Source organism: Megalops cyprinoides, chromosome 1 (assembly GCF_013368585.1).
Source record: "Megalops cyprinoides isolate fMegCyp1 chromosome 1, fMegCyp1.pri, whole genome shotgun sequence".
In the NCBI taxonomy this organism is placed as follows: Eukaryota; Metazoa; Chordata; class Actinopteri; order Elopiformes; family Megalopidae; genus Megalops; species Megalops cyprinoides.
Genome location: NC_050583.1, coordinates 43,383,282 through 43,455,370, shown reverse-complemented (window position 1 = coordinate 43,455,370; position 72,089 = coordinate 43,383,282). Strand labels below are relative to the sequence as shown.

The following is a 72,089-nucleotide window of genomic DNA, read 5'->3' as shown; positions in this document are numbered from 1 at the left end:
AGAGCAGAAAACAAGGTCCTTTTTCATGTTAGTGGGTCAGATCCTTTTTATGGACCAACAAATTCCAGTTAAAAGCTACTAGTGTAGTCAGTATTTCCAATATTTGACCTCCATTTGTTGGATGTAAATGACCGTATTATACATGTATAACTACAACACAATTGCTCTACTGTATAGCCAGGCACTACATAGAGAGAAGTGAGCAGTAGGTGATTGGAGCTGATAATTCAATTATTGACATCAGTAAATAACAATTGGTTATATGGTGTTAAGTGAATTGCTGATGTTGTTGATATATTAGGAGGATTAAAGAATGCAAGAATGATTATCCATAGGCACTGACATTATCAGCAGCAGTTAGCTCTCCAGTCATCTGAGTGTACAAGTTAGCTAGCTTGGTCATTAGCTATCCTCTGAGACTAATGCGCAATCTGAATGAAAAATGCATACAAAGACATTTTTTCAATTCTCCATAATAATGCATATTAGTCAGCACTAGGTTATAATTTGAGTGAAATCTTTGAATTTGTCAAAATATCTAAAAATATGAGAATCCCTGCAGTGGTGGAAGTTACACAAACCACATGTATTCGCTACCAGAGCTCCATTCCTCTGTGGAACAACTGAACATCATTCACATCATTCACATCAAGACCAGGAGGAAATGTTGAAAGAGTTGCACCAGATAAACAGCCTAATGATTGTTTTGTCAAAAAAGTGACATTTCAGAACAGAATGTGAACCAAGAGAGCGAAGCGTACAGAATCAGATATGTAGCTGTAGTTGGAACATATAATTTTCTAGGATGTAACAGGAAAACAAATGAAAGAGCTCCCAGGTACCTGTTTATACAAACTTACTGTAGCATCTTAAATGTGGCCATTACACTAGGCAAATATACCAAATCCAGAATAACTTCCTTAACATGTTCACTTCTTTGTTACTTCATCACATCATTCTTGCCTGATTTTCTTATCCAGGATGACCTGAAATTTTACATATTTTGCGCCTCATTTGCATGGCTTTCTTTTTACCAATGTATTCTGAGGTAAAGAGTCTGTAACACCAGTTGTGACCCATCCCAAATTTGAACCTGCAATCCCCCAGTGGTCGCCAAACCAAACCTTCCACCTAATACATACGTCCAACAGCAGGCTGCACCCACTTCTGCTGCCCATTTGAAGGCACATGGAGGACAGCCCGGGGTGCCACCATCTCTACACAACTCACACAAACACGTGAACACAGTGAAGCCACACACACACACGCTCCCTCAGCAAGGTTTCCTCCAGCTTGTGTTAAAACTGGCAGGGAGGGAAACTGACATGACATATACCCTGCTGAGGTTTCATATATTATTTACAATGATTCCCTGATGGCAGCCGTTGCAAAAAGACACATTCCATCCCAACATGGCCACACCCAGATCACCATCGGAACACTGCCCCATGCTGCCTTAATGTACAGCATTAAGCAGTCATTCATCTTACCCATTCTGCACTCCAGGGGAGGAAAAAAATAACAACTGATCCTAGTGCATGCCAAGCGCTTATCGACACTTAAAACCTGCGGCTTTGGTATGAGATTGATTGCTAAACCAATGCTCATTTTAGGATACCATTGCATGACACAGAAGCCCCCCCCCCCAACTACTCCACTTGTGTAGCCTCATGTGCAGTATGAAAGAAGAACACTCAGGCAAAATGACCATGCCAGGCTCCATCAGGTTGACAGCTTGGTACACAGAACATTTAAATGACAGAGTCCTTTGGCAAAAAGTATTTGAAAGGTAAAGGGAATATGCAAATGACAATTCTTTATAGAGTGGTGGAACTCTGTCATACTGTAGAGGCATGTTGTGGGCAGTAAAAAGAGGTGAGAGGAATGTGTTCATTGTCATTTGGATATTTGTAAAAGACACCAGTGGTGCTGGGATGGTGACGGCACCAGGTTTTGGGAGCAATTTACATAATGTATTAACACGAATAAAACAGAGAGGAAGACAGTTGGATCTCTTTGCTTTACAAATTACCTGCTGGTAATCTGTTTGCTTGTTCTGTAAGAGGGAAAAAAGAAATGGTGAAATTCATTTGAGAAACATTTCGCAGTGCACTTGATCTCCTGGTGTGCAAGTGTTAAGTGTTTTTATAAGCAGAGGATTTCTTCCTTTGTGCTTCTGTGTGTTTGCGTGTGTTTGTGTGTGTATGTGTGTGTGTGTGTGAAGAGAGGGGAGCCCCCTTGTGGGAAAGGGGCATGAAAGGTAGGATAACAATGTGTGCCGTATGTTGAGCGCAGGGGAGATGGAGGTAATCAATGACTGAGCAAGACAGGCAGAGCTCTGATAGCAGGGGGCCTGGGCCAGTTGCCTTGGCAACCCAGGCCTACTGGGCCATTGCAGCCTGGGCCTTGCCCCGACTCATGCTGCCTAACATCTGCCCACCACTGGGCTGTGGGGAATTGTGGCAGAGAGCAGATGAGGACCCTTAAAATGGGAAGCAAAGAGAGTGAGCGAGAGAGATGGAGAGTGGGAGTGGGGGTGGGGGGAGGGGGAAGCGGGGGTGGGGGGTGGACAAATTAGGCCAGCTGCCCAATGAGAAGACTGGAATTTATTTATTATCAGGAGGAAGAGGTTGTTCCACAGAGTGGTTTGATTAATGTCCAGGCCTCCATCTTGTCAGTCTGTTTTTGTCTCCTGAAAGGAAAACAAAGCACAGGGGGGCCTGTTTTTAATGGGAGCTGCTCCAGCTCTCTTTTATGTTGCCTGAGCCTGTCAGACCTGATTGATAGCTCAGACACTGATTGGACAGACCCTAGCTCGCTGCTTATCATGAGCATCATCTGACGAGGAGAGAGAGAGAGCGAGAGAGAGCAAGAGTGAAAGTGAGGGAGAGGGGGAGAAAGAGAGAGAGAGCAGAACCAAGATGAGGATTCAATCCTCAAATTACAAAAGAGAAAGAGAGCTGATGAGAAAGAGAGGAAGAAACAAGGAGAGAGACAGATTCAATCCTCCAATTACAGTGTTAGCTAGAGAAGGACAGAGAAAAAGAGAAGTTGAAATGTAATTGTATGCCTATTTTACGTGAAGTGTGGCCTTGAGCAAGTATTTCAAACATTCTAAGAGTTTAACAGAATGATCCTGAAGCTTCCTGACCTGTATTATAGTGCACATGGCCACAGAGCAGTCATGTCACTCACCTGAACTGCTAGCAGTCACCTTTTGAGCAACTCAAGACCCAATATGGACACTGGCAACAAAAATTGTATTCGAACTGGGTTCTTCCTGCATTCACTTACATTTCCAGAATTAACTTTAAATCTCAACAAAAACTGCTTTGTATCTAGTCCTTGTTTAAATGATGGCATGACTGGAATGGACCAGGTCCTGTCTATGGTCTCTTCTCACTTTCCTCTGGGACAATGTCAGCTCAGCCTTCTCCTTGGTCACCGGTTCTGTCTGACATCACCTGGGGGACTGGCTTTCCCTTGTCTCTCAATTCCTCTGAAATAGAAAGGCTGCTCTGCTCATCAGAAACAACTGTCAGACACGTGCAGACAAGTGCATGCCATTCTGAGAACACATAAATGCAATGCAGGAGAGTGTGGAGAATTATCGGAGAGTGGATCAATTTATGAAGGAATGGCCAACCTCTGCCACATTCACAAGGCCAGTGTTTTCTATGAGAAAATGGAGCATTATATTTCCTTCAGTGATCCTGCAATACATGTGTTTCTTCCCATTAATGTGTAATGAAAAAGAAATTTCCAAATGTAAACATCACAACTCCAGTCCTCACACTTGATACAGCATTAAACAGCCAGCTTGAATATCACAGAATTGATCTAGAAGTTAATGCATAGGAAAAGGTGCAATCAAATGAATCTTGAGCAAATGAATTGACGAATCCAGATTATTTAACCATATTAGACTTTCTTGGTTGATCAATTTAAATATGTTTTTTTTTTTTACCTCCTCTACAGAATCCTCTTGTTAATACTTTATGAGCTGATCAATGTTTAGGAATCAAGAGATTGTCTCTGGAGGATGACTTTATCTGTAGCTTTTTAGACACATGTTCAACACAGGTTCTGAATTCAGTTCAATACTCAGAGTCTCCAGGACCCAGGTTTCCAGTCTGGAGTTTCTCATTTTATTTCTGTATGACCGACAGCAATGATGGTTTCTGCGCATGCTTTTTCAACTCAAAGTCACCAGGAAAATGATTTCACAGGCATGGAGCTTTTTGAAAATAAGTGCGACTGAGACAAAACCTTGCAAGCCTTTCTCATTGGAATCTTCTAATTCTGCTGCAACCAGCCTGGTGGATTTTAAATTGAATTCCCTTTGAATTAAGAAGCCATCAACGACATAACATATTTATTTGCGCCAATTATGAGCAGCCACAGTGCACACTACAAAACTTCTTTGATGGTGTTGCAGTCTGTCAGTGGGTCCCCTGAGACACCTTTATATGAACAAGGCGTGTGAGCCTAAGTAATAAGGTCTCTAAAAGTGTGTGGTGTCTTCTTTGGTCTTATTAGGTTTGGGAGCATATGCAGAGGAGCTATGGATTCTGGGAGGATGTTTCACAGAGGAGACCTATAAAAGTGTCGCACTGGTACCCTGCCCAGCCGAGCAAATGTATTATCTAATTGGATTAGCTTTGCTTTCCAAATTGAATTTTCGAGGGGCGAGACCACTAAGACCAGACTTGAGTGCCTTTGTACGGTTATTTATTTTAATTAAGAAAATTGATTTTTTTCTGGTCCCTTATCCTCCCTTTTTGTCCCCGCCCTCTCTCTTTGCTCCTCTTTGCCCCTTCTTGCTTTCTCCTTCCCTCAGCGATTCTGAAAATCTTGATTGCAAGCAGTGGACAAAACACACACACACACGTTTCCCCTCTCTGTTTGACTGTGTGTGACTGTGTCTGCACAGATGCTATGAGCAGCAGAACAATTTGTGGAAACAGGAGAGTATTATAGACAGGTGGGCTACAGTGTTAAGGACAGAAGGGGAGAGAGGTCAGAAGGACAGGGAGCATTGTGTTTGACATCATCTGCCACATAAACTGTCTCCCAATCACCCCAGCAGGAACTTGATCTGGTACAAATGTAAGATGAAAGGTGATGCACAGTTACTGACATAATCAATGAATCCCCAAAACAAAATGGTGTGAGCAGGTAGTGTAAAGTATGCTAGTTTTTTTTTTTTTCAATAAAAGGTCACTAAATGTCTAAAAAGTCAAGTCTCTCTCTTTCTTTCCCTCACAGCATCATGATTGGAAATGGCATAACTAATGCAAGGAAAATCTTTTTGGGGCTTAAAAATCCTCACTGCACAGTGCAATGTGGCGCAACAACACCTTGGTGATGATCTTTCCTATGCTTAACCAATGTGTGTGTGCATGAAGATACTACACTAGTCTCCATCCCTATTCTCTTTCTACGTCTGTCCTGTCTTTCTTTCACACTGGCTCTCTCCCCATCTCTTTCATGCTCCCTATCCCTGTTCTCACGTTCTGTTCCCATGGCTAAACTCCCTCCATCCCTTGCTCATGTAGTCGGTCTCATCTTTCATTGTGCTCTTCCTCATCTCTCTCTATCCCTGTATCTTGCTTGTGTTCTCTATTGGTCTTCCACTTATTAAAAAATAAACGTACAGCAATACCCACCCCTAAAGACCTCCCCGCACATTCTGGTTCCTCTGTTGGGGGTTGGTAGTGGTGGTGGTGGTGGTGGGGAAGTCAGGGGGGCTCCTGCCCAGGCCCCCTTCCCCATGCACACAATGCAGGTTTCTCTTCCCCCTCTCCATAGTTGGGGCCCCTCACCCTGGGGGCCCAGGCTCCTCTGATGTTGTTAACTGAGTCCTGAGTGAGATTGATGGGGGTCAGGGCCCCCCCTCTGCCCTGGAGCACCCCCCCCACACACACACACACACACAGCTCGACTGATGCAGCTGCACCCACACCCTCCAACCCCTCCTTTTCAACTTTCCATTCTCCCTGGATTTATTTGGATAGGGTTGTAGTTTATTGCTTCTCGCTTGTAAGACCAAATAACAATAAATTATACCAGCGGGAGAGAATCCAACGTTCTATCATTTCATTCGACTTTGCCGTGGACAATTAGTCTGAGCCCACATGGCTGGCACTTCTCCAGCCTCTTACACCTCACTGCCAGGGCCTGGAGCACTCTGCACAACTGATACTGAGCTCACTGCATCCGCAAAGCCACACCGAGAGCACTCCTTGTATCCCAGAACATTCACATCTTAAGTATATATGATATACATTTTGTATAAGTTTATTAGTGCCACTTCTGGTTTTTGGTAAATTTCTTAACTAAGCTCAAAAACCAGAGTTTCAAATTCATTTCATTTCAATGGGGTTTTACTGGCAAAACAAATGATGGTAGTTCTGCCAAAGCATTCAGGTGCGGTAAGCACAAATGCAGTACAGCACTCTCCTGCTTTCCTCAATGACATGAAGTGTGAGCACAAATACAATATTTCACTCTTCTACAAACATGGTTGTTTTTGCTTTGCATCACCTTTGTCGTCGAACATCGAAAAATAAAAGTGATTGTTTTGCTGAAATCTCTGTGAAAGGGTATCCTTCACTTTTAGAGGAATTGTTTTGGGGAAACATTTACCAGGATCGAATCGAGTTCACACAGCACCATTGAGTGGATGTTTGTTCATTTCCTGCCATAAATAGATTCCACTTGAGCCTGAGTAAGGACTCTGTGCTGGTGGGGGGGGGGGGACTGTGCAGGCAGAGGCATATATCTTCAAACGTCTGTGTTTATCCACCACAACATCTGGAGCGCTAGCTGTGGCCATCATTTATCTGAAGCACAATGGTGTAATCTGAAGTTGTGTCAGCATTCTTGTGTAGAGGGAACATTACACATCAAAACTGACTTGTGTTGTATCATGAACACAATCTATGGCATATTTGAGTGAGGACAGGAAGTTAAAATGGAAGAATGCATTAACAGAAAGAATCATGACACAAAAGGTTTTGTGAATTTTTTCAGCTTTTGTTTGTTTTTAGAAACTTCTGTATGACTTGCATTGCAATCTGAGCTTGGTTGGAAACAATAAGGATGTAACAGAAAGAGCACTCTGATATCAGAGCTGTTATCTGTGTACATATGATGGGATTTACTTCCATGAATAGATATGCAATATTTGTAAATATCTATAGCCACATCTGTATTTTTAGTGTGTGACCCATTAGTTATGTGAAGTGACACTGTGTTGGTACTCATTGTGTTATGACATGTAAATAGTTCATGTGCAAGCCTACTTGTTTAAGAACAATGATGTTTTGTCCATCTTACTTTCACCTTGTGTCTGTATCATGAGAGTTCTCAAAGCCTTATTTATTCTGCATGCACTAAAGGTATTTTGAAATATGAATTCACATGATTAAGCTTATGTCCAGATATGGATTACCCTATGTGTGTGGATCCATTTACCATATGGCCAGATATCTGAATGCATCCTAAGCACAAACATCGAGATGTAGATCGCCCCAGAGTGCATTCATGTGCATCCACTCACTCTGTGTCTATACAGCTGTACGCCATAGGTCCAGGTGACCCCAGTGTGTATATGTAGACCTCTCTGGAACTCACTGGCAGCAATGTGAGGTAGTTCAGCAAGCACCAGACATTTACCTTTGGGCTGCATCATTCTCCTCCTCGGGCCTCTCCAGAGCAGCAACCCCCCTTGCCATGGTGACAAGCCCCGCCTTCTGTGCCCCCCCCCCCCCCCGATTCAATCCTCCTCCTTTTAGAAGCATTTCATTGTTCTAGGTGGAGGCGGGGAATAGACCCCCCCCGCCGCCGCCTTTCCTGAAATACCCCAAAGCCTGAGAGGAAACGTCCGGCTGAAGCGTCAGCAAAAATGAAAACAAATGGCAGCCAGGGCATGCCGCCCCTGAAGGGACGCGCTTGGGGTGATGAGGTGCCATCACATCCTGCACCCCCGTGCTCCTCCACCCTCCTACACACCCCTCCGCTCTGCCTTGTCTGCCTTGCTGCTCCTGCCCGGTCCCACACGGGGTCGTTTGTTTGAAGTAGGCATCAATCTATATTTGCCCACACTTTACACCTGGCGGAGCACCTCCTCACACGGAGGCATGCAGCTGCGGCCCTCTTCAGCATGATCCCATGTAGCATCATTTTTTCACCGTCTGGTCAAATTCAGCTTCCCTTGCAAAACAGAGCATTACATAAAAGGCTTTAGTGTGATATGGATGTTAAAGTGAAGTTCTTGCCAAAAAAGTATGAATGCAGTTTCAGGCACAGTTAAAGTCTTGAAAACAAATATGGTTTACATTTGTAAAAGGGGCTCTAATCTGATAAATGTGACCTGCTCTAATTTTTTAAATGTCTTTCGCAAAGATGAATGAAGTTACATCTTGAAGTTACATGCTAGGAAATAATCAGACATAATCAGCGCAGCACACAAAACATTGTTTGCTGGGATTTTCTGAAACAGCTGTCAGAGCCACTGTCTGCTTACTTAAACAGATTAAAATCAAATATGTCAGTCACAGTTATCTGTGTGCTGTTTTTTAAAATTATGGATTTTCCAAAGACTGAAAATTTCATTATACCTGGGTTTTATGTTAATAATTTAATATGTAATTTAACTTATGAATACAGTGCAAATCCATGTTGGAGGTTGTACCAATAGCAACTGACTCAGATGTTCTTATTTACAGCAGTGTGTATTCATGGGTAATGTGACAGGATTCCCTGGGCCACTTATGGTTATAAAGGGTTCCTCACCATTGCTATCCTTTCATTTACTCAGTTCCAATTCTTGATCTGGCAAACCTGCCAATTTCTATGGTTACCTTTTCAGATAGACGTGCGTGTAAAGAGGATCATTTTGAAATAAGATTAATAATAGCCAAAAGGACAGCTCTGACCCAATGAGTGTATATAATCTGACATAATGTGTGTGGACATTAAAAGGATCTCATTGCTCACATAAATAACACAACAATGCATCCATTTCTGATTTTGTTAGATTGTTTCAGAGAGCCTGAGACCCTGATCCACTTTTTATTTTCCTCTGAACAACATCTCATCCTCTATCATTTACATACTGCATATCAGTATCAAACATTGTGTAAGAAATGGCTCCATTTATTCTGTAGCTTTTCTGAATTTTAAGCCCTTTTTAAAACAGTGTTTTGTATTTGCATTTTGTCTCTGCCATTTGCCTGGCAAAGTAAAACCACCAATGGTGTCACACTTTCACACTGGTGTGTTTTAACAATCTTCAAACTCACTTATTATTATTATTATTATTATTATTATTATTATTTGTTTTTTTTTGGGGGGGGGGGTACCTTGCTCAACCAGGTACCTCAGGAAGCATGAACTCACTGCAAATGAATAGATATACAAAGTGAAGCCTGTCCCGTTGTAGTTGCTAGCCCTGGATGCCCCCTTCCCGACCACTGGACGTCCATTCCCAGTGAAAGATCCAATTCAGTAGTATTTTCATTTCATTTTGCATTCGTCTTCTCTGGCAGTCTGCAGGGTCCTGGGGCCCCTGCTGCCACCGCCCCTCATCATAGACCGCCAGCTGGCCTGCCTTAGTGGGGAGGGGGGCTCAGAGGCGTGGCTGTCCACATGGCCATGGCATCCATGATGCACATTCTGTCCAAGGCAGAGCCAGGGCCGAGTTCTGCATCTTAGCCCACACCATGCACCACACTGTGGTTCCTGTCCTCCCCTCTGCTTGATGTTGCATTGTGAGTGGATGATGGGAACGCTCCCTGTTCTGCCATGCCACACCCATTTCCAAAATGAACTGGCCTGCCATGTGGAAAAGAAGGAATCAATTTCTGAAAAGAGGAGCCTTAACAAGGTTTGGTCTCGGAGAACAGTTAGAGTACACTAACAGAGAATCTAATTACTGCAACACCAGTGTAGATCTCAATTATCTGATTGACAGATAAAGATTGTCTTTTAACGGTGAGCAGTCGGCAGTGAACGCAACGTTCCTGACCACATCTATGTGATTTAATTAAAGGTACAGAGGTTAAGAGCTCATAGAAAAACTTAAAGGGAAGTACATCCAGCAGAGATGCAGATCTATAATTCAGGTGAAACCTGTATGTTTGTTTTATGAAGGCCTGAAGGCACTGAGGCAGCTCAGTCTAAAATTGTGTAACAAAATAACATCCAGAGAAATTGAGGTAGTGAGTGAAAGGTCTGAAATAGAATGGTTTGGTTTGGACAATACACTGAACAGACTGCCTACTATTTTCAAAGACCACTGGTGTTTCTGCAACACAGGCATCACATTGGGGCAGTAAATACAAATAGGTGATTGATACAGAATGAATGAATGGCACTCCAGTGATTCAGTGTGGCATGTTACTGAGGAGCAAGGCTTGTAGTTGCTGATTCACTTCCAAGGGTGGGCCCTGCTGGTGTACCCTCGATGAAAGTACTAAACCCATAATGCTTCTGTAAAAATCCAGATATGTGTGTGAAACAATCTGTCAGTGTTTCAACAACAGCTAAGTCCTATCAGCCTCACAACCTTCTGTCACTGCAGACAACACCATGTATGAATCTGCAATGATTGCAAGTCCACAAATAGCACACAGCAATGTGCAGGCATATAACTCAGCTGAAAGTAAAACAAACTGGACAGGTCTCTTCCCATTGGAGGTGATTCTGACTAATGCAACAAATTTATGAGAATGTTGTTCTAATCTTCTAATGTCAGCACATTAGAAGACCATTTGTAAATGAGGTTGAGGGAGGCGCTGAGCGTAGGAGGGGTACAGTTACACAATTAAAGGAAAACACTATTTAATATTAAATTGAAGTACAGAAGCTCTTTTCCAGGGCTGTCTGTAACAGCTTACCTCAAACAAATAATGCATTTATATGGATATAAATTTAATGAAGTAATACAGATTCAGTCTTGATCTTGTGAGTAGTTCCCAACCAAAGAGCAGAGCCTGAAACTTCAGGTATAAACCCATTTCCCTAACCACTACTTGCACCCTAAAACATTTAATAAATGCTCAAAGCAGGTTTAGAATTTTATACATAATCATCACCATCATTATGAGTAGAGCACATGGAACTGTCTCTGTTATTGCTTGTCTGTCCACCTCAGCATGTGCATATAGATGTATTTCCTCTACATTTTAGGCATCTTGAATTGCATCAGTATTAAATGAGATATACTTCACTTTCACCTTGCTAAAACTCCTCTGCCCTCTGTATCTTTCATGCCTGGAGAGAGAGTGGGTGTAGTATGCAGAGTTGTACCGTGTGCTGGATGAAACTCACAGGTTCATCCCCCACAATGCCTCTTGCCCTCGCCCTCTTTCTCACTCCCTCTCTTTCCTCTCCTTCTTGCATATGCTCTCATCCACTTTCCTGGTCCCACCCTCTCTCCCTCCCTCTTGCTCACTCCTCTCATTGTCTGTCCATCCTTTTCTCTGATGTTTCAGTGCCCACTCATCCCCCTTTCCTCTCATTCTCTCTCTGCCTCCCTCTTTCCTCCAATCTCCCCCTCTGTTTGCATCTTCTCTTCCTATGTCCTCATCATGTGACTGCCTCTTTTTTCTCTCTATACATCTCTCATATTCTCTCTTTCTATCCCTCTCTATCTTCCCTCTCCATTTTTCTCCATTCCCTGCTCCTTCTCTCTCTCTCCCTCTCCCTCTTTGCACCCCTCCTCAGCCCCCCCCCCCCCCCCCCCCCTCAGAAAGAGAGCTGGAGATGCGCTGCAGCACAAAGATAATGGCCATTAGCTCCTCAATCTTGCGAGCATAATGTGTTTTTGACGTGTGATTACGCCGGCGGCCCTGGGGTGAGCGGGAGATGACACCATGATGGAGTGTCAGGTGTTGCTGGTGGATTCAAAGGAGCTGCAGAGGACAGCGGGGGAGGGAGGGGCCAGGGAGAGGAAGTGAGATACACAGGGCTGTATCTCCCAACGCTAACAGGCTGGAGAGAGAGAGAGAGAGAGAGAGAGAGAGAGAGAGAGAGAGAGAGAGAGAGAGAGAGAGAGAGAGAGAGAGAGAGTGTGTGTGTGTGTGTGTGTGTGAGGGAGAGTATGTGTGTCTGTGATAGAGACAGCGTGAGTGTGTGTGAAAGAAAGGCTATGTGTGTGTGTGTGTGTGTATGTGTGTGTTTATGCATGTGTTGTGTGTGTAAGAGAGAGAGAGAGAGAGTGTATGTGCAGAAGAATCACTACAAACAGATTCGGCTTTAACAGGACAGGCCTTTCCATACAATATGGCCTTCATGTAATTGCAATGTGTTTTGTGCATAACTTTGGGCAACACATTTAAGCATGCATTTGTATTTTATTTGACTGATGAACTCAAACTTCAGTTTGAAATATAAAAAAGCAACACTTTTTTATATTTCAAACATAATATATTACAGTTTTATTGTGTAAATGGTGTGAATTAAAATGATTTTGATGATCGTGTAGAGTACAGTACGTGAAGATGCTTTTAACAATTGTGTTGTTAGAATAAAGATGGATTTTGATTATTGTATAGCTAGATTTTGATGATTGTGTACAGTAAATCCAAGTGGGCTGCTCTGAAGTCGGCAGGCCCTCAGACCCCTCAGCCCTCAGAGTTTGAGGGCCCCTCTTGACAGCCTGCTCTTAACACCAGCTGTCTCTCCGCCTCCTGATAAGTCCATGCTTACTGCTCTCTCCCTGGACCCCAAAATGCTTTGATGGTTGGCACGACGATAATCACCATGGAGACCCTCTGCGGCAAAGGCTATGCCTGGCAGTCTGCGTGACAGTGCTGACGGGGCTCGTCACTTCATCCTGGTGCGGCGCTCACAATGCAGCGGGCAGCACAGACGAGGGCACAGAGCAGTGCTTCTTGCCGCCGCGCCCCTCAGCCAGAAGACCTCTGTTCACCCAGCACTACTAGCTACTCTATAAAGGTCATGGGAACTTTTGAAAAATGTCCAGCTGCATCTTTTCCATAAACAGACCACATTTACAATACAATGTTCAGTGTAAAATGTGTTTCCAATCTGGTGTCATCCAAAAACTGTAAACATCAGACAGTCTTTATCAAAAGAAATCTCTGACTTTCAAAGACTGTATTGAGACGTACAAATCCCATAGATTTCACTATGAAAATGACTCAAGCTGCTTCATTTTTTTCCCCCAGACCATTGCTTAATGTATCAATATCTTTACTTTGCATTTGGGAAAATTGGTTGTATGAAGTAGAAATCAACGTGGAAGTCATCACACTGCTGAGAATCAGAGAACAAATGTGTCTGGACTCTAGCTGGGGGAAAAGAGACACCACACGCCTAATGCCCAGGAAGCAGTCAATACAGGCTTCTTTCTCAGATGAGAAATCACCTGAAATGGATGTGTCATATCATCATTACCACCAAGAACAATTTCATTCACTGTGACTCATCCGTCTCTTCAGCCCACTCTCTTTCTCTGTGACCATGATGAAGGACTCACTGTGTGTGATGCGTATGTGTGTGTGCTTGCGTGTGCGTGTGTGTGTTTGTGAGAGAGGGAAAGACAGAGATAGAGAGACAGACAGAAAATGTGTGTGTGCCAGAGAAAGAGGCTCACTTTCAGACAAGAATGCAAGAATGTGAATGAGTGAGAGGACAGATAATAAAGTGCATGTGTGCGTGTGTGTGTGTGTGTGTGTGTGTGTGTATGTGTGTGTGGCTGTATGTGTGAGAAAGAGACGGGGAGGTAGAAAGTGGAGCCAGACAGCGGGCTGGTCAGCTGAGGAAGGAGTAATGATTTTTGCTGAAAGATCATGGTGGTGATGGGGCGAGGGCAGGGGGAGGTTTGTGGAGGGGTGTAAGTGCTATCCGATGGGCCAGCGCAAGACATGGTGTTTATCCAGTATTAGGTTACAGCAATTACAGTGGGTCAGACGAGTTGGGCTGAAAGTGAACCCCCGCGTCAATCACTCTCAGCTGTCCCAGCTGGCTCTCTTACATTAAATTACAGCGGTGACAACGGTCAGGTCTCCCCATGTCACCCCTCCATCAAGCTATCCCTGCAGTGATACCAAAGCCCCTCCCATCAGAGACTCACTCCCCCTCCAATCCCCACTTACCTCTGATCCTGCTTTTTTCAGTTCTCCTTTGTGGACCTGTTCATAAAACCACGCTTTTATCATCTTTTAGCTCTTAGCCAATATTACATTATAATCTTGTATAACTGTCCTTCCATGACAAATACATTAAGACATTAATATGTAGTTTTTCTGTTATTTATACTCTACATACAGTGGCTCTTACCAGAGTCTTGGCTTTCTCTCACCAATAAACAGACATGTAATCAATCAGCCATGTATATCCAACTGATTTTTAGCATCCAGTGATCAATTTATTGTGAGTTTTATTCCTAAAACAGCAGATTACTGTATGTCACCACTGTCACAAACAAAGTCACTGGAGTTCCTGTTGTTTTCATGGGTCTGCACGTATGTATTTCAGTCCTGCCCAACGCCCATGTTGTCTTTATTCACACAGCAACATTATTGCAGTGGCAAATCTGTTCTTCCTGATAGGAAGGGGATTATAATTCATTACATTACATTTCATCAGAGGGCTCCCCCTCACTGCTGTAGAAATATAAGAGGCAAGACTGAGAATGGAAAAACATAAAAGAGGAAGAGCAGAAGAGCAGAAAGACCACCCAGTCTGAAACACTGAGCCAGTGTAAGTCTCCTGACCTATGACTCACACTAATTTAACTGCACACAGACATGAGCGCTGGAGAACTGACCTGCCTGAGAAAAATGAATAAGATTGGCCTCTCTTTTCAAGGGATGTCTATGGCATGATTGGAGCTGTCAGTCTGAGGTACAGTATGTAAGCTCCAGATGCTGCCACTAGACAATGACTGGGTGTCTCTGTCTCTTGCTGTCACAAATGTGGCAGATGTGAAGGCTAGGGCAAGTCACCAGATGAAAATCAGGCTCTCATTGTGTGTCCGTCTGTCTGATGGTCTAGACGTCCAATGTCTGAGAGACAGACTTTTACATGCTCCAATCTCCTGGCTTGGCAACTATCTGGCTCTCTGTAAATGTCCCCCATGAGTGTTTTGTTTAGCAGGCAGGTCTTGGCAAGTCATTTTCACTTCATCACAATTAATCGCTTCAGTCTGATGCTGTGGTTTCAGGTCCAAGACAACAGGGTTATTTATTTTTTTTAAGCCCATGATTAAAAAATGCCTGATGCAAACCAAACATGCACAGCAGGAACTGCAGTTCACCACTAAACCTTTGATCAGTGCTGATGTTTTATCTCCTGGCGCCAACTCCACCACTTCCCACAAACTTCATATCTTGTGAGAATGTGACATGCGTAAGCGCTTCACTTCTTCAAGGTCAGTAGCCACTTCTAAATGGAGTGAAAAAGACATTTTTCATCACAGAGTGGTGGTGTGTCCCAAAAGGGTGACGAGAGAACAAGGAAATTCCAGTCTGATGGCTAAAAACTCACGGCCCCTTTCTACATCACATCTCCATGGCTACCTCGGGCTGGGAAGCTGGCCTCTGACCCTCCACCTCTGTCCCTCCATGGGTCACTCATGACCCCTGCTATTTGGATAGTGTGTCTCGTGATTGGTGGGGGGAGGGGGAAGGGGACATCTGCGGGCCCACGGAGGGGCTGGAAATGGGAGCCGCAGAACTTTCCTCAGGGGTCAGCTGGGGTGCCCCCGATGTGAAACCCTGCCCCGTCTCATGTGCTGTGGCTTTGTTTCGGAGCAGTGTGGCGGAGGAGAAAGGAGAGGGACTTCTCCCGCTCAAGGTTGGCCCCTGTCTCCCGGCCTCCTGTCTCCAGTGTGTGCCGACATGTCACAATGTGCCAGGCTAGCGTGTACACAGAATAACCACACAAAAGACCGTGTCGGCGGAGGAAGATATTTATGTGACAGCTTCCCTGGCTTTCCCATAGCTTCGCCCATATCTGTGTCACTCCTGTATGTCACTCATTTGCCGTGAAGTGACAGGTGGTGGTGATGGGAGGTGACAGGGCTCTGTCTCTAGATCTTCTCTTGCTCCCTAAACAATCCCAGCTCTCTTGCTCCATTGCCATTTCTTTCTCAATTTCAATTTTTTCCCCAATTTAATTTTCCTAGATCTTTGCCAAAAAAAAAACCAGCAGTGGCAAAGACGTGAACAAGAAAATGACAAGACAAGAAAATGGTTATCACATAAAAGAAACAGCCTGAAACAGTCAGATCCTGTAAGAACTGACTCTCTCATGAGCTCTGTCTCTATTTTGGGTGTCCATCTCTTCCTCTTTGCCTTTGTCTCTCTTGCTAAAACTCTGGTATTCTACTAACATTATTACTAGTATTATACTAGAAACAATGTATTAAAAAATGCTGCTCTGCCTGCACAGGGACATAAAACACTGCTCACTAGGAGTTGTGCGTGATGCTTATTCCCGAGTCTATAATTTTCTATCATCCACAGATGTGGTGATGCGTCATGTTGTAGGTCTCCTCTGTGAGCAGCAGGGGGCGACACATGCTCATACAGCAGAGTTAGGCCCAGTCCCCTGAGGCCTCCGTGCCAAATGTAAGCATTCCAAGTGAGCAGTCCAGTGCCTGAGGGCAGCAGTTTTTGTGAGTCTCTTCAAATCATCACCTGTTTGGAATCTGGGAAATGGAGGCAGGTTGAGGGTCTCCAAGCCAAAGAGCAACTCCTGTCAGTAATTACCGGCTCAGGTGTAATAGAAACCATGTGACTCCCTGAGCTCCCAGGCCTGGAAATCCCTGTTTGAGCCCCTCGCAATCAGTGCTTGTGAAGTTATGACATGATATAAAAGTGGGCCACACTTGTATGTCACCTCCATTCATTAAAAAGGGGGCTGCACATGCGTTTGTTTCTGTGGGCTTCTGAGTGAACAGGAAGCGAATGCAAATGCGATGACATTACACAGGAGCAGGGCCATGTGGTAAGCAGGCTATCAATATGCAGTGCTTGCACGTTGTTTCCTGATTGCAAACATCCCCACTTTTCATTACCGTGAGGGGCAGAGATCAATTAAACATCTCAGCAGCATGGTGGCTCTGCCACTGTTTGGTTTCCCACTTTTGTTGCAGGGCAGCAAGCCTGTAAAAAGACACTGGTGTCAGTCTGAATGCGGGACATGGAATAACAGACCTCAGTGGCCCTGTTCTCAATCACACCAAGTTCAGCCCCTCACACTCGGAAAGGACTAAAAAAATGAGCTAATGTTTTTTTTTTTTTTGCCATTACATCAATGATAGATTCTCACGGAGAGGTGTTTTTGTCATAGACCTGTTTATATAATCTTTGGAGAAATGCCTCGGTATTTACTTGCCTGAATTACAATTTATTTCCTCTCTGCCATTTTATTATTTGTTACTTTTGAAATGAATGAATTAAAAGTAATGAATTAATGTAGAATCACTGTAATTAAAGTACAATCAATCTAACAATAGACTGAAACAGGATCATTTAATAAATTAGCCATGAGCATACGTGTATACACTTGTGCATGCATGCACACACTCGCACACAAATGTAAAGGTTAAGACAGATGACATGGAACCAAAAATAAAACTAATTTACTTAGATACAAATTAAACACTTGCATTTTTCTCAAATTCCAATCAATTTCCAAACCTGTCATCACTTATTACAACTTAAGGCATAAGATTTATGTCTGAAAATATGCAATAGTTGCCAGAGACTTAAATATTTATAACGTATTTGTGTATTGTATGTTCAGATATCATACCAGCAAGTGAACGTTCATAATAATGCCCAGATCTATTCAATAAAATAAAAAATGCTAGGATAATGAAAAACAATTTGCAGCCATATCAACAAGGCATATGACAGACACACAATATATTTTTTTTCTGAAAAGTGCAATGCCCCACATTTAGCTGACACTTTGACCAATAAATCATTTGCTTAATAAATTTGTATATTTAAATTGGTAATTTAATTTAAATAATCATTTACAGATTAACCAAAATGATATCTTGATGTAGCCTACACTCAATTTACTTACACTACCAACAAGCAATAACTATCGTTTATATTGTTACAACATATTTGACAAAAGGAATACGTCAGGGCAGCGCTTTTCTTCATTTTAATGAGTGGTACGGACAAGTTCTTACATTTTTATCAACAACGAGGCCAGATAGAACCGCTCAAGGCAAAATGCCTGGTACTTGCTCGAGAACGTATAGGAGGCAACAGCAAACGCCGTCCCTTTAATATAGATATCAACCAATGTATTCCGCCAGATGCGACGTGCCCAAGTGCCAGAGATTTATTTTATTATTTTAAGAAGCTCTGACATGAGGTTTTAATATCAATGACTAGTGTATGTATTTTAATAGATCCAACAGATCCTTGCTACTCCGATAATACAGATAGCGATGCTCTAACCCTGTCACACGGGAGCCGTATTATTACACTTTTCTTGCACGAGATGAAGTGACAGAAAAATGTATTGGATCTTGTCCTTTTCATTTAATGCCCTCTTCATTTTTTCTCCTTGCGTATCCATCTTTTTCGGGGCCAGTTTTTTTTTTTCTTTCTTGTGTGAGTACAGTTTAACGTGTAGAGTCCACTGCGGGTCTGGCCCAAGGTTACCCGGTAGGTTAGAGACTGCAGTGTAATTGCTCAGGACATGGTTACGCGCAGAGATTACAGTTCAGCTTTCAGGGTTTTTTTTTTTTTTTCTTATTACACAAGTGGTCTGAAAAACTGAATTCGCAGCCAAGTATCTAAAGCCTACTATGGCTTAGGCTTGCTTGTAGAAGCAAGTGTGTGTTCATGTGTTATATTAATATATAGGCCTTCAAAACGGTTCATGTAATGATCACGGTAGCTAGCAGTAGATATATTTGTCCTCACGTTAGTTAATGAAGATGAATTTTCAACATCATTAAGGCATTTCCTAAATCAATGGACAATACTGTATAATTGACCCATTTGAAACAATTGTTACACAATTCTCATTTCAACACAGAAAGTATTTCTCTCTTCATTTATATCCTGGGTAGCCGAGCAGGTGTATTTGGTACGACTAAGTGAATATACGTACTGCTGCCGTCGGCGTCGGTGTCATTTTAAAATTCTCCGCTACATCGTAAGACTTTAAATTTTTTGCCAGTGTATGAGCCCTTTGACTCAAGGCATAAAAGGTGATACGAGGACACGGAGAAAGGACGTAAACTAGATATTCCTCTTGGTCAATGCTTAAACAGCACTGAAATATGTAACGTTATATGTAATGTAGGTTCTCTCTTTTCACGTATGAAATAATGCAATCATGGAAAAATGAGCTGCATAGTGTCCACGAAAATTGTTTGTCGACAAATTATTTTCGACAAAAACTTTTATTGCAAAAGTATGATGATTTGCTATGAGTCGTCATATATAATATGATATTGTAATGGGAGTGATTTAGATACTTTCATTTTTTTGTTTTGTTTGCAGAAAAAAGATATTTCCTAATTTTGATACAAACTCATGTTACCTTTTTCAGAGACACTGGCACATGCACTAAGGATATTGTAGACAACGTGGCTCTCAGGGAAATTCCTTTTATTACCTGTAAATGTTTTTGATTGGACAGAGCTTCACTGAATTTTGTTCCATGGTTTATTGAAAGCATATACAAATTAAATGCACAGCATTAGGTACATGTGTTGTGTGCATTAATAGATCTACATATGTGAGTATGTGTGTGTCTGTGTATATAGGTGTGTGTGAGAGTGTGTATATATGTGTTTTACAGAATGTATATATGTGTGTATATGTATGTGTTTAAAAGAGAGTAAGTGTATGGGTGAATGAGAGTGATTATGGGCATGTGTTTGTGTGTGTGCATGTGTGTGTGCATGAATGTATTTTCTAGAGTGTGTGTTGTCAGAGAACCTACTTCCTGTGCTACAGGGCAGTACTTCACATCTGGAGCATTCTCCCAGCCTTGCTGTAGCCCATTCTGGATGACACTGCAGCCTTATGAACTGAGGGAGACCGAGGGCAGCAGGCCTCACTTTGTCTGCCGCTGGGATGTCCTCTCACTCTGGCAGGCCATGCTCTCTCTGACCACGGGACTAACAACACATCCTCGTCTCGACTAGTAACAACAACAACACTCCTCCATTTTCCTGCAGCGGAAATAAACACTGGGCCTGAAAAGATGTGACATAAAATCTTTTGGTTGAGGCATTATCTTGTGGCAACACTGTTTAGATCACAGTTGTGGATTTATCTCTCTGCTGTGATAAGGCCTCAAGGGCTTTTTGCTGTTCCTCCTACTGACACCGAGAGGCGACTGCCAGTTGAGATGACACTAAATAGTGCAATCATAAATAAATGCATTCATGGAGCAATTTAATGTAAGGGGATGGAACAGGGACTGTCCAAAAACTGCATGCTGAGCTCTGAAATTATAGCTGCAAAACAAGTTCTGCTGTGGGATATTTACTAATCAGTGGACACCATCTAAGTTGCCCCCCCACCCCCATCCCCAAATACAGAGGCTTTGTGAGAGCTTGGATAGCAAAGAGTTAAAGCCAATCGGCAACCATCAGTTAATCAAGGCTAAAGAGGAGTAATGGAGTCCAGGCAGCAAGCCGTTGTGTTTGGTGCCGATTAAGCGGCAATTTGCATAGTACCTTTATTCATTCTCATTGCCACGGAGACAGTTTGTCCTTTTTGGACACAGTCAAGCGTAGCCTCCAGGCGAGTTTGACAAATGAATTTCCGTGGCGCTGTTTTTAGGGTAGAGACGGGGCACAGCACTGACAGTAATTGATAGCCAACGTGGTAAATAGTGCAGAACTTTTTTAATAGAAGTACAAGAGGTATTTAAATATGGCAGTAATGGAGAAATATGACGCAGGGGAGGGAGATGGCAGAGAGAATGGAGAATGCACACGTGGGGCGGGTGCCGGGACACTCGGGGAAGCAAATGAGCCAGGCTTGATTTTGCTGGAGTGGATCCCCTCTACCAAGTCCTCGTGCTGAGTTGGACTTAGGAGAGCAGGGCGTGATTCCCTCCACTGGTTCCCCATGGGCGTGAGTACGGATGGTGGAATAGGGGGATGGGCAGTGGTACATGTCTGTCAGCCGAACTGTGCAAGTTCATGCTCTGTGTCACAAATGGAGAACCCGTTGCTAAGAGTTCTTTTTCTGAAATGCCACTGGCATGAACCCTACCCTGGGTCCCCCGTCCGTCTCTGCGTCGTGGGGAGGTGTCTCCCCCAAGATCAAAGAATGAGAAGAGAAATAAAAACTTGAGCACCAAGGGGCAGGAACTGCTCAATAAGGTCAGAGCGAACTTTAGAATTTAATGAAATGACCCAGATACAAGGCCAACTTCACCTCCCAAACACATACAATACATTGTGCCAGTGATTGTTATGCAAGAGGCAGCATTGAGGAAAAAATGAGTGGCCAACCCATAATGAGCAACGCCTGGGTGAGTTGCTAAAAAAAGGACTAGTGTATTCCTATTGTCTTTTGTTTCATTTGTTGGTTTATTGAAATGCTACCAGAATGTGCAACCAAGACTGGTCTCTCTACCTCCTGAGCAAATATTAAGGGACAATTCAGTATTCCACTACCAAACACGATATGATCCCAATGTGAATTCCCTCCTCAGAAACATCCTGCTTAACACACCAAGCTGTGCCAGACAGTGGGGTGCAGTGCAGACAGGAGACCTGGAAGGGAGGTGGAGGAGGGACCAGGGGGCACAGAGGCGAGACTAGGTGTGAGAGAGGAGGGGTGTTACCACAGAGGAATGGTAACTGTTAGCATGATGGTGGTGTTAATGGTGCTTGGGCGGGGGGGGGGGGGGGGGGGCTTGGGTCCAGGGTAAGTCGTGTGCCCCCTCAACCCCCCTGGTCGAGATTCTGTCCCCGCGGTGGAGGGAGAGCTGGGGGTTGAGGTGGCCCTGACGTTAATTGATCGCAAACGTTGTAAACAGTTCATAACACCTTATCTGTTTCCTGGTGCAAGTTCTGTCCCCTCGGACGTGGATGGGGGTGATTAATAGCGGCTATCACTCACTGTCCCGGCGTGCTGAAAGGCAGCCCTGCACCCGGCCCTCCTCTGCCGCCCCGATAACAAGCAGCAGGAATAATGAGGGGTGTCATTCCACTTTTCATTCTGATGGAAAGTCGTTACGGGAGTCAAAGCCGGGGCCACGCAGCCATGAATCAAGCCCGCTCTGCTATGAAATTAAAATCAAGCCGGGCAGACCGCCTGCTCTACCTGCATGGCTCCCTTAAAGGGACAAGCTCCCCCCCCCCACCACCACCCCACCCCCAATCTCCCAAATCCTGCACCCCTTTGCCTCCTGCCACATGCCCTTTTCCTTAGCTTATATGTGGCCCAGGATGTGGAAACACCCACTGCCTGGGTGACTTTCTTCAGCATCCGCAATGTTAACTTCAAAGTTACAATCTCTTCCTAATCTGACAGTTGGGATCACTTCCTTTTATCTTTTTCATCACTAGTCAGGTATGAGCTGGGTGTGCCTTTTGTCGGGTGCATTGAATTCAGAGTTTCTCTTATTTTTTCACTGTTGCTTCATTTGTTTTCACTCAGGCAGGATGATCCATGATTCCAGATGGGAGAGCTGGGAGCAGGGACTCAAAGCATCCATCTGCATGGCTGAGGCACGTGACTCCACTTGTCTATATATGGCACACAGAAGCACACTATGCTGTAAATGACTTCCATGTCTCCCCTTACAAAGTCAAGAAGACAACCCCTGGATTCTTCTTTTTCTTGGCTAACATGGTATGCTCAATATCCCCATGTATCAATACTTGTGATCCAGTAGCGGGCATCCATCCCTCTGGACTGAGTGAGGATGAGAATCCAACTTCTATGACAGGGACAACTTTATGGAAGGTTATGTCTTTCACTTTATTCCAGTTCTCAGTGACCCAATGGAGCTACATAAAGGCCATTAATCCTAAGGCTCTGCCCAACTTCTCAATTTAAACTGAAATGCAATAATGGGATAAATGATTGCGTCTCTCAGGAATGTGCTACACAGTGGTAATGGACTACTGTAAACCAATATGTAAACCCCAAGAATTGAGACATTGAATTTTACACAGTGTTAATTACAGTATTACTGCTGAATTAGGAATGCCGAATTGCATCTTTCTGAGAGGAAAGTACACACTGCAGCTTGACAGGAAGCAAGTGAAATTCACGTGTTCCAAGGATATATTCATATGAATGATTGATGCATATGAAGGAATGCTTTAAATGTTGCCACATCAAGGTCAAATATTTAACTTGGCTAGGTAAGCGGTGCAGGGGGTTTGGACTTCTCGGCATGCTCCATGCTGCCCTCCAGTGGTTCCCCTACAGGACAACACACAGACTTCACAATATACAAGGGATGGAGTTTCTCCATCTGGCCACTGGGTACCAGTGTTCTGTTTGGATAGAGAATAAAGTGCTGGGGAGATGGCACAGAAAGGTCTGTGCTCAACACTGGTACTCCATACCAACAAAGAGTGAGCTGCATGTAGACTTCAAGATAGGGCCCATTTCTCTGGGCTGAGTTTTGGAATGGCAGCTCATGTTCTGAGCCTCAGGTTTTCAATGCGATCAACAACTCACACTCACACATAACTCACACCGAAGATGCCACAATTATAAAGTGACTCATTGCACAATGCATCACCCATAAATGCAAAAGGAGTACATATACCAAAGAAACAGGTTATTTCTTTAATCAAGAGAAACCAGGAACAAGCACTCTGCCAGAGCTACATATCACTCACTGTTCTGCTCTCACACACTTTGTTTTTAAATACCATTCATGACACTGACAGTGAGCTAGTTTGAAATGACATTCATGGAACTGACCAGCTATTGTTAAGATAGTAGTTGGATGTTTATTTACACAGGACCCTGTTATTAGACTCACAGCAAACTGCAAGCCTAACAAATGTTAAGTCTAATTCTGACATTTGAATCACTGTCATTTATTTTCATGTTAGAATGTTTATTTCCCATTTCAAGCCCCCAGTGGCATGGTAAAGCACCAGGCCCCAACTGTTGCCTCAAACCAAAGCAGCAGTTGTCCTGAGTCATTCCAATATCATGTAATGTTGTGGAAAGGGGCGGGGGCATCAGCAATAAGCAGCTGTATTAGATATTACACACCTCTGGCAACATATCCACCTTGAAAGGACAGGGAAGGCTTTCTGGCAAGAACGCTTCAAAAACAAAAGTGCAGAAAAAACAGCAGTGATGACTAAGGAGCTGGGGACCAACTGCGGAGGAGTCTTCAACAGCACATTAGGACGCGAAGGGATTTATGGAGATGAGCCGATTTCAGCTGTATGTATTGCCACTAATGTCCTACTGCCGCCTCAGCTCCCTTCCTGCCCCTGGCAGGAATACTGGGGAAGCACGGGTGGCATTGTGCCTATGCAGGGGGAACTGACCACATGACTGCCTGGGGAGAGCCGCACGGCATGGGGGGTTAACGAACACTTGTCATAGCCCCCCCACGGGGTGTAAATGCTTAATGTGGTCAGAAGTGCTCAGGGCATCTTTTGGCAGAACAAACACTGCTGTTGGTCGCAAGCACATTGACGAGTTTCTTCCCAGGCAACAGCATGCTTCAGAGTGCTGCATCTAAGCAGCTGCTGATTATCACACCACGCTGCACCTGTGGCAAACTCATGAGAATGCCAATAAAGGAAAAGATCACAGGAACATGCGCTCATTTTACCTACTCGCTGCGTTTTTGATGCTAGCTCAACTGACAAGGAAACTGTGCTTACTACAGCGCGTGCTTGTTCAAAAATCCTGTTTGTGCCAGTTTCGTTCCCTGTGTCAGCTGTCAGGTTATTGTACATCAAAATGTTTAAAACCTGTGTTTTGGCAGGCTGATCACAAAAGGAGACACAGGGAACGTATATTGCCCAGACCAAATCAGGAGACAAAAACATAACCAGAGTAGTGAAACACAACCAGGTCATCTTCACAGCAAAAAAATAGGGGTAGAGGCTTCTAGCAAGGGAGATATGTGTGGGGCGGAACTCTGCGCAGGGCTAATCAATTGAACACATTTCACAAAACCTTGATATCAAAATTACAATAATTTATTCATGGGAAAGAGATGGCAGCCGGGAGCTGGTGGGGCCGTGGCGCTGGGTGTGAGGGAGTCTCCGGTGCTCAGATGTTGACGCCCATCAGGTTTACAGGCCTGTTGTTGTAGCGCTTGGAGATGTCAGATTCAATCTGCATGGCATGACCACAAGACACAGGGAGATGTGTTATACATTAGTCACTCTCTCACACTCACAGACAGACACAGAAACACAAAGAAAGAGACAGACTGGCAGACGGACGGAAAGAGACCGAGACTGAGAGGCAGAGAATGACTAACAGACACCTGGTGCAGGTCAACAGCTTGCTAGAGGACCTGAAAAGAACCCTTTGGCCGGCAAGGGGCAATTTCTGGATTGGAAAGTGGCAGTGAAATGTGGTCTTGGGCTTCTGTGAGTGATACAGTGGCAGGCTGGCGGGGGGAAGGTGGCACAGGTGCAACCACACACAACTACGCCCTTCTTCTGCCGCAATGCTCAACAGGCAGCTAAATGAGTGGCTTGTTTGAATGACAGCCTGCCCTGCTGAGATGAAAAGCAAGAGCAGTGCAATGAGGGACTCCCAGTACGTCAAATGCAAGCTAACACCACTGCCATTGTCACTGTGAAAGGGCTTTTACCACAGAAGCAGTTAGCTGCCTAACAGCCGAACTTGGCAGTCATCTAGCGTGGCCCATCCCAGCCCGACCACATCAAACCAAGCCGAGCCTCTCCCATTCCAGCCACACCCTGTGTGGCCAAACCTCAGCCATATTCCAAATGGCATACAGAGAGTCCCTTCTCCCTTCACAGCATGCTTCTAGACAAACAACTTAACTGGAGATACAAAGTTACAGGTTGGGGGCTGCGCTTCTGAAGATGGGGTACAACTTGAGATACAGATAACATATGAGCTACTTGTATAAAAGCCCTGTATTGCCACACGTGCTGGTTCATCATTTGGGAATGACAGTGGGATGCAAGTCATGGTCTGCAGACTGTGTGCATTCATGGGGCGAGCAGGACAATGCGTACACTCAAAGGAAAAAATGAGGGACTCTTCTTTAACCACCACTATCACCACCTTTCATATTTTCAGTGAATGACAACAAAATTGGAAAACAAAAATGACGTAAAACTGGACAACACAAAACAAACTAAAATAAAACCGCTAGATGGGAGATTAACAAAATCTTTGGACTGAGACTGAGTGCAGGAGCCGGTGAAAGCAGTGAAAAAGAGAATGGAAACAAAGTCCCTCTTTTACCACAAATCAAGATTTTGTATTGTAAAACAATCAATGGCAGGATTTTTGGTAATGTTGGAAATACAGATTGCTGTGAAAAAGACTGTCTATACCCACATATTACTTGTGTACTCCATATTACTTGGCACCAAAAACATTAGTGTGCACGTATCACCGAGCACCTGAGTGTGTAAATTTGCAAACTTGCCTGAGTTCTGGGATCGTGTGCCATCAAAGACCCTAGCCTGCATGCATCACTCCATACGCAATTGTGAATGTTCGCTTACACGCTTGGGTTTCGGAGGTGTGTTTAATCTGGTGTGCAAATGTGCCATTTTGGAGCACAGCCCCAGCCCAGTGCCCCTGTTTCCAGCTGGACACAGTACCATTCTCTGCAGGTTGTGCGTGCGGACGGCCAGCAGGTCGATGCGAGGCTCCAGCTTGGCCTGCTCCTCCAGGGCTTCCTGCCGGCGCTCCACTAGCGTGGCCTGCTTCAGCACCAGAATGTCAGCCTGCTTCAGCTTCTGCCTCAGGACTTCCGACACCCGCTCCACATACCTGCAGCGGGCACATGCACGCGCGCGCACAAACAAACAAACACACACACACACACACACACACATCTCAGACCTAGCCATACATGTTGGTAGATATGTACGAACAGCATGCATATGTACGAACAGCATGCAATCTTACTATATACAAGCATACTATACATACAAGCTTACTATATCAGAGCAATGTGCGAGGGCAAAAGAGAAGGCTAGGGTAAGATCACTGGGTGATTGAAGTCTGGTGTGAATTACCACCTCGTTAATTGGAATTTCTCATAGTATAAAGTAAACACTTTGCAAACAGGCCCTGGAGCATCCTGGAAACGAGATAACGTGACTTCAAACATCAAGCATTAACAAGCTGATAGACAACAAGGAAGAATTTTATCAGAATAACAAATTAATCTTGCCACCTTAAGATAAGAGGCTATAGGTCTGGGAGTTAGTGTGGTGAGTGAGAGGTTGGAGGATTAGGAGCTAGCGTGATGAGTGGGAAGTCACTGAGGTGCATCCCAGTTAGCTGACCGTGGCGAGGCCTGGATCATGAAGAGGTGCTGCATGCGCATGTTGGTCAGCCGGTCCAGCAGGGAGCGCACTGCTTTCAGCATGCCCTCCACCCGCTCCCGCGTCTGCGCCTGGATGACTGTGGGCGCCAGGTGGAACTGGCTCATGGCCACCACGTCTCCCTCCTCAGCCATCTCGCTCAGCCTCTGGCACAGGAACACCTCCAGCTGCCCAATTGGAGATTATCATTATGTTTAAGTTCTCTCTAAAAAGAAGAGAATTTTAAAACTAAACTAGGGAAACAGGCTGTGTTGAGCAAATCAAACTCAACCATATACAAGGGTCCAATAAGGACTTCCGATTTGTAATACACCACTCAATAAGTCATAAATTATGAATGAATTGTAGTGGGTTATTCTAAAGTAGCAAGACCTCACAGCGGCCTCCCATGTATGAAGATGCAAGGGGAAGGGGGTACCTCCATGAGCTCATCGATGAACTGGCCTCGCGTCTGGGGGTTCTCCAGCAAAGAGAGGGCGTCCTCCCCCCGGGCCACACCCTCCGGGCCTGCAAACGCACAGCTGATGTTACACCAGCTTTACATAGGGGTTCCACAGATGGTAACGATGCCACACTGGCAGGCAGGCAGGCGGGGCATGAAGAGCGGGAGACAGGGATGCAGACCTGGCTTGCAAAATGCAAGACGTGTTAAAGGGTGATGTTTGGTTGTTTCTGAAAACATTACAGGAAGTGAAATCTGACCATTCAGTATAATATGTTTGATGCCATATAGCCCTTAGTGACACACACAAACATGGGCCTAGATAAGAACTTCTGTTTATCAGCAATTATCCGTCATTTACCGAACTTTGTAAGCAGTGGATGGAAGCAAATAAAAGCCATCCATCATTCGGACAGACAAGAAAATGTGCTGTAGATCGCAATATACTGTTACAAACAGTGCTGTCATGCACAGTATAACCCACCAACCTCTAAGTTAAAAATTCTGAGTCTGTCCTACATACAGAAGTCTCCACATTAACTACACTTCCCTCACCCTGACATCACCCCCTTACTGTGCTCCCTGCCCCTTACGTTCCAGTTTGCTGCAAAGCAGTGTGCTCAGGATAGACAGCGAGCCATAATAAAATGCACACAACTACAACCACAGTATATAAATACCATTTTACCACTATATATAATGCACCTACTGTAAAATATGTTGCTAAATGCTTGGGAGTTAAAATATGAGCACTTCTTTTTAAATTAAAAGCAACAACAAGGAAAGTACAGGACATGCAAATTGGAAGAACTGGACTTTGAAACTGCACAAGCATTAAAAATAAAACCCAGATAGCATAATATTAATTTTTGTAATTACTATAAAATTATGCCCAGTATAAAAGGGGAGGAGTAGCTTTTCTTAGATTAAATGTGTTGCCCTTACTTTACAGAACTACATACTTCAACCATATTTACAGATGAACCTGAAGTATAAATTCTTTCACAAAAAGAAGTTGAGGGTAAATTTATAAATTTTAGTCCTAACAGAAAAAAGTCAGAAATCTGTCAGTGGAACCTTGGTTACATATATCATGCCCTCGAACATGGCCTGTGCAATCTCGCATTCCTGTTGGCTAGACAGGGATGAAGGAACACTTTGTGGTATTTAGAGGTAGCTAATGTGAAGCTTCCTCAAGTTCTTACTTGCAACATACCTAGTCTAGTCAAAGACTTACTCAGCTTCGCTTCAATTTTGCAGACACATTTCGTGCCCCAATGTGTCATGGGTTGAAAATATGTATTCAAAGGTAATAGTGAGGTAAAGCACAGATATTCTTTCAGAAAGAACAAGGGCGGCCTTACTTGCTTTTTCTCTACAGTGCATTTCCCTTGTGAAGCCAGCCAGGCCCTGTGTGGCGCCATTGTGTAAACGAAGTGAAAGTGCCTGTCTACAGCCGCAGTGTGGGGTCTTTACACCCAGGCCAGAAAGCAGGTTGGCCTAATTGCTGGAAAGTTCCTGTTGGCAGCACTGCGGATACCAGCATCCCTCCAGCATACAAAGTGTCTGGGCACCGTGCCAGCCCTGGCTCCTTGCCCACTGATGCTCCACTCACTGACAAAGGCATTGGACTGCTCTACAAATGTGGCACTGCCCTCTGCTGGCTCCTGTGAGAACTACGCCCAGTGATTTATTTTCACAAGCCTTGCTAGTTTGAATGAAGATGTCATTTACTAGTGTGTGCTTTGTAACACCATTTTTACTTTTATAACTGATGTTAGGCTAGTTTTGACCTTTGACAACGATCACTGTGATCTGTAATAAAAGCTGATACACACTGAGATCCTGTGTCCATAAAATTAAACTAATCTGCCACAAAAGTTGAAAGCCCAAAAGGGGAAAACAGTCCTAATCATATTCCTTCTAATCAATTTCTTATCAAATGTAGTCATATTCTTAGATCTGTAGATGTCTTACAATCAGTGCCCACGTCCACAACTTCAATCTCCACAGGTGCAGCATCAACCTCTCCCCAGTCAATGCCATCTGAGCTAGCCTCCTGCAGAAAATTGGAAAGAAACAGGAGGATGTGAAACTGCTCACTGATTACTCTGTCCTATGTGAGATTTATCACCTGAATCTTCAAATCAAAGTGAGGAAACATACCACATAAGACCATTACTATCTGCAGGACAAAGTAAGTAGCACCTTAGGTAAAACAGAATTTTACTTCCATGCCATTCACCTCCATTCAAAATCTAAAGAGGCAGCAAGCTGTATTCTGGCCCAGAATCCCCCAGGAAACATGATGGATGCAAGTGGTTGCTTGTACTAAAAACTGTGGCAGAGACTGTGCCTTTGGGTGTATGAGAGACATGAGGAAGCTGCAGGTATGGGATGATACATTTAGGGTAAACAAGACTCTTTCCCCCCTGACCCGACCTGACCCCCACCCCCCCACCCCTCCCACTCCTTCTGTCTCACCTCTGTGCTGGGCTCGAGGCTGATGCCCCAGTCCACACCATCCTCCACCACTATCCCAAAATCCTGCACACCTCCTGCACCCTCCCCGCTGTCCCCCCAGTCGATCTGGAACACATTCACACAAAGATACAGGCGGTTTTTGACTGTGTCAAAGATAGAGAATTACCAGATTTCAAATGATGTGCATTTACTCATGTCAAACACACCTGCCTGCTTGTATTTTCTGTGGCTATTGCTTTCTCTGAGTGTGCTGGATCTTGTAATTGTAGCAAATCTATGGTAAGATATACATACACGCAATACACCTTCCAACAGACCCTAAAACTTTAGCTTGTCTCATAAAGACACTATAGATGAAAAGCCATTTAATGGACCTGATGATCTACTTTAAAAGGTACATAATATATTTTCTTGCACCTTAATAGCACAAAAATGCTGCTCCATAGAGGTATGAGACACACCAATCTTAAACCTGAAATGGGAGCTGCAGCAAGCTGCTCTAGCATGCCACGCAGGCTCACCGTGTCCTCGGTGACGGTGTCTGAGGGTGCCTCCTCCACTATGGGCCTTTCGACGACAGCGGGAGGGCTGCCCACCCGCCACTCATAGACCGTTGTGTTCCCCTTCTGCTGGGCGAAGGTCAGCATGGGTAATACAGGCTCAGACCTGCAAAGATGCACAGTGCGTTGTTTTACTCACCCAGTGTGTCACTGGGCTCACTGACCGTGGCAGATTTCACCAGATGATGCTCAACACACTGTGCCCTTCTTCTCTCCCATAAAAAAGGCAGTGAGTTCCACTTGGACAGAACAGTTATGTAATAACAATCTAAATTCTGACAGAAAATGGATCACTATGGGGCAATGAAACAATGCAGCCCAAATCTGCTTCCCATCTCCCCGAATGATTACAAAGAGCGACTCCGTCCAGAATGTGAGGCATCTTGGGGAATCACAGCTGAACACGAATTCTCCATTGAAGATACTTATAAAGCTTTAGGCATACAGTAAATGGGGGTAGAATAGTGACATCACCGCTCATTTGACTGTCCCAGTCTGGCTGTGGGAGCTGTAGAGTGGTGGAAAGGAGCAACAGATGGGAACGGTCACATTCTCACCAGTCGCAGACGAAGCTGGTGAAGGCACCGTACAGCTGGATGGGCTCCTCCAGGCTGGCTGCCTCCTTCCCCAGTTCCCCCAGCACAGTGGGCATGTCCTTCACCAGCGCCTGCAGCTCCCGTGCCACGTTCTCACCCTGGGAGGGATACAAGCAGGCAGGGCGCGGAGGCACTGAATAATACTGTACAACCAGGCCGCAGTACTGCATGGCATTACACAGAACAGTGTATATGAGAGAGCTAAACCACCGCACAGGGCAATAGAGCACAGCAGAAAGCTATATACCACATCACAGTAAACATCAGGCAAACAACAGGGTTTTACATTCAGGATCTCACAGTACACACCAATACCCTTTTCCCCTTTTTTAACCTTTTGGAAGTGGCAATTGTACACCAAACTCGCCTCTCCACGACTCCCTCTATACTCATGAAACACTGAGGAGCAGTGAATGCAATCCTTTGAAACACTTCCAGTCAACCAACTGACAGTTTAAACACTACTAATCCCAAAATGCAACAAAATGAATCAAGCTGCTGCTAGAGGGTTCTCATATTAACTAATGTTGCTCCTGGCAGAACAAAGCTAAGCCGCTGTGGACTCCTGATTGCTTGTTGGCTAATTACACAGCCCAGCCCCAAACTTTGTGCTGTAGGGATCAGTCTGCCCTTGGAAGAGGTGCCTTAACTGGGTCAATCTGAAGCCGTACCAGTACAACTTTTAAGAGGCTACTGGGTATCTGCACCTAGCATGTCCATAGGAAAGCAGCCCTTAAGGAATAAATTTCACTAGCAATATTTAACCTGAAGTCTAAATTCAACATAACATGGTTCTTTATCACAACTGTGAACAAACTGGCAAACAGCTGCACAGAACTACAGACTCTACAAAACATCTGCTTTCGCACAGCACCCGACTTTCAGCTGTGGGTGTGCTGACCACAGCGTGTCGTCACCTTGATTCCGTACTGCTTGCAGGAGGCGTAGAATCGCTCTCTCATGTCCGCCGCCCTGCTCTGGCACTCCAGCTCCCGTCGACTCAGCTCCTGCTGCAGCTGCTGCGCCTTGGCCACCTGCCTGCGCAGGGCTGGACCCTCATAGCTCACACTGCGCACCAGGATGCTGGCAACCTCCGCTTCATCCGGAGAGAGTGGCATCAACATACAGGTGAGCACACATGTATGAACGCATGCAAACATTCGCACACACATACAGTATATACACACATGCTCAGACACATCACACACATGCTTACATATACACATGCAAAAAAACACACAGACACATGTACACAGACAAACAAATACAAACAGACATACACAAGCAAGCACACACACATTCTCAAAGGCACACAGAAAAACCACATTTCATTTCTCCAGTGGCCCACCAGACACACACATTCCACCTTCTTTTTCACTCTCCTTCCTACAAACTCAGAGTATCCCAGACCGCATCTCTCCACCCTGTGCACACACTTACCAAGGTAGGCATTGTCTTTTTCATACAGGGACACTATTTCTTGCCAGTCCTACAGTCAACAAACAGGAGAGAGTGCAGTGGAAATCAATGCAACTGCAGAGAACAACACTGGATGTGCAGACAAGGACAAAATACTGTTAAAAATACAGTGGCAGCAGTGTGGTGTAGTGGTAATAAGCAGGGCTTGTAACTAATAGGTTTCTGGTTCGATTGTGGGGGCACTGCTGTTGTGTCCTTGGGCAAAGTACTTAACCTACAATTTCCTGAGAAAATGTCCAGCTGTATAAATGGATGAAATTGCTGCCTGAGTAAAACTGTCGCTGTGGATAAGAGTGTAATTTAATGTGATGTCAGCAGACCTTCCTTACCTTCATCCTCTGTGAGGAATACCTGCCGAATATATTCTTTGAGGAGGCCTCTGTGCCCTTCAGGATCTCAACAATCCGCAGACAGTGGAAATAGTGGATGACTGAAATCAGAGAGCAAAGCATAGTGGGTAATCCGCCCGCCATCACTCAGGACCCCTAATGCTGCACCTGAGGGTGGGAGGTGTAAAGCGTATCCATTACCATTTAAAGCCCCCCCCCCCCCCCTCCCCCCCACAACTACCCAAAACATCAATGACACACCAAATGTCAAGGGGATCCATTCACTAATTACACAAATCTACATCTCTTTAAAAAGCATTCCGTTTGCACCTAGTTGACACATACTAACATGCCTTTTGAAAAGTCCTGTGTAGCATTTAATTTTAAAAGTCTGAGAATGTCTGTGAATAGGGTGTTACTAATGAAAAATATTGGGACCGCCTAGATTCATGGCTGTGGAGTGTGCAGGTGTGGGTATACACAAATACAGCACAGTGGTGACAGAGAGTCTCCTCTGCACATTAATGATGCAGGTCTTGGTCGATATTCCAGTAGTACTCACAAGATCCAGATAGCAGCTGCTTGATCTCCTCATTCTCGGGCATGTCCTGGATGGCAGTGTTGATCTTCTCACGAATGGCCGTCACTGCGGTCTGCCACTTCAGGCTACAGTGCCGCCGGTCCACCAGCCAGTCTGACAGTTGCAGAATAATAAAAAGCATTCAATCCGTGTTGCAGAGCACTGCAACATTCCAGATAACCACACTCAAAACTGGTACACCCACCACAGTAGGCGTAATGCCCACAAAGTGATACAGTGAGGCTACAAATGATAGTATCCATAACAATACCAGAGTGGCCTTTGCCCAGGAGTGGACACTGTTAACCTAATCATCCATATAATCATAAGACATAACAAGTAGTCCTTTCAGTAATAACGGAATGTAATACATAATCCTCAACAATGAACTTTTCCTTTAAAATAAACTTTTTTCCCACTCAAATGAACTTTTTGGTGTCAAATAAGAACTTGAAACACGTCCACAATGACATAACTAAGAAAGGTAAACGAAATTATTGAATCAAATCTTAATCCAAATGGATACGGTTAACATATCATGTTCAATTTAAAACACTTACCCAGGAGTTTGCTGGTTTGTATGTCAATGGGAAGATTCTGAACGTTCTGTGGAAATTCATGCCCAGTTTTTTTATTACAAGGGGGCGGATTAAATCAAAACATTACAACACGTGTTAAGAATAATAGAGTAAATAAGTAAATCACCAAAATAGCTGCTTCTAATCTACTTCTAACTCGCTGTCTGCGCTACCCTGCCCAAAAAGTGTTCCCATGCAGTAATCTCAAAGTGCCTAAATCCTGAGACACAAAACCAGCTAATGGTTACAAACTCTGACTCTACTCTTAACAGTAAGTCTATGATGTGACTGCAACATAACTAGCCACTACAAGTCATTATTTTCGAGACTGGATGCAACTTCAAACTAGCTACTACATAAGACAGTTAGCAACTAGACGATCTGCTACTCTACTGACAGATTACAAACGTTAAACTAGAAAGCTAACAAACCAACGTGAACGTGTTTACAGCCCTCTCGTATTAAAGAGAAAGCTGTAACAATTTACCAAGTTAATAGCTAACTATTTGTTGTTTGTGCCGTACCTCCATCCTTCCGTGTCATGCAATTTCTAAAATGTTTGCCTGCAATCAAACCATTTTGCAAATTATTGGTAAAATATAAATTCCATCCGTCTGCCAGCTTCCAGGTGCAACGTTTACGTTCATTGACACGTCAACTCATGGTACACCAATCAAAAAATAAGACATTGTCTTCACAGCCTCTTGGGCAATCATAGTGACCAATGGAGCTATACTATACTGATAGAAGTCACCGATTGGTGTGAAGGACGTCCTTCTGATTTTGTTTGGCCAATCGGTGTTGACAGATGTAGTGTCACGCACAGGCTCTGTATTATTGGTCATCGTCAAGTCGATCGGAGACGCGTCACATCTTCGCAGATACGCTGACCTGAAACAATTATGGGAGCAGTGAAACGAATGCGCCCATTTTGATGTGTTTTCATGTGATGGTTACGTTAGAGTGAGCAAATTTCTGAGGAAAGGAACGCTAATTTTAATAGCAACGTAGAAATACTTCTGCTCTCATGTGCTTCACATGTTATTCTCGGTGATTTATTATATGTCCATATACGTTGCATAACTGTATCAATACGTTCTGCCTTAATAAAACAAATCGATCAGTTGTGCCATTAGGTGGACGTCTATTCCTATTCGAGTCTAATAGAACTGGTCATACCCCCGAAATTTAGTTTCATTCGTTTCAGGAAGGAGACTGGAGGCTTGGCTCATTCTTTGACGTGTTAACTGCTTTTCCCATTTCCATATATTCATCCACGCATTTATTTTTATATCTGTTGATATTAGATTTATTACAATGTGTTTTATTTCTTGGTTGTTTCTGTATATTTATTCTGTATTATTCTGTACTGAAACACTACCACATTAAGAAATAAAAATATTTTTGAAGCGTTTTTAGTGTGTTATTGAAGTTCCAGTCTGTGTCCATGTAGGGGCGATGTTGCACTGCGGAAACTTTTTTTTTGTACGTCGTCACGTTTAGATTTTATAATTTCACTATAGAAGAAAGGCTGAGAGGCAAGGACAAACCAGGGCCAAGTACAGTCTGTTTAACCACATGCAGTTATGCATTAGGATGTGAATACCAGCCAAGTTTGACCTGCAACAATTTCCTTATCTATGCTTAAGTCACTAAATGACTTTGAAGGAAAGTAAATCTGCCTTGGAAAGTTTGGTCTGGGTCTGCACCCAAGTATTCCCTCAGTCACAGAAACTGTAAACAATTGACTACAATTTACAGAGCAGAAACAATGGTTGACTAATGATAACAATGGAGAGGCAAAATAATATTTTAACATACAGAGAAGTGCATGCAATGTTGTTAGTTCTTCTTTTCTAGTCATGGCCTACTGGCCACGGTGGTAAGACAACAGAGTTTCAGAGGACTCTGTATAGAATCAGGTGCCACCTGACATTCTCCCGTTCATTGCATTTCTCATTAACAACTCCCTGATTACTGGTTGTGTCCTCTCTGTCCTCATGCAGGCTTGTGTCATGAAACCAACCCTGGACCTTTCTGCTGACCAAACCTGTCATCCATCCTATATCCCTTCTCCCTTTCCTTTCCAAAACTCTTGAATGTGCTGCTTTAACAAACTGTCACTCTTTCTCATGCAGAATGACCTGCATCACCTTGGTCAATCTGAAACAGCTCTTTGACACAATAAATCTTTGACACCTTTGACATAGTAAATCACCGTGTCGTCTTGTCTTCCTTGGTGGCAAGAGGACTGTTCTGTTCTGTTCTTAGCTGGATTTAATCTTACTTCTCAGGCTGCATCTATGAGGTGTCCCTGGCGAGGTGCTGGATCAACTCCTCAGAGCCTCCATACAGGAGTCCCTCTTGGTTTGGTCCTTGTTGCCCTTCTGTTCTCCTTGAATACCAGATCACTTGGCTCTGTCATTTCTCCTCATGTCTTCTCATGATGCCCAACTGTTCCTTTCTTTTCCCCCATCTGATACCCAGGTTTAGTCATGCACCTTGGATTGCTGAGATGATTTCTCATTGAGTCATTGTGGATGTCTAATCATCACCTGAGACTCAATTTGGAAAAGACCATGTTTCTATATACTCCACCCATGTTGTGTCCATTCAAAGATCTGACCATCATCCCTGAAGAACACTATGGTGTCAGCCTCCTGGACTGTCAAGACCTTTGGAATGATACAACAGGGATCTGACATATGTGAACCAGATAGTGGAAGTCAGTAGGAGCTGCAGATTTTCCCTAAACAACATCAGACGAATTTGCTCTTTCCTTGCCACCAGGTCAACCCAGCTTCTGGTCCAACCCTGGTTCTCTCCCACGTAGATTCTTACAACCCCTGCCTTGTTGCCCCCATTGCATTTGGGATCACACCCCTGCTCTATACTCAGAATGTTGCGGCTAGGCTGGTCCTCAATATCCTTAGATTCTTCCATGTCTCAGCCATTCTAATTTCCCTTCGCTGACAACTCACATCTGCTTCAAAATGCTGGTGTTAGCCTACCATGCAGTGTGAGGAATGGCTCCCTCTTACATTCAGTCAATTGTCTGACCCTACACACCGGCCAGACCACTGCACTTTGCTTCTTCAGGACCCTTGGCTGTCTCCACCTCTTGCAACCTCACATCTTGATCATGTCCACTGTCTTTCAAACCTGATATTAAGTCCTTATATGCAGTTACGTACATTGAAGTGTACTTCAGGGCTATATATAAATGGATATGTGGAGATTTATTTCCAGGCTTGTGTTAGCATTGTATTTTGAATGGTGTAGTCCTTACGCTGTGCATACAGCATTGCATGTTGATCTAGGCATTCACTTGTGATCTCAGCACCATGTTTGGCACTGACACTTGTTCATGTGTGGTTAGTAGCATCATGTTTATGCAACTTTTTATGCCACTTTATTAAATGCATTTTGTAAGTTGCTTCAGATAAGATCACCTGCTAAGTGACAGTAATGTCATGGATCTAATAATGATGTAATGTAATTTAAGATACCTGCAAGGGCAAGTTTCATAGAACAACCCTAGCTGCTTTAAACACAATAGCATTATTTATTTTTTGTAGCTATGCTTTCACACAGTTTCTGGTAGTGCCATAAGGTACTGGGTTGGGCTGTGATTCAGATGAAATACCACATCACAGATCATGAGATAGAGACAGATTTAGTTACGTATTGAACTGTACTCAGAAACATCACCGAGCCTGATCTTTTCTCTTTCCCATGTGCTACAAATGAAATCATGTTGCTTTCCGTGTAGACACATGCATGTGTCAAAACACAATTTCTTATTTGTCTCAGCCCAGGTTAATTTTTTCCCACCTTTTACATTCCCCTACCCCTTGTTTGAACAAATGAAGTGTTGGTTTTACTGCCTTTTTTGTTTGCGGTGTTTGCAGTACACCTTATCTCATGTGTCAGGGCTTGACTGGGGCCCGATGCAGCAGGAATCCTACAGCAGGGACTGGCTGTGTTGTGTTTGCTTTGCTGGTCTCAGTTCCACACTTGGCCCTGGTCTGGAGGGCCAATCCCATTGAGATAATGCTGTGTAAACCTGCCAGTTGGACCTTGAGGCTCTCCTCCACCTCAAACATTAGTGCTGGCTAAGTAATGAAATCCTCCTCAACCTCAGGTAAACAGTTATATGAATGAGTGACTAAATCTGCCACAGGCGCAGTCAAACCAGTGGGCTGATATGTTGGGCCAGAATGAACTTCCAAATATATAAATTAGGCTTTAATATCATTCAGTGCTCCTGGTGGTAAGGAGCATCTATTCAGGAAGCCATACTGAAAAAAAAGACTTGGAATTTCACATTACATTGAAAGCTGTGTACCATACCATAAATATGATATATGTATGTGTGCGTGCGTATGTGTGTGTGTGTGTGTGTGTGTGTGTGCGTGTGTGCGTGTGTGTGTGTGTGTGTGTGTGTGTCTGTGTCTGTGTGTGTGTAGAGCATGCTTTGAAAATTAACCATAAAACAACTTTACAGCTTTGATATAAAATAATACTCGAAAATTCCCCATAACATAAAATGGAATCCTGGATGCATCAACAGTATTCTGTATTTTTGGCTAAGGGGAATTTCTTTTTTAATAGGCAACTTTACTTGCTGTTCAAGGCAGCAAAGTTGATTTATTTGGAGGGCTGAAAATTGGTAGTTGGCTTAACAAACAACACAGTGATAAGGGAGAAACCTAGCATGTCTGCCTCTCCCTCTCGTGTGAGGCTGTTGTTCATTTGCATCAGAATATCTTTCTCTTATCTGTTTTATGAGACGCTATCAGTTTAAAGTAGATGGGGCAGTGACTCTTGTATGTGGAGGCTGGTGCATGTGACAAACAGATAAAAGCAAAAATCACACTTTCACCCAGGTGTAATTGTAGAAGGTTAAAATAATTTTGAAGTTAACAGCTATGTTTTGTCTATCTATCTATCTATCTATCTATCTATCTATCCGCACAGCTACAACAGTTCATCAGTTCTCATACTGAGGCTACCTATCACAAGAAAGTATAAAATTCAAAAGCCATGTTTTGGTTTTGGATGTGTTAAACAAACAACAAATCAATGTTCATTACAAGGCTGATCTTTGAATGTGTTATATGTGCAACCCAGTGTTTTCATTGTTTTTTTCTCTTATAGAGTCACCTTGAATGCTCTTTTCAGAGCTTATGGGCTGAAAAGTCTTACAGCAATGCATTGTGTATTTGTGAGGGGCTCTGGTTCAGATCAGCAGGGTTCATATTGTATACTGCACCTGCCACATTGGGCCCTGTAGAGGCCCTGTGATTAAGGCCTGCCCACTCTGCTCAGACATAATGAGCTTAGCAGTGTTAAGAATTTTAGCCACCGCTTTGAAATTCAGCATCCAGCAAAGTCTGTTTTCCATTTTGTTCAATGTTCCTGAACCTACACAGTACAAACCTAGCAAATGACAAAAGCAGCCTGTAGCACACACAGTAAAGTGCAAAGCGAGAATGCCAAAGAAGCAGCTGCACACCTCTCTTGTTATAACACAGCCACCTTTGACACACAACTGCGTAAATGCAGGAAGATTGCCTTTCCATTGCCTTTCCAACATGAGGGCATCTGAAACACCGTGTCCACACATATTGCAACTACATTTATAACAACTGCAGTGAGACAACATCAACAAGATCACAGATACTGTTCAATGTATGTTTGAGCATCATACGGGAGTTACAGACAAGGCCTGGAAACTAAAAAACAGGCAGAATCAACATACATGTCCTGTGTTACAGACAGTGCAGTACAAAGCTGGAAATCAAATGCCCAGGATGTAGCTGAACAATTTCCTGTTACACACTACACTAGACAGACAAAGTGTGCACAGACAATATGACCCCACAATTGTATGAGAGACAATACATCATACAGTACAGCATGCAACAAAAGACCAGAATCTAATGGTCAGGTCAGAGGAGTGATACAACGTCACCACTCATCAACTGACACGCACATAGGAACACATATGCATGCGTGCGCAAATACACTCACACACACCCAATAAAAGCATAAAGCATACTCACACACAGAATTCTGCGGACAAAAAGTTTAGTATTAGTATCTGAGTATACATGTGTATGTGAGTGTGTCTAATAATGTATGTGTGTTTTAACATATGTGTTAACAAGTGTGCGTATGCGTGTATATGTTTGTGTGTGTGTGAATGTCAGGGTGTCCTAGTACACACCCACACACTAGTGTGTGTTTGAGTATGTGTGTATGCATAAACAGATATATGTGTGTAGGTATATGTGTATGAGGGTATCCTGGTACACACACACTGGTGATAAATAGGATTGGCCCTGGGCGTGAGCTGGCTCTTTATTGCTCAGCTGTGGTATGACAGTGTGACAGGGTGTCACAGTGATAGGGGTGTGTCTGGGAATGAAGGCCTTGGAGCCCCACATATAACAGGACAGGGGGTGTGGTCAGGGTGCTGGCAGAGGCCCTGATACCCAGGGGTCAAGGATATGACATGCTGAGACACAGGGGTGGCAGTGTAGCATAGTGGTTAAAGAGCAGGACTCATAACTGAAAGGCCCACTGGGGCACTGTTGCTATACCCTTGGGCAACCCAGCCCACAATTGCCTCAGTGAATATCCAGCTGTACATTACATTACATTATTACATGACATTATTGGCATTTAGCAGATGTTCTTATCAATTTCATACAATGTTATCCATTTATACAGCTGGATATTTACTGAGGCAATTGTGGGTTAAGTACCTTGCCCAAGGGTACGACAGCAGTGCCCCAGCGGGGAATTGAACCGGCGACCCGGCCATGAGTCCTGCTCCTTAACCACTATGCTACACTGCCGCCCCCTATGTATAAATGGATAACGCTGTAGAAAAACAAACAAACAAGCAAACAAAAAAATGTAAATGATGTAAATTGCTCTGGATAAGAGCATCTGCTAAATGCCAATAATGTCATGTAATGTAACTACTGCTCCCATATTGTCACTATATCCAGATGGTAGTATGACCTGAATGCCCTGACTTGTTTCCTCTCCTATTTGACAACACTGTACAGTACAACTGTCAGAGGCTGTGAGCCTGAATCTACAGTAAGGGGTTGACAAAACCTATGAATAGGATGTTTACGAAAAAAAAAAAAATTACAGCTGCAGCTGTAATTGAGCAAATGAAAGCACTGGGCAGATGAGGCTTGGGTTGGCAGCAGTCCTTCCTGTCACCAGCCCAAGTCCCATTGTTCTGCTCTAATCTCTCTCTTTCTCATCTTCCTCTGCTTTGTGCTGTTGAAATAACAGCAGAGCAAACATGAGGAAAAATGAGTTTTGCATAAGATGGGGCACTTATCAGATAACACCATTATCAGGATCCGAAATGCAAATGCATTGAGCGGGATGTGCTCACACAGTTGATTAGGCTGCATTCAGTTTTCCCAGTGGCAGGTGGTACAGAAGTGATTTTTAGAGCTTCACTTTCATGGGTGCAACAGGTTTCTTCTGGAACTATATGAAGAAAGTTTGCAATGGTACCATAGCACCAGTGGTGCCTGTGAACAAAAATATGATTAAAGTTAGGGTCATGTTTAACTTTTTAATGTTTTGGAAAACCTTTGTTTTGCATGATTAACAAGCTTGTCATAGGAAATAGCATTTGTATTCCTGAGAAAATCAACTGTAGGATCTTTAAAAATCGTATTTACACATAATGGCTTTGATGGTTTGCAATAGAATTTGTGGATCATTACACGTAAGTCCAGCTGTGGGTTTTGCTTATATGTTGCATTGTTTATTGTGTTGCATTGCTTATTAACTTTTATACTCGTTTAGCAAAATACACTGTGCACATTGTTTCTACTGCCATGCACATACTTTTAAAGAAAACAGTTCTGATAAAGAGTGGCCATCAAGGGTACAATGACAAACCCAAGACTGGAATGCCCAGACCCTCAGATTACAGATACAAAATTGATATCTCAAGCCACTACTCCACACATCTGACCAAAAAGGTGATGATAATGATGAGTGAATGGAAACAGCACAGAGGGGCTTTTCGGAGGGAAATATTTCCATACATTTGAATGGTATTCAAACAGCTGATGAGCTGGGAAAAGATTCACCTCCTGCCTCAGATTCCAACCCCCTCCATCATGCAAAACGAGGTGCTCTTCCTTCCTGGTATCATCACTGTGGCGGCTTGAAACACAGTTCTTAAAACTGCCCCTGCTGTAGTCTGCCTAACCACTCCCCAGCCAATCAATGCATCAGAATTTGACTTCACAACGCTAAAACATCAAACATAACCAACCAGACACAATGTTTGCTACATGGGAGAAGGAGAAGGTTACCGTGCTTGTGACCGTATGAGGGTTTGACTTCTGATGTCCCTCTGGAGCTAAATACATCTCTGTATAATTTAATGAAAAAGTGGTTCATCTTTAAAATTGATCCAAATTCTTTGGGGGCCTTCAGAATGTAGCTGGACACAGCTGATGAATGTGAACCTGTAGAAAGCCACTGCTGGAAACAGTGTGGCCCCTCCACTGGAAACTGAGGGTTGAGGGTTGCAATCTTCTAGCTCTACAGGTTGTTTACACTTTCAGCAATAGAGAGAAATGAAATGCATGTCCCACCCTGGCCTGTCCAATGGGAAATTTGAGAAAGTGATGGTCTTGTGAGGGTCCAGAACATCTCTGATTCCCCCATGGTCTCTTAACTAGTGGTCTTAATCAGTGGCTTTATCTGATGGGTTTGGCCTTCATCCTTACACTTGAGAAAGCAGAAGCTTAAAAAGAACCAGAATGCCAACACAATTGTCTACGGCCAGAGAAGGCAGGCTACGGTGCAGACGTCTATCCTTGTCTTTAACAGAAGTGCCCTCAGCACCAGATTAATCACTTGTGACATAGTAGTGTTCTGAGGACTGCAGAGTTCCCTCAGTTGAACCACTCCCTACTCTGACTCCCTAGTCTGACAGCTGTGGAATTCTCAAGAGGCTGTTTCCTTGTTCTTGAGCCAAGTGTTGCTTTTGGCTACTTGATGGTGTATACTGCAGTTGTGGACTGTGACTGTAAGCACTGGAGGCCTTGAGACTAGATCCATAGTTTCAAATTGTCAATTGGCATCTGATACAAGTGAATGTGGCTGGTAGTTATTGTGCACAGACAAATCCTATGTCAGTATATCCCTGTTCTTCAGATAAAGGGCCAATAAACTCCTTGTGTGGAACAAAATCCTGTAAGCAGAGGAACTTTAGCTGGCAACCTTCAGACATGTACACACACACACACACACACACACACACACGCGCGCGCGCGCGCACACACACACACACATACACACACACACACACACACACACACACACACACACAGTATACTTTATGGCTATGGCATCATGGACAAGGTTCGAGCTGTGGGAAGCTGAGGTTTAGCTCTGTTGAAGGCGAGTGGATTTGTAAGCAGATTCAAACATTTTGATTTGGTTGTGAAAGAAGGGTCCCCAGCTGTGTGCTGCCTCACTTGCTTGGTCACAAGACCCATAAGATTGATCTGAGCGATTATAGGATTACTAACCTCTATGCACACACGCACACGCACACACACACATACACACACACACACACACAGTGGAAACTGTAGGCATTAATAAATGAATGAATGGAGAGGAATTCATCGAGCACACCCTTCCCATTCTGAGCCAGCATCACTAGTGCTGGTAGCCATTGCAGTCCACAGCCACACCTGGAAAGACTGGTTCAACAGTGGCATGGGGGTAATCCTGTCAACTCCTTATCTTACACAAAACATTTACTCAACATCAAGAAATACACCCCTAAACAAATGGATTCCTTTAAGCAGAGGAAATGGAGAAATCTGTATCACTATTTATTGTAATAATGTAATATTCATTATTGTGCAGCATGCAGTGGAAATGCTGCTGCAATTTTGTGGAGTTGTTTGAGGAATGGTTGAGGCTAGGTCTGGATTAGTTGTAGGATTAGAGGGGAAAAATAAGTCAGAAAAATCCTTTATTCACTCACATGTGGAGCCGGACTGTGCATGCAGGTGAAAATATGCCCAAGTGTCAATACATTGGTCAGCTGTTGTACTGAGTAACAATGTAGGTGTTTGTGCAAAGGGGAGATGACAATGACACCTGTCTACTGCCCACTGGTTTTGCTTGGTTCATTTTTTGCAAAAGACACAAATACACATACAAACACATACAAACACATATAGATTTCATGTATGAAAGTTAAAACATAATTTCACTCTGATAATATCCATTTATGCCAAATGCTGTATTGCCTCTTAGATTAGGATAAATGTAATATAATAATCAATATTGAATGGATGAGAATGCATGCAATTTATGATAGTTTATTACATCTTAATTTGCAGATAACCTCAGGAGGAAATAATTTCATCCGAAATGAAAAGTGGGCATAGATGGCCCGGAACTGGTCCTGTTTGTGATGTTTTTATTTTAGATCAGGCCATACTGATGGCCAGATTTGTGCTGGGAGGCCAAGTGATATGTTTATTTACCCTTTGTATCTGGCTTGGATTTCCTTCCTTCACCCCTGTATGCAAAGATAGACACCTGTCAGGGTTACTGTGTAAATGTTAACTCAGTGTACTCACTGGGCTGGCCAGTGTTGCACAGACCCAGCCCTCTCCAACTCACTTGCATGGTTTTAGTGTTTACTCAAGTCAGAAGGGGTTGGGCCTAATATTCAACTTGGCAAGGAGGCTGAGTGTGTGATATGTGAGAAAGGGAAGGAGAGAGGGAGAGAGAGAGAGAGAGAGAGAGAGAGAGAGAGAGAGAGAGGGGGTGCCATGCACCTGTGCCTGAACACCTGACTTGGTTGCAGAGTCAATGCAGACTGAACAGAGTGAGTGAGAGAGAGAGAGAGAGAGCAGAAAGCGAAGGGAGTGAGAAAGAAACTAAGAGGAGATCAAAGAGAGAGCAGAGAGGTGAAGTGAGGGAAACTACACAGAAGTCCTGAATGTATTCAGGAGTGAGGAGCAGTGGTATAACAAAGACCAGGCGGCAGACCTGCGGCGTGACAGTGGACACAGAGACAGTAGGAGCGGGATTTTCACAGTGTGGGACACAGATTCTATCCAGCTGAGCTCTAACCAGGTGAGGACCTCGCTCTGCAACACCAGCACAGCTTTCACTCACATCTTCCACAGGTAATCTCTAATACCCTCAACCCCTTCAAACAGGATGCATCTGACCCCATGGACTGACAATAATTACACAGTTTAGTAAAAAAACACAAAAACACTGGAAAACATTGACATGTGAGTTTTGATATGCTGGCAAAGACAAACAAGGAAGTGTTAGTATGTTTTTATATTAAGTATTAATGTATTGGGTTTCATTATACTTGTGTCTAATCCATAACATTTGAAATAATATTGTCATTGTCTTAGTTTTCACTGGATGAGGTGTGCTTCATGTTATAATGAAACTTGATGAATGAGGGGTAACATTTGAGTTTCAGTCCAATGAGCAGACTACTTCCCTTCTAAAGTGCCAAAAGCTCTTTTCTTAGTGGGACTCAACAGAATGTGATGCAAACACCAGCTCTTTGCTGGTCTGGGAACCTGATTTTAAAGACCAAATGAAAAGGACATACTGATATTTGTTTTGACAGTTTACTATATATTATACACATTTGGTACTTGCCCTTGGCAAAGGGTATATGACCAATCCTGTACCCTCATAGTTATCACTGAGCTATGTAAAAAAATACCATTGATTGTAGCAGTGCTTTATGTTTAACCCCTCTACAGTCCTCTATAGACATTTCACCAGTTTTGACCAGCTCTTGCGTAACCTTTCTACATTATTTGTTCATCAGTGACCCAAGACCGAAGCTCTTGGTAACGCATCTCAGAGCACTTGTTCTGTAAACAGAACCATAGAGCATTTCATGACCTTATGGGTCCATGAACACGGCCATATTACAGCATTCCATCATTTCTATAAATGTGTGTATTGTGTATATTGATGAGGTATACTGTACCACAATGTTGCATGCAGAGTCCTACAGACAGGGAGGTTATGTTGACCAACTGAAATTGCTGACATCAATTCAATGTGTAGCTCAGTATACTACCACCAGTAATAGGAATGAACAGTTTTTTTTTCCAGAAGGGTTACAAGATGGACGTCTGTTTTGCAAGGGAGGTTGCCAGGCAGCTTGGACTGCCACATAGGGTGTGGTGCAAAGCGAACACCGCTGCCTCATGCATATGCCACCACGTAAGAGTGGGATAGTGTGTTGTGTTACATACTCAGTGGTGAAGGGTCAGTGATGTGGGGGGAAACATTTTTCTGCTTTGGTAGCTGAGGGAGCCACACTCCAGATTAGGTGATCTTGTGTGCAAACTTGCTTCAGTGTAGGGGAGTGTATGCATGGCAGGGCACTGAATCTGCAGTCATTGACCCCTCCACAAGGTTATCTTTTTTTAGTGTGGTCAAACTATTCAATTAAATGGATCCTTTTTCAATTATAGCTCTTCATAGGTATAATATAATGTAATATAATGTAATGTAAAATGTAATGTAATGTAAAATATCTCTACTGAATAATACAAACTCTAAAAATAATATAATATAATATTTAACTATTAAAGCATTAGAAACAGCCATAAGAGCATGAACATAATGTTAAGATGACTGTATACCTATGTAGAGTTTGGTTATGAAAGATCCAAGAGTCTCCAACTCTACTACAAATCCCAGCAAAATATTGCATACCTTAACACCACTCTGTTAATATCTTTCTTTGTGAAGAAATACTTTCTAATTTACTCCTGGGTCTATTGGCTCCATTGACAGAGCTCAGTTTGAAATAGCTTCCATGCTGGACCTTATTAATCTCTTTAACATTTTAAGACTTTTTCATGTAGTGAAAAAGACAGTGACGTTACCTTTTACCATCTGCTTTTCTGTGAGTATTCTGCAAATCCATGAATCACCTAATTTCCCTGATACGACCAGAGGGATGGCAGTTGGGGGGGAGGATTGGGGGGGAATCAGAGATGGTAAAAATCTGTCATCCAGCAGGGGGTATACATATCCTCTGAGGTTTTACTATCAAGTAACTGACCCACTACCCTGCCACTGCACTCCATGACTGTAGTATGCAGAGTAACTGGGTGAAGTGATATTTACTTGCATTCACGTTCCAATTGAATACATTAGAAAAACAAAGGAAAAGGGTCACAAACTGCTTGATGTGAGTAAAATTATTAATATATTAATATATTATTAAAACAAGTATTCTACATAGTAATGTGCTGACTGAAGAGTCACTAAGGGTGTATCCAGGACTTCCACTCTGATAAAAAGACAAATGGCTCATAAAAATGCTCCTTTAACCTAAAAGGGGGAGAAATAAAATCTCAAATCTATCATCTTAGCCTACAGTTTATTTATATATATATTGTAATTTTGTGAATGGGCATATTTTAGCAAAGTGATGTCCAGTCCTGGGGGCAGAGGTCCTCTGCTCTTGAAGTTTCAGAGAATCCTCAAAACCAGAAACTAGTCGGCACCTGGAATGACAGGTGACTTGAGCTGCCATCCAATCTAATTAAATAATTAAGACCTGAGTGGGAACAAAAGCCATAATGCTGCAGAGGCCCAGTGGACATCTCGATGTAACATCACATACTTGCACGGTTTCTAGCAGCCATTTGCTTAGGGATGGGACCAAATGCAGAGTGCTGAAATAATTTCTTTCAAACAAATCTAATTTAAAGCAAGGCATTTGAAATATATTTTTACATTATCATTAATTAGCAGGCACTCATGTCCAGAGTGACTTACAATGTTTGAGAACAAAGTGTATAAAATGTAGCTCTGAGAGGATTAAACTAGTGCAGTGGAAAAGAGAGTTCTAGGATATTGCCACATAGTGACTTGCTGACAGGAATTCAAATGTAAAACGTAACTTATTTGCTTTCCTTTGCTGAGGCAGGAATGAACTTCAAAGCATTATGGCATTTAAGTGCTGTTGGTTTGGTCACTGGCAATCACCTGTAGCAGCTCTACAAAAGCCCAGCTCAGTTATTTCATGGTCCTCTAAGACAAACACCTGCACCTTCTCTTTGATCAGAGACATCTGCGCCACTCCCTGTTCCTGCATGTTTCCAGGGTAATGACCTCTGACCAGAAAAGTGAGACCTCAACTATGAATGGATAAGCTCAGATCTTCAGAGCCACTTGATATTGACGTTAGAATTCACTCAGTGCTGCCTCCCTTCATAAGTTAACAATGCCGTATATGCTGAATCCTGATCCCTGCTCATGATGTATTCAAAATAAAATTAAAATTATATATATATATATATATATTTTTTTTTTTTTTAAAAAATATAAAAAAAATAATCTGGTCTCAATGCACAGACACACATAGCTACACACCTAAAACCAAGTGTCTTGTTTTCAGGAACTTCTGTGCATGTTGAGGTGCTTCCTGTAAAAAACATTATGAGAACATTACAATACTGTCCTCTTTCAACATATATCTAATAAGAGCCTGATATTACTTGAAGGTCTCAATGAAGAACAAAACAAACAAAGAAATGAAAACAAAGAAAAACTGAAAATAGTAGCGTGACAGCTATAATGATAAAGAAAATGGGCCTTACAAAGCTGCTTGAGAAGTGCTTGGTGTGTCCAACATTCCCTGGGAGTCCCCGATGCTCTCCCACTGGTTTCCTAGCCTCAGGTGTGGTTTCATTGAAAAAAGACTTTCATTGCTGGTTAGAAATTTCCTGTTGTCAGGGAGAGCATGGTGTTCCTTCATTGTGACCTTTGAAGCATTGTGATGCTGCTCAGCCACACAAAACGTGGAGTGGAGTAACTTATTAAAAAGCCAAGGAGGCCTGTTCTTTGGTGGCCAAGGGGCCTGCGCAAAGCTCAAAAGGGCAAAGTGAATGTCAGGTGCCTTAGCTATCCCAGTGGAGGGGAGAAGCTGACCAACACTCTGCAGGAGAGCTGGATGGGAGCTCATTCCCTCTCTTCTACAAATCTCCACTTTTGCTGTTGGCTGAACTTGAGATGAGAGAATAAGAAACCTTGTTTTATGAAATGGTACGAAAATGAATGCAGTTCCCCACGACCACGCCATGGACTGAGCCAACTTCCCTTTCAAAAAGAGAACACAAAACCCATAAACCAGATATTGGAGCACAGCCAGATATTTCACATTGGTTCCTTGACAGCTAAGCAGAATCAGGCCAGATATGTGGCCAGTTAAAGGGAGGGGTCTATTCTCAGTGTAAAACACACTGGTCATTATGCAAAGAGTGCTCAGTTAATGGCAGGTATCATGTAGACGGTCTTACACAGCCAAACCGGAGATTCATTCCAGAAATCCCTTTACATGACAGTCCCCTATTATGTCACAAATCCCATCGTCGGTTTTGGTTTTGTTGATTTGTAATCTTATTATATGGTTCGGTTAGGCATTATTTTAAAATATTGGTTTCATCCCCTTATTCCTGGCTTGAACCACTTATTTTTAATTTGTTTAACTTTAGTGTTTTATATGTTTATTATGTTGTCAAGGTATCCTTTCGTATTGAATTATCTGGTTATCACTGTGAGCAATGAAGCACTGCAATTGCAATTTAAATAAGGAATCTTAAGAGCAAAATAAATTCTTCTGAATATCATTTCTGGTCAAAAAGTTTAAGTCAAGTTTAAAATGAATAAAACAATTTTGTGTTGACTTTTGACTCATCCAGGAGAGCAGAGCAGCTAATTACATTATATAGTTGGTCTTTCTCTTGTGACCAGTTTCCCTAAAAGTTTAATGAGCAAGACCGTCTTGTCATGCAGTGTTAGTGAGTGTTCCTGATTAAAAGATTCGAAGTCCGTCCAATCACCATTTGCAAACGGAACCACTGCACCTGCCCTTCCAACTCAGTGGTGTCAGTGTCTTGCACACCCAGAATGTTAGGGAGATCACAATTAGCAGAAACGTATTCACCCCAGGCAGCTTGTCAGCTGCAGTCATTTTGCTGCAAACATTTGATCCCTGGGCACTTCCCTCCTTCCTAAGACCAAATAATGCTATACTTGCCTATGCTTTCTCCACTGGGATGTAGCATTGCTGTCTGCTCCCACTCTCATTTCATCCCTGCTTTATTGCCAGCGCTCCCTGTCTCTTTTACCCATTCATATTTCCCATTATTGTTTGTGGATGGGAGTGCTGGAGGTGGCCTAGTCTGATGCGACTATGCCCCTGAACTTCAATGGCAATAGCTCAGTGAAGAGTAAGAGCAGGCAGTCAGAGCACCGGGAGATTCAAATCACATGCAAAGAGGAGGAAGAGCTGGTGGGCTTAGGCACTGCCAATGACCTGGGAGAGAGACAGCACACTCCGGGCTCATGGCCCCTATCTCCAGTCTCCTGCCAGCAAGAGGACAGATATTGTGCAGAAAAATGTCACGCACTACGATAAGGGCGTGATAAGATGCAAGCTGCGGGTAGATTTACATGACATTTACCTCCGGTGATAACTACAGGAGCATCACAGGCTGCTGTAGGCATCATGGCCTTGATGATCTGGTTTTGCCATAGCATGTGCCATATAGTGTTAGACCAGCAGTAGTCAGGGCACTGGACCGCTCCTAGTGGTCCAAGGGTTTGAGTGTGGGTGGGGCACCACTGATGTGTCCTTATACAAGGTTCTCCACATGAGAAAATAATTAGCACTATAAATTCAGCAATACAGATGAGGCATTAAAAACAACATAACCCAACCCAGATAAGATCTCTGGTAAGTGTAAGAACAATGCAAATAAAACAGAGTGCTCATGGCATGGCTGTAATTGATTTACTGCCATTGTTTTGTATCTGTTACCTTCACTGAATGCAGGGTCTATAATGGCTACCAAACAGCACTGGTTTCCTGAGGGCCCAGGTGACACACCCAAATAATAATAATAAAAAGAACCACACAGGGGTTCCAAGCACCGCTCCTCTGAAGCTGCGTTTGTCAGCTGCCCTAGGTGAAAACATCCAGCTAGGGTCTGTCAGCTACCCAATAAAATCCACTGTCGCTATCAAGCAGAGAGATATTATTGTCAGATAGCGAAGCCATTAGCGCATCATTGGGATGCGCTCTCATTGATGAGGTTTCCAGGCAGCTTAGGGATACCCCTCACTCACTTTCTGGTGCAGAGGGACCAGCGGTACAATACCAGGGCTTAATTGATGTGTTCTCTACATATATAAAGTCTTTGGGCTTCTGAGCTTGTGTGTACAAACATGTTTGCTCTGGCAGATGTCACATGTATTGATAATCCAAGTACATGCATTAGTGTTGTGTCACCTTGTCACACTCACTTGCATTATGCAAGAAGGTGCAAGACCTGACCCACAACTGGAATGAGATGCACGCAAGTAGTTGCTGCTTAGCACTGAAGAAGACAATGTTTTTGTGTATGTTCCTATCAGGTCTCGTGGGCAGAAGAGGAAACACTAGAAGTGCTGGTTTATTCATTAGTTGAGAGCCAGGGTCGGGTGTCCGTGATCACTCCTAATCTCTCAGATGCAGCCAGCACTAGAAGTGTCTTCAGAATGGAGATGAGCTGCACATTAAAGTAATGGCAAATACACTCAGTCACATTACTGACATGTAAGAGAATATACATTTTTAAATGCATTTTTAACATGTATTTTTTAAAAATATTGTTGCCTAAAAATACTTCATAGGCCCAGTGCTGACAGCACTGAATTCCTCTCAGAAGAAGACTTGTCAGATCATTTTGAAATAATTTTGTTTTGTAATGAAAATAAATGGCTGACATTGCAGCACTAGAGTCAGTGTTATTCAGCTTCAGTGTTATTCAGTGTTATTCTGAACCTGTCAGGGAGATATCAGTTCTGGACAGTTGTGCTAATACACTTTCTCAGGATTGAGGTGCAGAATGGTGGGCTCTGAAGTGCCCCTTTGAATCGTGGATATAGGAGGTACCACCCTCTGATGGACCAACCCCAGAGAATCAGTAATGGTCTGGGTTCATAGTGGCAGAGTACAGAGTGCAAGGTGCAACTGTGACACTGCTGCATAGTTACAGAGCAAACCCACAGGCAACCTGTTACTGTCACACAAACATGCCCAAAGAGCAGGCATCAAATTTGCAAAATGACTTGCAGAGCCACAGTCCTGATTTTTCCCTCCAGACAAGTTCCTCTAAATAGGACAACACTGTACCTTGAACAGCTGGTCACCTGTAATAATTCAGTACAATAATTGATCCAATTATGTAATCAAAGGATTTAAATAAATAAATAACAGAAACATCCTCCTGGGACACCAAGATGAGTGCCACTTGTCCCCTTCAGCAGGGCCGATACTATGGGGGTGCTTAGGCATGTATTGCACCCCCAGAAGGATCTCAGTGCACCCCCATTTGTCTCCTTATATCCTGATGTCGTTTTTCTAAGATATTTTCTAAGATATGGCACCTGCCCCCTGTGGATTGCAGGTGCACCCCTATGTATTTTCTCCAGTGCTGAGCCTGCCCTTCAGTCTTTTCAAATAAAGGTTTCATTATGTAACTTCTGACACCAGACATTAAGCAGCAAGTTTTGGTATACTGTGCAAAGCATGAATGTTAATTCAAAATGGATGAGGGATGCACCCCCATTATGCTCAATTTTGAATGGTTTTTGAAATGTTTTATTCCCAACACCAGCAACTTAAATTTTACACTTTTTCACAATGAGTTTGATAAAGAGAGTTCCCTTTGTTATTGCTATATGCTCTCTCCTTTTATGAGGCATTAAAACTTTGAAATTGTGAGAGCAATACACTCCTCTTCATTTTAAATGGTTGCCTGCATCACATAAAGCCATGTGCAAACAAGTTTTTACCATGCAATTCTCTTTCAGCCATGCACCTTCGCTAGATCAAAAAGCACATATTCCAGGAAATCTGAACATCGGAAAGCTATTCTGAATGTCACAACAGAGGCCTGTTATGAGTTCTTTTCATTGAGTCACCTTTGTCTGTGGCTTTATCATCTACCACCAGCCCACTTCTGGGCCATTTGAAACCTTCCATCTGTGACCGACTGTATGCACAAGCCTGCAATGTACTTATTCTCTCCTCTGATTCCATCCACTGTAACCCCTCTGTATAGAATAGGAGCTCATATCATTGGCACTGTTTGTCCCATGCCATATGGCCCGTATTGAATTCCAATGAAAAATTCAGCAAGGCTGGAGGGGTTATTAAACACCCTGCTCTGTGCAGCGATAGCCCAGGAGTCTTATTTCATTTTGCATTGGTATGCCTATGTTCCAGACTTCATGACAATACTCATACCATTGGATGTATGATTTACAAACATTCACATACACATTTTATTTATACATGGTTCCAAATATGTCACTATGACTCCAGTATATGCACAGATTCAATACAGATGTATATAACAGTACATTGTAGATGTATGACAATGGGCAGTTTCTAATCTGCAGAACAAAGTCAACTCAGCAGCAGGAGACCAAACAGACCAATGAATGAGCAAAGGGTTCATTAATGCCACACCTTGTGACCATTAGTCTGCCCTCACTGCAGGTCCCACCCCTCCTCTACCTCCAGTAATGGCTGAGCCCTCCCCCGGCTGGTGGAAGCTGACCTTCCTGCGCAAGAAGAAGTCGGAGTCTAAGGTGCTGTATGAGATCCCAGCTGAGCTTGGCAGCAACACTGGCAATAAGGACCCTGGCGCCCCCTGTGGTAACCCTGAGGACAGCCAGTTCAATGCGCGGTTGGAAAAGATCGTGGACAAGACGGCCACCAAGGGCCGCCATGTCAAGGTGTCACACTCGGGCCGCTTTAAGGAGAAGAAGAAGATTCGTGCCACATTGGCCGAAAACCCCAGCCTTTTCTCCGAGCACACCTTGAGTGATGAGAACCACAGGGCAGAAAAATAACACACACACAAACACAAACATATTTAAATAATCATCAATTCACACATGCTCTCTGTCTGTCTCTCTCTGTCATGCACATACAATCACACACATAGAATAATATAATGGACATAAGTCAAAAAGTTGGTAATATACACAAACACACACACACATTCATTGAAGAGTGAAATACTCCCGTCACCACACCCACACTGCACCTGACAACGCCTGGTTCCTCAGCTGTGTGTGAAGCCAGCTACATGGAAGTGCCTGGCCAGCCTAGCAACAGGGTAGCCTGCTCTTCACCTCATGTCAAAGTCAAACTTGCAGTTGCACTGGCAGGAGGAGCCCACACATGGGCCAAGGAGCATGTTCCCTGGGGGAAGAGACCTGTATAGTATGTCATGGTCATGTATGGCTTTACTGTTCTCTGCCCCTAAGACTCTGAAGTCTGGATGAACCTCCATTTCACAACTGAGTCCTTAAAACAGGAACAGGGTGATGCCACTGGTTAATAATTGATACCATTAGTCATTGGAAGCATGTGAGAAGAGAAAACACAGGGAACTTGAAACTTTATTTGTTTTCTTTTTTTTCTGAGACACAGAAAAAAGATCTAAAATGTCAACGATTTTTTCCTTAGTTTTGTGAGTATGATGTTTTTTCGTTGGTTGGTTTTGGCTTTTCACATTTCAAATTGTAAACTAGCAGCATTGTAATCAAGGTTTTACAGTTCTCCTGGGTTGTAGGATTCAGTTTTTTATGCTCCATTCACATTTTGCCATAACTGCAGTCTCCTGTGTCATTAAAGCTGAGGTGTGCATTTAATGCAGCTCTATGCTGAGACAACATTAGATACAAGGAAGCAAACTGTGGTGATGCTGAAGAGCTTACATCAACCAACACATATGCAGTTACTGACATTTCTTATTAGGAAGAAGGATATCAGGATAGAAAATTTGAGAAGTAACATGTGTTACCTTTTTATGTATCATATTAAGCTGTGCTAAGTATGAAAGTGTGCAGACTGCAGATTCCACAGACTCCTCACTATCACCTGAAATGTATTCCGTGAGTTCATCTTAAGGTCCTGAATGGGCTGATTATTAATTAGAACAACAATGTTCATGCATTTTACATTCAAGTTACACTATACATACAGTTGAGGATATCAGCTTTACAACAGTAGATTTGTTATGTGTTCATCTTGCAAGGTCTGAGTGCTGATGTAAGATAAAATGCAGTAATATATCTAAATAGCAAATGACTGATTGTAAATATGAAATATCCAGATTTTGTTTCCTTCAGGTGTGTATTTTTGATCATTTACGTTTGTTATTTTATAATATGTTGTTATTGTATGTATATATCTTTTTAGCTGAAGGGTAAGAAGGGTAACCCTCAGTAATGTCAGTTACTGTTTATAAAGATAACTGTACATAGAGTTGATTTAACTCTAAAAAAGGGCTCACACAATTCCACTGCTATGATGATAATCTTTGTGTGTAGATAATAGCAGCCCAAAAAACCCATACTATAGATAATGACTATTTTATTTTATGACCAGTATCGTTTGGTTAAAATGAAGGAAGTGAAAATATTAATTTAAAATACAGATCATAACTATTTGATCATGCACAGACTGAGGGCATTAATGGGAGATTAAGAAAATGAAATAGGTTGCCCAAATGGACTAAGGATTTTTGGAATCCCACAGTAATAAGATTGAGTTTGACAGGACACCCAGGAGAAGACTGTTCACACATTTGGTAAACCTAAGCTAGTTAAACTTAAACTAGGTTTATAACAAAATGTTAAAAGAATTTATTCTTGGTGGGAGAAAGAGCATTGGGATGTAACAAAAAAGCTGATTAATTTCATTAAATTCTCTTTGGAACAAGTTTGAATACATTCCAGGCTTCCCAAAAATGTATTGTTGCTATAGGTATCCAGTATCTGTTGCCTTAGTTCAAAGGTACTTTGGGTAGTTGAATCTTATTCATGTAAGCCAAGCACAGCAACTAATGATTGTGCTATTTTCAAGCCTGAGTGAATGCATGTTTGAATGGTGACTCAGGCGCGCACAGTCTTTGTGAGTTGCTGTTGTTATTATTTCATAATAATAATAATAATAATTAATAATAACTTTTCATAATTACTGATTGTGCTCCTGTAGCAGACTTCTTTTCAAATGAGTTCTCATTTTGAAATATGGTTTTAGATTAAACTTTGGCTCAGATTCAACAAGTCACTTTTTCCCTAACTCTGAATAACAAAAATCTTTTATAACATACACAATGCTTTTCTTAAATTTAGCAACCACTGAACTCAGAATGTTGTGTAATAAAAATGTAACACTTGTTCAAATATGTTAGTATGTTAAGCTGTAAGTGCAACAGGTTGGACCGGCTCTCTTTTAGTCTCAGCCTCAGTGGGAGATAAATATATCCATAACATTTTGGTGTGTTTTTTGTTACCCTTGCACAATGAAGGTTTGTTTTTGAAGAACTGTATATTCAGAATGATTTTGTAAAATAAAAATAAAACAATTTAATGTCTTTTATAATTAAAATGTGATTTTATTGAAAGCCTAATTGTTTGTTATTAATTATTGTTGTTTGTAATTCTTTGTATTGAATACTATTTTAAAGAGACAACCTGTTTATTTGATACATTCATTGTGTCATCTGTGTAAGATTAAAAGAACATTTGAAATATGGCCAGTAACTGTGAATAATTAAATATCTGCCACAATCTTTTCCCTAATTTTCATATAAAACTGATCTTAAAAACCTGTACATGCAGCCATTCCAGTGGCAAAACAGTCCACGGCATTACAATGCCATGACTTTGGTAACGCTTTACAGTATCCTGATCAAACAAAGTTCGGCTAGCTGCTTGGACATTGGAGGACATTGAAGAAATATTCAGTGTCATCACAGCAAATGACAGCTCTGATCACCACAGAAATTCAGATCGCACAGCCTTCAGGTTGCTCATCCATACCTGAAACTAATTAGCCTGAATGTATGTAGTGTTTTTGGGGAAGTTGTCAATAAGCACGTGACTGTAACTTATAGCAACAGTCCTTTTAATTTCTAATTTTAATAATGACTTCAACTTGACCAGTATGACTGTGAGCTAAATATACCCAGAGGCCCCTGCTGCATATAAGATAGTGGTGTCCTCAGACATTCCATGGGTTTCTAGTCTTTGCTCCATCTCCAGGCCCTAATTACTCATCCGGAGCCACTAATTGGCTGATTCAAAGGACTGTGGATCAGGAGAAGATTCCACTGATTCAATGACATGCCAAATTTTATGCCTTAAGATTCACTGAGGACTCTGCAAAGTTAGCATGCTTCTGCCACCTACTGAGGTAAAAAAGTACTGAACAGCAAGTTAATAAATTCTACTTTATTTTCCATTGAACATTATTTTTTCTTTTTAGACTTCAAATGTACGCACAATATCTGCTCGTCTAAGACATAGCTCATCACATTGTCACAAAGGGTGCTCATTTATGCAATTGTCAACAGTGACATCATTATTGTAAACATCCATTTTCACTCACAACTATAACTGTGCAATATGGATATCCCACCACATTAAAATACTGCATATTTGATAAACAAGATAAATATAGCACACCTTTTATTAGCGCTTTTAATATAACAGGTTGTCTTATCCATATTAAAAGGCAAGTAGTTATGAGGACAAACAGAATCCATAAACATTAACCAGTCAGACCTGCACCAACTTATGACTGCAGAAAAATTAACCCTTTTCATGCCAAATTAACACACAGCTAACACAGTATTTGTACAAGTCAATTTCATAATAAGACTTAACAGGGGACACTGCAGTAGATTGTGCTTAGAAGGCCAAGGGCCTTAGTCAACAGCAGGAAAGGAAGAACTCTGGTGACTGCGTCTGATAACCACTTTGATCAACAGAGAGACAACAGTCCAGGGCACACTAAGACTTAACTCATGAGGCTGTTTTGGCTCTTACTTCTTTGAGTTAGGGACTTGACTTGTAACCACAAAGCTGCAGATACAAATGGAGTACTGCTTTTGTACCCTTGAGTGAGGTTCCTTCAAATAGATGATTTATAGGCATGGATATTTACTTAAGACAATCACACAAAAAACATACAGTGTGTTATACTAGAAGATGGCACCTGAAACTTGAATGAAAAAAAAAAATAATAATGGCTTCTCTGATGGCTGGAAGGAAATATGTGAAAAAAAAAAAAAAACACTTAGTGATTAACGATGCACCATGTCATTAGGAACATGCGCCAATCCAGGAAAGCGTATAATGTATCACAAAATCTACATAAAAACACATTAATACAATTCATTGTAATTAACAGTCAATTACTGTAATTAACATGCAGCGAAATGATACACTTCTGATTAAACGACCACTGATAAACACTATAAATGAGGGGGAAACCATGGCCTTTTGGAGGGAAACATGAGAACGCCTATGACCAAAGTCTGAAGGTCTACCTTAGTAGCAACATCTTAAGGTTAAAAATTTTACAGAATTTATAAGTGTAAGGAGTGCCAGTGAGGAAACATCTACCAAATGTTCATTGAAGCTTGAGCACATGGCTATGGTCAAAGTGTCCGTGCCTGTTTCTATGTGCATAGCAATACATAGGGCATTGCAACAGGTGTGTATGATTTGGCTTCCTCAATGTTAAAAGCATGTTTTTTTTTTAAATTCTGCTAAAATCTCTGATCAGTGTTTTATGGTCTAACATAAATCCCCAGCTTTAATTCCCTTCATGGGTACCTAAAATTTTCTGAGAAATTTTCAGTTCCCAGGGAAAAAAAAATTCTAATACATTTCAAAATTAAACACATGGATAGTGTTAAGTTGGACAATGTGGAGATGTCACAATACTACCTGATAAATGGTTACTAGTACCAGCCAAACACCCTGTATTGGTCTAATGTTTCTGAATAACGATCCTAGGCACAAATTATGAAAAGGCTTGATATACAATGAGGCTTCAGTGTCAGAAAACATCAACCAATTTTTTTCAGAATGAACATGATTGAGGACTGACAGTAATGAGTAAAACAGTTGTTTTCTGGCCCTGGCTTTCGGCAGCTGCATCAGCAGTCACCTATGCTGTATGCTGATCGCATGCTCCCACCCTCAGGGGGACAAACGGTAGTACACCCAGCCTCCTTCCCCTTGGTGCTGCATCTCACCCAGGGTGTCTTCACCTTCCTTGGGCCTCATGAACACAATGCGGTCATGCAGCCGGTTGGTTTGGCCCTGCCAGAACTCGATCACCTGTGGCTTGACAATGTAGCCACCCCTAAGGGAAGAATGGGAGAGGACACAAGGCTTTGAGTATCAGACTGGGATGGACCAGGTGACGCCAGATCAGCCAATGGGACGGAGACACATTTTTAACATTGGGATCACTCACCAATAGTCTGGCATGGGAACTTCAGTGTCCTTGTACGTTTCCTCAAGTTCTGCATTTTTCTGTCTCAGGTACTGAGGGAGATAGACAGGTATTTAACTCCCTTTGGCTCAATTCAGTGAGACAGTCATCAAGGCATCAAGTGCAAATGAGAATAATATAAGAGGCAAATTACACTAGCTTGGCAAAGTAAGAGCTTGACGTTACACGCTTTAGAGTGATCTAGAGTTTTCCTTCCATCTGCACTTTTTAAACTGCTACTTCATGCTTTAGCATCTGGCACTGGCATGCAAGCAGGTGTGCGGGTAGGATCTTACCTGTCTATTTGGGACTATGGTGCTCTGCCGGCTCACCACTGCACCGATCTGGCTGCTCTTGGGCCGAGAGTGGAAGTAGTCACATGAACTCTGGTAGGGGATGCGCTCCACCGAGCCCTCAATGCGCACCTGCACAGAAGAGCACATGTCACACACAGTCTTGCAGCCCTCCATTAACCACATGTGTACACAGACAAAACAACTGTTTTGTACCACAACACTAATCCCTCATGATCATTTAACTGCCTTTGTACATATAACATGCATCTGTATATGCATAAAAAAAAAAAAATCATCAGTTGCAGGTTAAGCTGGCAGTGATGCCACAGTGTTTCACGGCAAAACAAATTTTTAAAATGTCCAATTTCTAACAGCTGCTGCATTTGTTTAATTTTCAGATAACACATAACTATAAATTTACATAGTAATAATTGCATATAACTGTCCAATAAATGATCAACTAACCACACCCGACGCTGTCACTTCATACCTCAGTGATTGACAGTCTGTCACTAATTGTGGATTAATATGTCAACTGATGAGGTCATTTTCAATAACATACAGCTGAATGTTGAAAGTGGCATGAAAAGCTGTACAAACAGGACACCACTAACCACATATGAACAAGCGCCAGCGCTGACACCACAAATGTATGCCTAAATTAACATGTAAGTGCAATGCAAAATGCACACGCTAATGACTACACAATTCCAAACACAATGCTAACATATGCCCTCAGGTTATCTTCCGCTTCTAACTGAATAAAACACTTAAGTACACTTCCACATAATTACACATAAGAGGGAGGAAAGATCATGCTTGGATAAAAAGGCTGAGGTGTAGCCTGAAGAGGTGGGTCTTCAGTCTGCAAAAAAGATGGCCAGTGTCACAGCTGTTCTGACTGCAACAACAAGCTTCTTCCTCCATATAGGGACCAAGACAGACAGTGGGCATGACTAAGATGCGAGGATATGGGTAGAGTGGGGGGAAAGTGTCCTGAAGAAGCTGAACACAGTGGTCTGGCCCATGTGAAGGGTCAGAGGATTGAAGATAAACAGGAGCCATTCCCCTCACTGCTCAGTAGGCTAACACCAGAGTTTTGTTATAATATAGCATGTTATCACCAAGTTAACCAATCATATTGCATGGCTGGAGCTATCCATCATACAGAGTTGTTTTTTTTTTCATCTGAATAAACAGCTAGTCATGTAAACTAATTATTGAGACTGCATTTCTTGCTTATAAATAAAACACTGCAAAATAAAAATTGATACAAAATGCAGAAATAATTTGAAAAATAAATATTAATTCTAAACTGTAGAATTACTTGAAAAACTACCATAAAACACACACAGTGACCAACATACAATCACCAAAATGGCATGCAAATACATCCTCCCTAGCTAAAGATGCATGTTGAAGCCCTTACCTGTCTGTTAAGTGGCTCCCAGTAAAAGACAAGACAAGCAAAAGGATTGCTCTCCTGCAACACCAGATTCAGACAAGTCAATCAATTAAGAGTGACCAAAGCGTAAAGAATATTTATGTCCTATGGGAAACTGTAGAAGACTGGTAAAGAATTTAGTCTAGGTTATGCTAAGTATCATCAGTGCTCATCAACTAAGCAACTACATTGTTGTCAATAGTGTGTATTATTGTTTAAGTGTATTTAGAAATGTTAAAGTTCTACTGAGGTAGAATGTGTACCATGCCATCAGTTCAACACATACTTTGCATTTGGGCGCTCCATGCAGGGACACCACATCAACATTTCCCAACATGAAATCGTATTTGTACATGAAATTAATAACACATTGAAACTTGGAGGGTCCATTTTATTTTAAAAAAAAAACCCTAATATTCTCAGGATTGACTGTCATCCTATATTCTACATGTACATGTGAAACATACAGGCAAGAGCCAGTCAAATGTATGGGTGTTAAATGAGATGAGAGCAAATTGGATATTAAACATTACAGGGCTGGACCGAATGCCTGTTTGTAAGCAACCCCAGAAAGGCTGACAGAACTGGTGGTTGGGCAGTGAAGAAGGAGGCAGGCAGAGCTCACCAGCTCTCCTCCCTTTCGGCTCTCATAGTTGGTGAAGAAACGGAAGCCTTCATTGCTGTAGCCCTTCAGCAACACCATGCGAGCGGATGGACGGCCGTCTCTGCAGACAAACAGGCCCAGAGAGAGAGAGATGACCCCCAGCAAGACGCACAGAAACACTCATTGTGCAATGGCTATTTTAAACACAAACAACTATATCATAGCATGTCATTAACTGTCAAAATAAAAACAACATTAACACAGATGTATTATTATTGTTTCTTTTTTTTCCCCCACTTAGGCCTACCTTTTCTGCTGTAATACATATGTTGACGACAGTCCAACAATTTAATGGTGATAAATGCTTGCTCTCAAGCACTGACACTGGATCAGTTTCACCCTTTATAAAGTCACACTTTATAAAATGACTGGGGTTAGGGGTTTGGTACAGCGCTCCTAGTTTGAATGTTAAGGACTGTGCCTAAATAGCCAACTGAATGCCTAGGCTTGGTTAGACCAAAACTGCTGTTTATTATTTATATCTGAATGCAACAAGCAATCAGAGTTCTAACAATGTAGAGCCCTTCTGATCTGAGACCAAAAAAAAAATCAGACTTACTTTGTAGATGTGGCTATACACATGGCATTAGCCTCTCCAATATCTGGGCACTTTGTTGCCTCATCGAACCAGTAACCAAACTGCTTGATGGGATCCAGGGAAACCAACTGGTTCTCCTCGAAGCACTGTGAAAGACAAGGAAAATCTAACCAATCAGATGGAGCCTCTTAGACCCTTGGTACTGTACAGGGGCAATTAAGTATCATTTCACATCAAATTATTGTTAAGTGCGTTAAGGCTTAATTGCTGATAACGCAACCTACGCTACATGCGTCACGTCACACAATACTCAGAGTATTTGTACATTGTATTACTTAGCCATATTACAAAAAAAATGAGAAATATGTTATAATCGTTGAGTGGCTTAGTGGCAAAGTCATAGGATGAATTTACTACAAGCAAACTGGCTTACCTTTATGTGATTACCTGTCAAAATGAAAAACTAACTAAATTAACTGAATCAGCTCATCCCATTTACTAATGTTTCAGCAATGTAAAAATTACATTGAAACTGCTACCTTTTACGATTGTCGTAACCTAAGATATACCTAATGCAGCTTATGCAACGCCTCCGTTTTGAAATTTTATAACACTGGCTCTCAGCACGTTTATTCGTGCCAGCCAGTTCCTGATTCTCATTTAATAACGAGGGGAATCCAATTACGAACTTCTGACAATATCTGTCAGCTCTGATTAGCATATATCACTGTCTAGGTTTCTTTAGCAACAATTCCTGTCAGCTACCGAACTCATTAAATACAGCTGCAACAGCAGTCAACCGAAGGCAGCTAAACACTAGCACAATTAGTTGGACCAAAGATAAATAGGCAGTTAAAATAAGACACCTATTTTAAAACAAGAGAATGTAACTGCATTTACGGCATGTAACGTTCACGTTAATGTTACCTACGAAGCGAACTTAAATTAGTCTGACCTCCTCGTCTCCTTTGTATTTCTTTCTCATGTCACTCAGATCCATGGCTGTGCTGCCTGTTGATTTTGTAGAAAAGCGCGAAGGCAAAGAAAAACTGGTTCGCTTGCCAGCTGGCACAGCAACTGAGGTCAGTTGTAGAAATCTGACAATATTTTTTATAGGGCTACTTGCAAAGAAGCACATCATAGTTGTGCAACGCACACGACGTGACCCTTGCATGTTCACGGGAACCAATTCAATTCAGATGCTGCGCAGATTGTAGATCTACATGGTATGTGGATGGGATAACATTACATAATAATTACGACCCTAGTGCATCTATGTTGGATATTACTCTACCAATGCTGCTCATGTCATAAATTGACACTCGTGGATTTCAATCTTGCCTGATGTAACCTTGTTCATTTAATGACCTGTCATCCGGATCAAGCAGGGCAAATCGCCGAACTCGGATACGTCAGCTTAATTAGTGCAATTTTACTTTACTTTTGTTAGTCGCTGTAAATTCACATTAAAATCTACACACTTGTTTACAAGGCTTGTTATGATTTTTGTTTTAATGGCGTCTCCAGTCGCATAACAGCAGCAAGGTAAATGTAAGTTTATAGAGCATCGTTCATTGGCACCAGCCAGGGAGTTGAAAATTACCGCACTCTGTTTGGAGTATGCTAATTTCTGATTGTCCTTCCGGTACAAAATGGCGGCGACCTTGTGCGGCAAACTTTTGCTAAGACAAGGTAAGGCATTCATAATATTTATCTGCACTAAAAGAGCAATTGACCATGACTTAAACACTGACAACACAACTTACGTAAATCCGTGTGGTATGCATATCGTTATGTAGCCATCTTGTTTAGCTAACGTTATATACTGACATATAGATAAATAGAGCCAGCTAGGGATAGCCACAAGAAGGCTATGAAATTTGGTAATATGCTGCTAGCTAGGTGCTAGTTCTGAAATTCCGAGTTTGACTGGAATCATGCAGTTAAATAATTACTGAAAAGATCAAGCCATGTGTGTACCTATTGTATGTCGACAGAGAAAGGTCTGCAGTAAGTGAAATGACGGGTGAAGTAGTGTACATGAGACCAAGGCGTTCAAATTCTGACGTCGGTGCGTTCCGTCTGTCGGAACCAGACTGTCCCGGTTAGTTGTGTCATCAGAGCAGAGCTCTCAATCGGTATCATTAGAATGTATCAGGTTTTAATTGCTATTTAGCCATAAATCGATGAATTCATAGTTAATTGAATTTAGAGACGCCCTTTAAAACGCGGCCACATGAAAGGTGCTTGACTGGCCTTTGACAAGTTCTGCTGTGGAGCATCTGACTCATTCTTCCACATCCTGTTCTGTCCAGGTGATAGGCTGTGGGATGCTGGAAAGGAGGTTAGCAAGTCCTTTCCAAAGAAGTCATATTCAGCATGGTAGAAGTTTAGCCTGTTGATCGTCAGGTAGATTGTCATGTTTCATATGCGAGAGTGAGCGGAAGAGGGAACACAACACCTTTTGTAGTCAGGTGTTGACTCTTTGAAAAGCGCACTGCGTGAAAAATTCTTGTAAGTGGTTAGTGTCAATTTCAGAATGGCACAGACATACTGGGGAATGCATGAGGGTGGTGACTGTTGGGAAGGCCTAGTTTACAGGTACTATTACAGAGTGGAAACTTGTCTCTGGGTTAAACGGAAACTAGACAAACTGTCTTTAGGGAGCAGTTCTCTCTTTTATGAAATGTTTTTGACACTGCTGTGTCTCTTGACATGTTTTGGCAAAACCTGCACGCCTGCCAGAACGCTGAGTTACCAGCCTCGGTGTCTGTTGTCTTGTCTGTGCCGCAGGCTGGCAGCCTGTGACGCAGAGTGTCCGCCATGGCTCCAAGGCGGTCACGCGTCACAGGAAACCCATGCACTTCCTAAAGCAGAAGCTGATGGCTGTCACCGAGTACGTTCCCCCCAAACCTCCAAAGGCTCCAAGGCGCCGTACCGACCTGAGCGTCAGACAGACCCAGGAAGTGAGTCCCCAACCGCTGCTTTCCTAGAGCGAAGTAAGAAGTCAGGGCTGGTGCACCACTGGTTTCTGCAGGCTATATGAGGTTGCATATTTAGGCTGATACTGCAACAGCACCGAAGGCTCCTGACTGGATCTCCTCAGTCTGGCCTCCTTGCTGCTTTAGCACTACGATGGAACCTGCTCTACAGAATCTTGAATAGCAGTGCAGCGGTGTTCTCCTGTGCTAGCATTCTTCACCTCCTTCATTAGTTTCCCTTTTGAGGACCTTGCCTAATTACAGTCTAATGGCAAGAAATCCCATCACTTAGTGGTTGTTGTTGTTGTTGACATTCAGGATTGTAATCATGTTGACACAGAAATGCAGAACTACACACATTACACACAAAGTAAGATTACTAATCACACTTATGTATAACACTTTTATATGTTAGTGGTGTATTTAGTGATGAATAATCATTGACAGCAGTTTCTGTCAGTAAACAGCAGCTTTTGATTTTTTTTTTTTTCTTTTGAGAGTTCTGATGCAGTTATTCAAACAATACCTTCCCAGACTGCACACACATCACACTTGAGGTGCTCTGGTCAATCAGTTGCATCACTACAAATGTCATATATGTGGTGTTTTAAGAAATACTGTTACTTTTCCCCCCTTCAGGACAGTGGGCTGGTGGTGCTCTGGAAGAAGCAGGTAAAGGCCACGTTCCAGGACTGTAAGATGATCGCTGTGGTTCAGAACAACTCCAGCACCACCGAAGACATGATACTTCTAAAGCACCGGCTCCACAGACATGGCATCACCATCAAATTCTTCCCCAACCAGGTGAGGCCCATGATGCTCTGGGGCACTGCCACAGAGAGAGCTGCTGGAGCTTCAGGGTCTTCAGGAAAGTGCAAAGGTCCTGCATACTTGCTTACTGTAGTGGCATAATCAGAAAGGTCAGAGGATCTCATGGAAATTACCAGAGATGTTTGAGAGGCAGTGATGAATACTGCTGATTTTATTTCCAGACTGATCTGAAGGCAGTTCATGATGACCAAAATCTAATTAGTTGAAGCCAAATATCATTAATTTTGATTAATTTACAGGGAACACTTCTTGATAAAAAGATAAAGTATAAAATTATTTGAATTGTAATAAAATTGACATTTTACATAACTAATGCACAAAGTGTTTCTAAGGAGAGGAAAGCCAGATATGAAATTAATATTGCATGTCCCTTTAATGTAATTACAGCACACTGGGGGAAGCAAACTGTTTTACAGTTGGAGTGTTTGTGTCAAATGCTAATTTATTTTAAAGATGTAAGTGTGCTTGTATAAGGTATATAGTGAACAAAGTTTTTAATAATCTATGCACATTGAATGGAGTAAATGCTGCAGTATGCATTAAAAAAAGCCAAGGACACAAGAACCTGCAAGTGTCTCGCATGGTGTTGCCTGCCTCTTTTAATGGAACCATTTAAAATATACATACTATATAATATTTTTAAAGTGGGAATCTAATGATCTAAATGCTTTTTATCATGTGAAACAGTTTCTTGATTATTTACTGAATTATGGAAGTATATAGTAGAAGTTCTTTTATAGCCAATTAGAGAAACATCTTGTGTTTTTTTTTTTTTTTTTTTTTTTTTTTTTTTTTGCCTTCAGGAATAATTTAGAATTTTGGAAAGACTAATATATGACAGGCAAAGTCTGCCTCCTGGACAATATCATTGAGCCAGAACTGAATATATCTGTTTGCATATTTACTTCTTCTTGCCTGTATAATACTTACTTTTTAAAAATGATATAAACATTATTGTCATGTGTATAAACACAGTATTGTCAAAATTCTGTAGGCTATCTTTAGTAATCTCCCTAATGCAAATTTATCACTGAAAGAGGAACATGTGCTTAAAGAAAAAGAGAGTTTGATAAACTATTATTTGGAATGTCAATTCTAAACATTATTTGAACAAATATATCACTGTATCGTAAATAATATAATTTATTAATTTAAGTTGTTTCAGTTAAATATGGTGGGATTTTTGTAATTCTAATGCACATTCTACAATTTGACTATTATCAGTTCAGCTTATGTTCCTTTTAATATATCTTGGCTGTGGTTCATTACCATTCAGCTGAAGTTGCCATATATTATTTTGTTTATTTGTTCAAATTTGATACTGTTTGTGACTGACTGGGGTGGGAATGCCACATAGGTCTGTGATCTTTGTGATCTGACCTGATCTGAAAGTTAACAACAGATGGCAGTAAAGTTCAGTGACATAACGGAGCATAGTTACTCATTTATATTAATCCTTGCGCATTATGTGTATATGCATGTTGTATTTAATGTCTAGACCAGAGGGTAGCCTAGTGTGGGTTTAAACTTAATCCGTGTACACTTCCCATTAAATTTGAATGAATACATGATTGTTAGAATCTGTGATAGATCCAGTGATATTACATATTGGCCTGGCAAACATATTTATCTTATGTAGAAAAACAGTGTAGGTTTCATTTTGTTCATTGTATTCATGCTTTATTCATCCTTATTTTTCTTAGTCTCTACTCAATCAAATAATCAATCAAATTTTATTTGTTTCAGTACATTTTTAAAATCAAGATCATCATAAAGTGCTGTACATGGCATAGTGCATTTTCCAGAGGGAATCAAAAAAGTTCCAGGCCAGCAGTGGGGGGGGACTGAAAAATTATTCCCTGACCCTGGGAAAAGGTTGTCAGGAGACTCCTGGAAAGTAGTAATGTTAAAGATAACGTCGGCATAATGCATAATAAGGCATCATTTTATCAGAACAGTTCCATTGCACAGCCAATGAGGTGGACATGAGAACGAAAGGTTGGCATCAGGCAGGTTATGACTGGGGTCCCTCCTTCTGAGAGCTGATGGTGCATCTGTTGTGTTTTATATGAAGCTGTTGTTGCTTGATTGTCTTTTGTAAAAACAGGCTATATATGTATAGCTAAGCATTGGAGAAATTAAGGTTAAGCACCAGAATGCATGTATGTTCTGCCTGAAGGTATAACGCATGTTTGTTGGCAGGTAATGAAGGCCTACCTGGCAGACTCCCAGTACAGTAACTTGGAGCCCCTGTTCATTGGCCCAACAGTTCTGTTTGTCAGTAAGGAACCTAAGGTGAAGGAGATGCTGCAGAGCCTGAGGAGTGCCCCCCAAATGGTGCTGCTTGGTAGGTGGGAAGGAGGGGACAGGGTGCCATATCCTGTTAAGTCATATAGATACAGATGTGCAAAATTGCAGGGCTATAATTTGACCAAAAAGCAGCAGCATTTTGGTATGAATGTTGACTAAATGTAGATGAAAATGATATTATTTTTACACAGCATTCTCCTTAACTGTAATTTGGGCTATGCTAAATTAACTGCACTATCTAGCACATCCCATTTGCATTCAGCTTGTACTCAACACTTGACATCATAGGTTACTTGCTTGCAATTCTTTAATTATGGAATGTTTTCTGATTCTGGGTTTCTGCGTTTAACAGCACAGATATCACTGTCTTGTCCCTAATATAATGTGGGATTTTCCCCAAAAATACATAATAATGCAACTTGTCATATGTGCGGTATTCTTGCATAAGTCGGTATTGATAATGCCTGTACTGTGTGGAAAGGATATGCTGTTGGCTAAAGGAATACTACAGGAAAGAGCGGATGTTCAGCAGTTGAGTTGTGTAGTTATTGCTGTAGGAAAACGCGTAGATAAGCATCAGTAATCCTGTTTTAAAAATAACTTCACAGAGGGGACTACTGGAAAAACCAGGATATCACATATGTTAATTTCAGGCAGCTTCTGTTTTTTTTTTTTTTCAGGTTTCACCCAAAGAGCTGAGATGTAACATGTGACTAACCCTCATTCTCTTTCACTTTACAGGTGCCTGCATTGAAAACACACTGTTGAGCCAGCAGGGAGTGGTGAATTACTCCAAACTGCCCTCTCTGCCCACAGTCCAGGGGCAGGTGGTAAGCAGACTGGCTCTGCAGACCTCCCAGACGGCTGCGATGCTGCAGCGCCACCCCGCCCACCTGTCTGCGCTCCTGCAGCAATATGTGAAGCAGAAGGAGGAAGAAGGGACCCCTGTGGACAGTAGCTCAAAAGCAGAGATGACCTCAGTATAGCACCAGCAAACCCCCTACCCACCCTCTTTTGGACTGCTGTTGAGTGGCTTTCCTGGGGCCAGTGGAAATGAACCAGGAGTTCTGTCTATTTCTTTGATGTTTGAACCTCACTCTGTGGGTCACTGGTTACTGCCTCTCAACAACTTGTACACCATAAGGACTACTGTGTCATTTACTGTGCAGGAATATTTGGTTTTCTGTTAATATTATTCCCTGTTAACCAGTAATATTATTCCTCTGAATCAGACAGTCCTTATTGTTGTTTTTGCCAGTCAAGTCATATTTAAGACCTGTCTTGTGCACATTAAAAGGAACAGCTGAGATTCCATACTCAGTCCTCCCTCACTGATGTTACCTCTGTCATTAAAATCCTTACCTAACCATATAGAAATATATGAAATACAGCATGATGCCATAATTAGCTTCCTGCACCTTAAAAGCAATAAATCGGGTGCTCCATCATGCTCAAGTCATGTTTGAGGGTATCATGGGGCACAATATGCCACCTGGATTCAGCGATTGTTGTATTCCATGAACTTGAGAGAAAATGCCAATGGTCTGTTGCATCAATGCATTCAGGACTGAATTGCCACAAAGACAAATGTATCGCCACCTCAGGACCGTAACAACATCCATATGGTGCCACCCACTGGTCAGTGATGCTGCCCTAAAAGAAGGTTATAAAGGACTAAACAAAACAAAAAAAAAAAATCAATTTTTACCAAGCCAGCTGGCTGCTTTCAATTATTCTGATTGTCATGGTGAAACCGTCAGGACTGTTGATCTCTAGAACCAAGGGAAGGCAAAGTTACTCTACATGGAATACATGCAAACACTTTTTGTGTGAAGTCATCGGTTTCATTGCTCACGAGAGAAAAACTTGTTAATCCTTTCTTTTCTGTTTACAGCTACACTAGCTGTTTTTGATGTGGTTTATGGTTACATGAAAGACAAGTAGTCAATATGTGAGATTATGGAAAATTTTGTATTGTTCCAGCCAAAAGAAACATTGGTTGTTTCAGAGATCCTGATTAGCGCTAATCTAGGATTATCTAGTGTTAATCTAGGTCAGTTAGTCTATGACCACTGCTATTCAGAGTGTGTTGAGGATGCCACTATTGTGGTGGAAGACTGAAGACTGCATAGTTATGTACTTACAGCAAAGCACTTGAAAAGCGGAACAATAATAAAACATGAATTTTTCTGTGGTAGTTGCACCCATGCTCTTTTAAACAACTACAAGTACGCACCTTCCCAATCAAGCACATCACACATGACTCCACACCGTCTCAGGAAGACAACATTATCAAGAACAATGACGTAACACCTGCACTCCCCTGTGCCTTCAGAATACATTTTAATGCAGTTTAATTTGATACACGACAGATAAACAGACACAAATATATACAGTCCTTAAAAAATAATTTTATTGCTACACCACATCGTGGTGGCCCTTTCAGAAGCAGGTGCGCAATTGAACCGAGCCATAAATTTAGACGCGCTCACTGTAGCTTGCTCCCCACGCCTTCAAACAGTCAGAGCATGTAATTCCAATAAGACACTAATAAGGATCAGACTGACCAAAGACGCCTGTCCTGAGAGCAACTGGTGGCTTTTCAGTGGGGAGTTCGAAAGATTTCACCGATACGGTACAGTGAGAGGAAGGGAATTACGTTTCAGGAGGTTTGGATGGACGAGGACATACCTCTTGGGTTTATGAATTGGGATACCCCAAAATTCGACGATTCTATGATGGCCCGGTCAAATCTGTCAAAGAAGGAGGAAGAATACCGGTTTGCCTGACGTTTCAGCTGAACTCAACCACACGCACACAGAAGACGATAGCTGGCTTCGGGTAAGAACACAGAAAACACCAGTATGCAGCACAGCATTATTTTATAACGTGTTATTCATTGCATTCACATCTTTACTGTAAATTGACGCGACTCGCTTATAATAAATTTAAATTAGCAAAATGTAATGCTGTAACCATACACTGACAAATATGTTCCCCTGTC

At 42.4% G+C, this 72,089-nt stretch overlaps 4 protein-coding genes across 4 annotated transcripts; 2 read left to right on the top strand and 2 right to left on the bottom strand.

Annotated features, from left to right (window-relative positions):
* Positions 1 to 23,825: 23,825 nt before the first annotated feature.
* cdk5rap3 (CDK5 regulatory subunit associated protein 3) lies at positions 23,826 to 35,218 on the bottom strand. The gene is made up of 14 exons (XM_036550499.1): positions 35,096 to 35,218; positions 34,554 to 34,599; positions 33,976 to 34,107; positions 33,414 to 33,514; positions 33,046 to 33,094; positions 32,523 to 32,701; positions 31,567 to 31,703; positions 30,971 to 31,115; positions 30,450 to 30,554; positions 29,943 to 30,024; positions 27,942 to 28,030; positions 27,485 to 27,690; positions 26,792 to 26,963; positions 23,826 to 25,313 (listed from the first exon to the last, which is right to left on the bottom strand). Exons 1-14 carry the CDS (start codon positions 35,099 to 35,101, stop codon positions 25,248 to 25,250), a joined length of 1,515 nt encoding a protein of 504 aa, XP_036406392.1. The 5' UTR covers positions 35,102 to 35,218; the 3' UTR covers positions 23,826 to 25,247.
* Positions 35,219 to 45,409: 10,191 nt separating this feature from the next.
* prr15lb (proline rich 15 like b) lies at positions 45,410 to 55,177 on the top strand. The gene is made up of 2 exons (XM_036549725.1): positions 45,410 to 45,737; positions 54,214 to 55,177. Exon 2 carries the CDS (start codon positions 54,240 to 54,242, stop codon positions 54,567 to 54,569), a length of 330 nt encoding a protein of 109 aa, XP_036405618.1. The 5' UTR covers positions 45,410 to 45,737; positions 54,214 to 54,239; the 3' UTR covers positions 54,570 to 55,177.
* A 4,118-nt stretch (positions 55,178 to 59,295) lies between these two features.
* On the bottom strand, positions 59,296 to 64,138 carry pnpo (pyridoxamine 5'-phosphate oxidase). The gene is made up of 7 exons (XM_036533311.1): positions 63,919 to 64,138; positions 62,985 to 63,109; positions 62,387 to 62,486; positions 61,747 to 61,800; positions 60,318 to 60,446; positions 60,004 to 60,074; positions 59,296 to 59,889 (listed from the first exon to the last, which is right to left on the bottom strand). Exons 1-7 carry the CDS (start codon positions 64,135 to 64,137, stop codon positions 59,724 to 59,726), a joined length of 864 nt encoding a protein of 287 aa, XP_036389204.1. The 5' UTR covers position 64,138; the 3' UTR covers positions 59,296 to 59,723.
* A 205-nt stretch (positions 64,139 to 64,343) lies between these two features.
* mrpl10 (mitochondrial ribosomal protein L10) lies at positions 64,344 to 70,945 on the top strand. The gene is made up of 5 exons (XM_036537742.1): positions 64,344 to 64,655; positions 65,757 to 65,929; positions 66,584 to 66,748; positions 68,978 to 69,122; positions 69,827 to 70,945. The coding sequence occupies exons 1-5, from the start codon at positions 64,616 to 64,618 to the stop codon at positions 70,069 to 70,071; spliced, it is 768 nt and encodes a 255-aa protein (XP_036393635.1). The 5' UTR covers positions 64,344 to 64,615; the 3' UTR covers positions 70,072 to 70,945.
* Positions 70,946 to 72,089: the final 1,144 nt, after the last annotated feature.

What these genes read in the sequence shown, in the direction of transcription:
- prr15lb (XM_036549725.1), top strand. Translation starts at nt 54,240, where the DNA reads ATGGCTGAGCCCTCCCCCGGCTGGTGGAAGCTGACCTTCCTGCGCAAG.
- mrpl10 (XM_036537742.1), top strand. Translation starts at nt 64,616, where the DNA reads ATGGCGGCGACCTTGTGCGGCAAACTTTTGCTAAGACAAG. An exon ending in GCGTCAGACAGACCCAGGAA is followed by an intron (nt 65,930 to 66,583) that starts GTGAGTCCCCAA and finishes TCCCCCCTTCAG; the next exon opens with GACAGTGGGCTGGTGGTGCT. An exon ending in CCCCCAAATGGTGCTGCTTG is followed by an intron (nt 69,123 to 69,826) that starts GTAGGTGGGAAG and finishes TTCACTTTACAG; the next exon opens with GTGCCTGCATTGAAAACACA.
- pnpo (XM_036533311.1), bottom strand. Translation starts at nt 64,137, where the DNA reads ATGCAAGGGTCACGTCGTGTGCGTTGCACAACTATGATGTGCTTCTTT. An exon ending in GCCGAAAGGGAGGAGAGCTG is followed by an intron (nt 61,801 to 62,386) that starts GTGAGCTCTGCC and finishes CTGGTGTTGCAG; the next exon opens with GAGAGCAATCCTTTTGCTTG. An exon ending in CCATAGTCCCAAATAGACAG is followed by an intron (nt 60,075 to 60,317) that starts GTAAGATCCTAC and finishes TATCTCCCTCAG; the next exon opens with TACCTGAGACAGAAAAATGC.
- cdk5rap3 (XM_036550499.1), bottom strand. An exon ending in AAAAGACAATGCCTACCTTG is followed by an intron (nt 32,702 to 33,045) that starts GTAAGTGTGTGC and finishes CTCCGGATGAAG; the next exon opens with CGGAGGTTGCCAGCATCCTG. An exon ending in CGCACAACCTGCAGAGAATG is followed by an intron (nt 25,314 to 26,791) that starts GTACTGTGTCCA and finishes CATGCCATGCAG; the next exon opens with ATTGAATCTGACATCTCCAA.